The sequence below is a fragment of the Lactuca saligna genome, chromosome 8 (genome assembly GCF_052625555.1).
Source record: "Lactuca saligna cultivar CGN05327 chromosome 8, ASM5262555v1, whole genome shotgun sequence".
In the NCBI taxonomy this organism is placed as follows: Eukaryota; Viridiplantae; Streptophyta; class Magnoliopsida; order Asterales; family Asteraceae; genus Lactuca; species Lactuca saligna.
The window spans coordinates 136,710,485-136,782,573 of NC_136424.1; the positions used below are offsets into that span (position 1 = coordinate 136,710,485).

A 72,089-nucleotide genomic window follows, 5' to 3' on the forward strand; every position below is an offset into this window, starting at 1 on the left:
AAGTGTGTCTGAACTCAAACTGAGGACTTGGTATGAAAATTTTCAAAAGAAAATCATTTTTATAAAAATAACTTTGAAAAAGGAAAAGAATTTTTGAAAAGAGAAAAGGGTGTGGTGCATGCAATCAGTCTAGCTCAAGTAAGTACTCCCGAACTACCCATACAAGTTTATGTTATGATATGCTTATGAGAAATGCATGCTAGATTAGGGATAAGGATCTAGGAAGGATGCCTTATGTTCCTGTTATATGTGTATGAGCTTTATGAACTTCATGCTAGTACAATTTAGTCAGTGATATGATGGCCTGATTAGGATATGTTTGATTATGTTTACTCGATGCTCGAATGTTGCTTGCTTTGTGCTTTTAGGAGTCTTAGTTATCTTTTACTAACTAGTAAACGAATATGTTGAGTTACATATTGCAAGGACTAAATAATTTCAGAAGGTTAGGTCTAGCTCTATTCCGCACTTCTTGTTTGATTCCATCCGTTGTAGGGTAGGATCTCTCATTCGAAGAAATGTCTAGTCATCCGCGAGCTAGTTAGGGGGAGATAGCAGGGACTTCTTATGCAACTGATGGCGGAGAATGGGATGGTGATTACCCTAGGGTTTCATGATATTTCTGAGAAAACGAAGGAACTCGACGAATCGTATAGATGCACTCGGCGAGTTGAGTCAACATTGGGTTGTTAACATGAGTGATGACTTCCATTGACTTTTAGGGTTTGGTCAACTGTGGACCTTGGAGACAATGTAAGGGTAAAATGGTCTTTTCACCCTTTTTGAGATTTATTAGAGGAGTTAGCTTAACATTATATAAATGTTAAGTAGAGATAATTGTGATACGTGTAGGCGAAGTCTAAACCAGGAGCTCGAGTCTAGGTTACATTGCTTTATCCTGGGAGATAAGTCTTCTCACTATACTTACATGTGTGGTAGTTTATGTGTGACCAAAGGGTCTTGTTTGTGTTATTGACCAGACAGTCTCATTTACACTATTTTGACCGGAGGGTCCTATCTGTGTTACCGACCGGAGGGTCTTAGCATATTATCGACCAGAGGGTCTTATTTGTTTATACTATGATATGTGTTATCTTGCATACTATCTTTGTGACTTATGTTGTTATATTATTTTTTGTATATGTTAATCTTATGAGCTTATACTGAGATATGTGATATCGTGCATTTTGTCTTGTGATTTATGTTTAATATTATCCTGTGCGTTATTGAGATAGGACCAGAAGGTCCAACCCGAGTTATGAGACCGGAGGGTCTTCACTGAGACACATTGATCGGAAAGTCTTTATGGAGATATGTGTGCGGTATTTTCAGGAACTCGCTAAGCTTCGTGCTTACCGTGTTGTGTAATATGTGTTTCAGGTACTTCTCAAGATCGCGGGAAGGCGTCAGCTTGATTGTACACACTTGTTCGAGATTGTGAATGAGGGTTTTGGGATATTATCAGTTATTTTATTAAGTTGTGGTTGGACAATTGATACATTGTAGTTTTCGAGAAAATGTGATATTGAGTTTTATACGAATTAAAAATGAAAATTTTTGTTTGAAAATTTACAGTGTTACACTAACATTATCCTAACCAATCATTATAACATAAACATATACCATAAACACTTAACATATGTGTAACAACCAAAAAATTTATTTTTAACAATCATAAAACACGTGTCTCATTAACAAAATCCAAATATTCATCAACAAAGTTTTCAAAACAACAAGTCAAATCCATGATCCACAAACATAGCTTCATATCAAGAGTGTGTGTACAATCACGTCGGTGCCTTCCCGCGATCCTCTGGGGTACCTGAAACAGATAACACATAACACGGTAAGCACGAAAGATTAGTGAGTTCCCCAAAATACCACATACAACTGTAGCACCTGGTTTCCGGTATGTGAATTTTATTTGAGCATTGCCCTATTTTAGCCTTGGACTCGGCGAGTCATAAGGTCCGACTCGCCGAGTAGGGACGAGACTCAGGACACGCTTTAAGTGGGCGACTCGGCGAGTCCATATCCTGGACTCGGCGAGTCACCGTTGCTGGATGAAACCCTAAGTTTCAAGGGTTTGCACCCTATTTAAACCCTCATTCCGCCCCAACTCGTCCCCATTCACCCCCAAAACTCCCCCAACATCGTTTTCCCTTATTTCCTTAAGAGATTGAAGTGTTCTTGGTGTGTTCTTGAAGGTTTGGAGGAGAAAGAGGAGTAGATCAAGAAGAGGAGAAGGAGATCAGCCATCTTTGTGTCATTTCAACATTTTCCTTGAGGTATATCTCGTTTTTCCCCTGTTTCTATGCTTAGGATTTCATTTGGGACACTCTTGAGCAATTCTTCAAGCTTGTTGGTGCTTAATGATTCGTAATAAGTGGATTAACCTTTAGATCTAAGCAATATTGAGCTCCAGGAGCTCAGATCTGTGAGCTTTATGGCCCCATGTGGCTTGTTCATCCTAGATCTACCCTTTTGAGGCATTTTGCACCCTAAAATCCACATTAGTGAATATCCACACGTAAAGTTGGAAACTTTACGTGTGATTTGTGTCCTAGAAGTCCAGATCTATGAATGGCATGGACTGAAATCGAGTAAATCTGTGTATTTGGTGGATGCATGGCGACGACTCGGCGAGTCGTATAGGTGACTCGGCGAGTCTGGTCGCGAGTCACCGATTTGGTCCCTTCATGATGTGTCGAGTTGAGCCGTGAGTCACAGGGGGTGACTCGGTGAGTTGGGAGCTGAACTCACCCATGTTAGGACTCGGCGAGTCAATGCCCTGACTCGGCGAGTCCAAGGCAATCTTCATAGATTAAGAACAGACTCGGCGAGTTGTTCATACAACTCGGCGAGTCTTAGCATAAAGTGTTCTTCGGATGAAGATGAACTCGACGAGTTGTTCATACAACTCGGCTTGTAGGATGAAGGAGTTGAATGACAATTAGAAGGTGAACTCGTCGAGTCATAGCCTGACTCGACGAGTAGAACCAGGGACCCAGGACAATGGTTTGCTAGGGACTCGGCGAGTGGAGATCCACTCGGCGAGTCGGGACAACTGAAAGTTGACTCTAGCATTGACTTAGAGCTAGACCGGGGGTAAAATGGTCATTTTTCCTAAAGGACCGTTAGCAGTGTTTGATTGAGTATGTTGTGGGAATTGCAGCCGGAGGACTCTTGGAGCAGCAGCAGTCAGTTAGTTCCCGATCAGTTCAGCAGCTACTTTGAGGTGAGTTACCTTCCAGTAGTGGTGGGTCTAAGGCCACAATGCCGGCCCACCAGTAGGAGACGTATGATAGATGATTGTCTTTGTGATATCATCTAGGTTTGCTATTACCTGTTATGTTACATGCTATCATGATACGTTATATGCAATAGTAGTCGAGTTCGGTTGTTAGGACCGCTGGGTAGTCAGACACCCCAGAATTATCTGACTGTATGTGACGGTATGCTTGTATGTTGGTCTGTTATGTTATGCGATAGAGGTAGCGGGAGGGGACCAGTCCCCGAGGATCGATTGTTGGGACCGATGGGTAGTCAGCACCCCAGAATGGCTTGACATGGGTAGTCAGCACCCCAGAATGGCTTGACACGGGTAAGACGGCACCCCAGAATGGCCGTATGGGTAGGTCGGCACCCCAGAATGGCCGTACCGGGTAGCCAGGCACCCCAGAATAGCCTGGCAGTACGTATGTTATGTGTTCGTGTGGTATGTGGTACGTTGGGGGAACTCACTAAGCTTTGTGCTTACGTTTACAGTTTTGTTTTCAGGTACCTCTGCATCGAAGGGGAAGGAGCCGGCGCGGTAGCGGCACGTCATACACACACTCTTCGGTTTCCGCATTTACGAGATTTACTGGGATTGTACTCTGATATTTTGATGGGATGTATGGTTTGACTTTTTAGAACATGGTTACGATGTGTTATGGTGTGATCAAACAATGTTTTTATTTATTAATGTTTTCTAAAGTAATATTTTAAAAGTGAAAATTTCGGACGTAAAAATTGGGTTGTTACAACAACAATACGCCACTTGAGGCTATACTCTATACGACCCTCTGGTCGCTGTGTCTCAGCGGGACCCTCCAGACCCATAGCTCGTTGGACCCTCTGGCCCGTTCTAACTCGTTGGACCCTCCGATCAAGTCTGGTTGAGGACCCTACGGCCTCGTAAATCGTTGTTCCCTCCAGTCTGGTCAGAATATCACATAGCATACATAAATCACAATACACATAATCTCAAGCAAACACGTATGACCTTCTGGTCCACACATAGATACCACCCTAGGTAATATATAGTGAGAAGACTCACCTCGGGTAAACTCGGATGATCTCGTACTCAAAACACTGATCTAGCCTCCGCCTAATCACATATAGAAATTACCTCTAGTTAACAATGCCTCTCAAAGGCTAGACTATTCCATTCCTATGCTTTCTCTCTCTCTCTCTCTCTCTCTCTCTCTCTCTCTCTCTCTCTCTCTCTCTCTCTCTCTCTCTCTTTCTATATATATATATATATATCAGAAGGGTAAAAGACCATTCTACCCTTCCTAACCTCATACACTCATCTTGACCAAACTCGTCGAGTGCACTCGGGCGACTCGTCGAGTCCAGTCGATTTGTGGCAACCCCAGCAAGCTCCCACTCGACGTGCTAACCCCTAACTCATCGGGTCACCTCCTGACTTAGTTCATCGGGATAAAACCCTAGGCTACTCGCCGAGTCAGTGGCTCGACTCGGTGAGTCTATTCAGACTCTTTTGCATTCAGCCATTTTATTGCAAGATACTTCCTCAAACTTTAGATCTATGCACTCAAGGCACATTAATCATGTAAAGGTTCGACCTTTATGTCCATGCATCACTCATCTAGCTCTAATTGACAAAATAACCCTCAAAATGGTGTCTTTGGTTCAATATTCTTATGTAACTGCATAAAGTTGGGTTCTTGGGACTCTCTGGACCTCTCAAGGTCCAGATCTGATGTCTAAGCCTCAAAGGGACTTCACATGCTTCATATCTCAACTTAAAAGAAGGTAAAGAAACCTTAAACTCATGAGATCTACTAATCATATGAAAATAGATATGGATCCATGCCTCCAACAGCGGCCTTGAATGAAATAGTGGAAGATCTGATCCCCTCTAGTCAATCAATCTTGAACCTTCTCCTTCTTCCTTGCAAGAATGCACCAAAATGAAGCAATTAGCTCCCTCTATCTCTCTAAGCTCTCTGGATCGATTTGGGGTCTCTCAAGGGGAAGTGTACCCGCAAATGAAGGCCATAAGAGCCTTTAAATAGGTCACAAACCCAGACAATTAGGGTTTTCCTCAACAGCGCTGACTTGGCGAGTCAGATACCCGACTCGTCGAGTCCATTCATTAAACACGTCAGCAAGTCACGACCCCACTTGATGAGTTGAGGCACCAACTCATTGAGTCCCTCCAAAATTCTTAATTTAAATATTAAGAATTATATACCTCTAAAACCGAATGTTACAATATGTTGGCATATTACATACCCTTGGTAACTAGCATTCCCTAGTTACCCTAACATTGACCACTTCTCAGTTAAGTCCTCCCTTAGTCAATCATACATTATTCTGATAACTAGCCTTCCCCGGTTATCCTAACCAAACTTAACCTCTAACTGTATCATATGATTAACAACCAACACCCTACCAGTCTATCATATCATGACACCAAGTGTCCCATACTGCATATATGTACCAATTGGTGATCCTAGTCAACTAGCATACTTGTACTCTAAGAGGACCACTATCATAACATTGAAAGGATATACAATGGAATATGTGGCATAGTGAGAAGACTCACTTGAATCGCAGAGCCAAAGAAGCACAACAACACTCTCACTCCTTGCATTGATCAATCTCGCAAACCAACTAACACCAAATAAAGAGAAATCCTTAATCCTCAACCCAAAACCTCCAAGTTTGTCCAATGGTCAAACTGATCAAAATTCAGTAGTCAACGGTCAACAAAATTCAACGGTCAACAATGTTAATGATTGTAACAACTGGTAAAAATAAGAACGATCGTACGATGCTATGTTTTGATTATTAAGCAATATGAGTATTTTATCAAGAATGGTTGAAGGAATTTAACCTCTTTTATTTAAATAAGTTCTTGTGAAATATAAAACAAATAACTAATGATAAATTTCGTTATGATGTATGACTACGAACCATCACCGGTTTGTGAAAATTAGCATATAACATCATTTGAACGCAACAAACTTAATTTTTGTATCAACATGTATCTAGTTGATAATTAAGTTAGGTTCTATGTAAAACGTGTGCTTAATAGTTGTGGAGGATCTAAATTTGACAAATATACGAACCAAAGTGACAAAACGTGTTTAACGATATGGTTAACCGGTTAAATGTCACAAAATTATACATTGATCAATAAATTTTATATTTAAATAAATTGAAATATAAAATGAATTATTATAAGGTATAATTAGAATGTATTTAAGTGTTTTTGAATAAAAAGAATAAAACATAAACATTAAAGTTTAAATACACAAAAACTACATTGTTATTTTATACTAAGTATACATGTATGTATTTGTATATATGTATTATTATCTAGTGAATGACTAGTTATGGGTCATGCCTTAAAGTGATTTCATGTAAGTTTTATGATGTCTAAATCAATTAAGATAAGATATTTGGTGGAGATAAGTGTCAACTTAACTGATAAGTGCTTAATCACTTAAGACATTTTACTAAGAATGCTTCTTTATCCATCTTCTAGTTTTCGAGATTAATACATTCCCTCTCCTTAACTAGAACTCCTAACTAACTAAATTAACTAGCAGTTAGTTAGTTAACTAACCCAATCTCTAAGCAACCACCTAAGCAAGTGGCTAGATAAGATCACATCACTTAAACTCACATCCTATCACAAGCTAGTCTAGGTTTTGTCCCCTTATCCTCTTCCACCCTTTCCTCCTTCATAATCACGAAATTTCCTCATCATTTTACCCTAAATTCACCAGCCAATACTCCAGGGAATTACTCTCAACCTTCATCTCATTTTCAGCCACAAGAACTTCCTTCCAAAGCCATCAAAACCATGAACTAAAGGGTTGTTGTCCCTTTTGTGTTTCAGCCACCCTATCACCCATCTACATCTTCCTTTTGCTTGATATTTTTACCACCAAATACCCCTGGAAGTTAGTTGTTATGCTACTCAAAATTATAGATTCAAAACAGTGAGTAAACTTCTCTTTTTCTTACTCTTTTGCTGTGAAGTTTTCGTGACAGCAACATAGCCAAAAAAGTGGCTGTTTTGGAGCATCAAACCAACACCCAAAAGTTATTCATCTTCAACCTTCCATTCTTCAAGTATTCACATAAGGTGAGTTCATACCCCTACATTTTCATGTTTTCTTCAAGTTTTAAGGGGGGGAATACAAGTTAGAACACTAAACATAACTCAAATTTAAATGACAACTTTCTACAGAAAAGTTGAGTCCTGTTCACCGACTTTTTTGACCATCTTCAACTTAATATCTTTCAAAAATATACAATATGAAAATAGTTCAAGTTTATACCTTTTTAAGGACTACTCGCACGCGTTCATACGATTTTTCTACAATTTATGGCGATTTTTTTAAACTGCCTGTCATTTCAGAAGTAATTTCCGACCAGTCTGTGAAGATGTTCATTTTAACACTAGTCTGAGACCACTAAAAATCATAATAAAAATTAGGAACAAATTAGACTCGTTTTAAAAACTCTCAGAGGTGACGGATTCAGTTTTTGACTTATGATGATTTTTCTATGAGTTTTCTAAAAACAGGGACAGTAAAGGGTAAAACTGTCAAAAGTGGTTTATAGATTTATTAACACCTTCTAATATTTTTTAGCAATGTTTATACATTAAGGAAGTTAAAACACAATCATTTAAATATGCTTAATTACAATTTTTACAAAAGTGATAAATACAAAAAGGTCTTAGTATCAAACTTAAGGATTATTTCATGCAAAGTTTCTAATAAAAACGTAAGAATATGAACAACAATTACGAAACATACCAAATCATTTTTTAAAATTTATACATATATATAACCATTTACATATATATGTTTTGTTTACAAACTTGTCTTCTACATCAAAAATATACATATATAGTTTACGAAACTCTACTCCATTTGTATCTAGTTGAGCAAATGGTTAAAATATTGTCAAATGCATATCTAAAGATTTCACGTCGTTTCTCATAGTTATCCCAGTCTTAGGGGATGATCATTTATACAAACATTTTCAATACAAAAACACGTAAACTCGTTGAGCAAATTTAGTGAGTTTTGTCTTCACGATACCTTATAAAGTACACACGAAAAACCTGTTAAATATAACCAGAGTCTCTTATAGGGAGAGCGTGATAGTTGTGTATGGATCTATACTGGGACTGACAATCCCGCACCTTAGCTGTTTACAACAGCTGGATCGGCAGGTCTTGGGGTGATAAATGTCATAACGAAATCGACACCTGAAGAATGTCGCGAACAAGGCAGTCTGGGTCAATCAAGCATGGTTATAAGATAAACATGAAAACTCACATAAAACAACGACACTTTTAGTTTACGCAAAGACAATCTTCAAGCTGTTTTATATACAAACAAAACTGCATAGCATCATTTTACGTAGGAAAATTACTTATACGCTTCGGTCTTGGTTCATTTAAGGCCACATCTCATTTTAGGGAAAATATAGGATTTTTCCGGAAAACAAACATTACTGCATTTCATAGAAAAGGTTTACAAATATTCATACAAAAGCTTAAGAACTCACCAACTTAAATGTTGATAGTCTCTTTTCAAATAACTTGTATTCTCAGGAAATCAGTAAATCAGGTAACAACTGGCTTTGAGGATGGGATGCTTAGGCGTCTAAACAAATCTTTTGACAGCATATTGTAATTGATATTTTGAAACATGTAATACGTACAAATGATGTAATTTTTTCAATTATATATATGTTGGTTGTGTTTGCTTTGAACATTTATACTCAACTATTATGATACACTACATGATAGTCACCCGCCCCTGGAAGGTTCCGCCATCCTGGTTTGGGGTGTGACAACGATCACCATGACATGGGCATGTCAAGACAAAGCAATTGATATGCAGGATACCACTACGTCGTGGTTACTTCCAGAAAGCCAATTTCTCATTAAGAGCTTAATCCTTACACATCAAAGCTCAAAACTTCATATATGGTCCTTCTTAATGACTTAATGGATAAAGTTTCCAACTTTATCCATTAAGACCTCACCATGAAGCAAGAACTTAAACCCTAGGTCCAAATAAGCTCTTTCAAGGCTAAATCTTGTGCATGTGATCAAGAACACCCAAACTAGGACCTTTTCACACTTAATAGAAGTCCAATGTCACAAGAGTGTCACAATAAGCTCTGGAGTTCCTCAAACTCCAAGGGCATCCATGAATGGGAACAAAACCAACCAAAGATAGGCATAAACATGGATCTCAAAGGAACAAGGTCAAGGTGCAAGATTTACACCTCAAATATCTCAGAAACTTGAATGAGATAATGCATCTAGGCTTGCTCTTTGCTTCCTTGCACCAATATTTGCTCTGTGCATACCCTAAATCCATGACTATAAATAAAGAGGTTGGGCAGGCCATTTCTGCACACCTCCCTCACTCACTCACACTCTCACTCTCCTCTCGAAGCTGTTACCTTTTGAAACAACAAGTGACATTCATTTGTTTGAAACCATAAAATTATCAGAGTTGAATTACAATTCAGCAGAAATCATTATCTTTGATGCGTGTGTACAGTCCCATCGAGTCCTTATGAACAACCTGCAAAATATTTAATCCACAACTATAAGCATAAAGCTTAGTGAGTTCCCCAATATATCACGTATTCCATCATATAGACAATGCATCAACACCAAGTCCTCGGCTCTAGTACGAACCTGCCAACTCTCCTATCAACATGCATATAACATACATAGCAATCATACATGAAGTAATGGGTCTACTCCAAACCTGAGTGAGTGCTCAACTTTCACCAAAATCCAAAGAACAAGCTCTTAATCATGCATGGAGGCTAGGGTTTTGAAATGGGGAGATGGAGGTTGAAGGAGATGACCTAAACCACGAGTTAAAGTCTCTAAATATGGGAGAACCCCTAAAAATCATGGGTTTGGGTTGCATCGACCACCACGTCATGGCCTCTCTCTTGCCACGTCGTGGTGTTTATCAGGATTCATTCAAATGACATGCCATGTTGTGGCCTTCCATACACCACGTCGTATCATAAGGTTTTCCCCCCAAAAACTTTATCTTTGACCCTGAAAGTTTTCAACTGATTCATTCTAGAAAATGGGTATTATATAATAACTCCTATAATATCCTTTCTTTATTCTTCGACTTGTTTAGATTCTGCTTTTAGTTCTTCATTATTTGTTAGTTTGGCATCTACCATCATCCTCATAGATTCAGACATACTCTATGACTTGAGTGCATTGGTGGAGGTTGAAGGATGGCTAGATTCGGAAATGAATTTCAACTAGTCGTAAGACATTTTCAAAGAGTTATTGTTATGAGATATTTGGAATAATGAAGGGATTTTGTTGAAATATGTTATGATTTACCAGGTATAAATAGATAATGAATATTGTGGTATCTAGAGAATATAATGAATTCATCAAATGTTAGGTGGATATTGGTGTGATAATAAAATGATAGTTAGACGTAAGATGGTTAGCATGTTGTGTGTTTAGTAGTTCAATTAAAATATTGAAAAAAAAATCATTAAAAATCAACAAAGTATCATTAAAAATCAACAATTGGATTTTCAACATTAAATTCTCAACGATAAAATAATAAGAATAATAAAACTTTTTTATTACGGTTTGGAATTTAAATTGATACTATAACGTTATATTCCGTACAAAATGGTTATTTTAAAAATAAATAAATAAAAATGGCACAGCGTTCATTGATAATAGTCATTTAAATAATTATCCCTAAAAAATAAAGAAATTATGGTCAAATAGGGTCCCCTCCTGGTTCTTCCCACAAAAACACACCATCCCATGTCAACTCCATCCAGAAGTTGCAAGACTAGTAATGTAGTAATGTACTTTGAGAGTTGTTTGGGGACCAAAATCAACAATTAACCTAACATTTAAGTGCAAAATCAAGGGGGCTTCATATAGGCATTAGAATCTATACAAATATATCAAAATATTATGGTTACGTTTCATCATTTGTTACTTTCAGTTAAAAAGCTAGGGCGTTTTTGACTTTTACATCAGACAAAAATTGCAATTTTCATCTTTTTATTTCATGACATGTCTGTTGGGACGCCAAACACAGCACAACTTGTTTGTCGTGTCAACAACAAACAGGGGACTAACCAAACACAAAAAGCCCAAAAATCTAAAAACAAAAGGAAAACATGATATATGGAAATCGAACCATGTCCCAAAGAAAAGACAAATCTTACAATAACACCCCTCGGTTTTACTAGTTTATAAGTACCATCATATCCATCCAACCAACCAGTTACTAAAAACCAAAAACCAACAAGACAGACACTCTACCTGAAATAAATGGAAATCTGAGGAATATCAACATCATTATCCTCCTCATCCTCACAAGCCACCACCACATCAAAATGCTTCCTATAACTCGGCAAATCCGCCTTCGCCACCTCCTTAGCCAAATTCACCATCTTCTTATCCATCCGATCCTTATGCCTCGGGAACATACTGTTAAACAACAAGCAACTCCCATACGAAATACTGTAAGCATTCAGACCTTTGTTTTTAAGCCACTGAAGAAGCTCACGCAAAGTCGGGTTGTCACGTAGGATCCACCTGTCCCACACAGTCCACGTCAGATCCTGATGTTTGATGACTTTCGGTGGGACCGGTTCCGCCATGGAAAACAGCGGGAGTGCCAGGTTGGCGAAAGTGTTGCGGTAGGACTCCACTTTGTGGTTCCCGGAGAGGACTTTGTAAAGCTCCAGACAGACAAATCCGGTGGCCATGGCGGTGGCGGTGGCTATGGCGGGGATGATTCTTCCGGCGATGAATTTCGCTTTCAGTTTATCGACTTCCGGGATGCTGTAGTTTCGCGCTCGCATGTTCGCAAGTCCCGCAATTAAATCCATGTGGTAATTCGTGTCATCATCCTATAAATTAACAAAAACAATTAAAACAGAATCTGTCAAAGGAATTGGAATGTGTTAATACCTTTTCGAACTGAATGGGGTTCATCCGGAAACCTTCCGGAAGCTTCTGATGGCAGGCTTTAAGTTTCTTGATTAAGTCGGTTATGACAGCTGAGTCATCGATGGAAGCGGTGGACATGCTGGTGGCTTTTTCGTCGGTTACGATTTTGACGTCTTTTTTGGGTTCGAAATCAGGGACGATGACTTTGCTAACGGCTTCGGCGCATTTGGTGGGGGATTTGACCCAGTCTGGAATCGGAATCCCGTATGATTCCGCCCGGAGAATGGAACCGGCTATTACGAAGTTGAGGTGGCTTTGGTCGTTGACTGAGAAGTCGAGAGGGCGGGGGAAACGTTTTGGGGCGGACCAGAATGGGGACCCGCTGCTGTTGACTGCGTCTTCAGGGAATGTGAATGTTAGCTGTTTTACACGGTTAGCAAAGTAGTCTTCAAACCTGGACGCAAAAAAGTTAAATCAGGTGGTATTTTTACCTGAATTCTCTACTTAATTAATGCATTATATGTTAGGGTTAAGCTTAAAAAGTAACCATGGAATAAGACTTATCAGCTATTAACACAAAATGACTTGTTTTGCAATTGGATTTCGATAAACGCTTTTTACGAAATTTGATTTTTCAGGACTTTTTTTTGTGGGAAAAAGCATGGCAAAAAAGTGTCATTTTCACGGAAAAAAAGTATAACAAATTTTCTGGTGAGAAGTGGGATTTTACGGATAAAAAATCACAAAAATGATGTCATTTTGCTAAAAAAGCAATGCCATTTTCGCGGAAAAAAAAAAAAAAAATTTAGCCGAAAAAACAATGAAAATTTTCTAGAGCAGAACGCTAATTAAGCAATTTCATGGGAAAAGACTGATTTGCAAAATTTACTTTTTTGGTAGTTTTTGGCAGAAAACAATTTGCCAAAATGATGAGACATCTAGTGGAAAAAATAATCATTTTCAGCTTTTGGAAAAAATTTTAAAAAAATGTTGACTAAAAAATAAAACATAAAAAACTAGAGGGGAACACTGATTAAACAGCTTTGCACAAAAAAAGGGTTCATCTCATAAAAGACCTTATAGTTTGTGTTTTTCCAGATTAAACCTCAACTTTACTTTTTTCATGAAAAACACCTCGCATTTTTTATTTTTTCCAACCTGGCCCTTTTAGTCATTTTTCTCCAAAAAAAAGTTGTAAAACATGAGGGCTTTTTCAGGAAAAACTAAAAAACTTGAGGATTTATTTGAAAACATATAGAAGCTTGAGAGTTTTTCTCAGAAAAAATGAAAAAACATAAGGCCTTTTTTATGAAAAAAATAAAGATAACGTTGAATCCAAAAAAAACACAAAACATAAAGTCTTTATTAGCTTAACCCAAACAAAAAATACTTCGTTCACAAACCACCCTTTTCATAAAAAAATTCTTTTGCAATACTTACTTTTTGCAAAAAAATATATATATATCATGAAAATGAAGTCATTTCCCATCAACAGCTCAGTAAAAATTTTCTAATAAAAAAACATAAAATAGATATAATACTAGTATAAAGAAAGAGTATTGTAGAGATAAGAAAATTACTTTAAGCGGGCCCACGTGATACAATCCACAAACGACTCACATCTCTCCTTCTCCAAACATTCAAGAACCCGTTCCAAATTATCCCTCGCCTGAGCATCCCCTGCTTTCTCCATCCCAGCAGTATACTCCCCGGGATTCCCCAAATACGCATTCGCCTCCGCAGGCGTCTTCTCCAACAACCCCTCAAACTCCGACCTCGCCCAAGTCAAACAATGGTCAATATTATGCGGAAACGAATGCACTGTACACATCGGCGCCTGTTTCTCCGGTGGGTCCCGCGACGCTCCATAGTTCTCAGTCAAATGCGGGACCACCATCTGCGTGTTACACTTCGCCCCCAAAGTCCCCGATTCCAGAAGCGGTTTCTGAAAATACAAACACCTCTGATCGATATAAAGCCGGGCAGTGACATTATCAAGCGCGTTCACCACCACACTTAGGTTTTCCCAGAAGGTGTCGTGGAAGACATTTTCGGTGTCGGGGCTGGCCCGGTTTTGGAGGGCTTCGATTTTGAGGTTTGGGTTTATTAAGGTGGCGGCTGTGGCGGCTACGGTTGACTTTGCTTGACCGATGTTCCAGTCGCGGAAGAGGAATTGACGGCTGAGGTTGCTTTTTTCGATGACGTCATCGTCTGTGATTGTGAGTTTTCCGGATGGGCCGCATGAGACGCCCATTAAGGCCAGGTTTTTTAGGAATTCGCACCCGAGTGCACCCGACCCCACTACAAACACTTTGGCTTCTTCCAGTTTTTTTTGGAGTTTGGATCCGAAGACTGAGATTTGAGCATCGTATCGTGTGTTTAAGGGTTTTAAGTCGTTGGGGTCTAGAGGCTCAATGGGGAGAGACTCCAGGGAGTCGAAATAGAAAAACTGTAAACAAAAAAATTAAAAAATATATATTTCAGTTTCTGACCATTTTGCCCTTCTCCAGTCCAATGTAACAAACAAAGACAAAAACAACAATATGATAAATAAATAAATAAACTAGGGTTATTCTTATAAAATAATATTTTTTTGTTTTTTTCCGAATCAAACCCCATCTTTATATTTTTTTCTAAAAAAGACCTTGTATTTTTTCCAAAAAAACCCTCAAGTTTATCTTTTTTTTTCGAAAAAAAAACCCTCAACCTCCTAACTGTTTCCAAATAAATCCTCAGCTTTGTCTTTTTTTCCAAAAAAAACCCTCAACTTTGTCTTTTTTTCCAAAAAAAACTCTCAACCTTCTTACTGTTTCCAAATAAATCCACAACTTTTTTAGTTTTTCCCAAAAAGACCCTCAACTTTGTTTTTTCCAAAAAAAAAACCTTAACCTTTTAACTGTTTCCAAATAAATCCTCAACTTTTTTTGTTGTTCCCAAAAAAACCTTCACGTTTTACAGCTTTTTTATTACAAAAAATGACTAAAAGGGCCAAATCAGAAAAAATGTAAGGTCTTTTTCAGGAAAAAAGCAAAGTTGAGGTTAACCCTAAAAACTAACCTGAAGTAGTGGATGAAACTTCCCTGAGCAAGCTTTAACAACCTCCTGTCCAACAATACCACCAAACATAGCAGCCATAGGATTTAAAACAGCCTTTGCACCAAACGCAAAACTCCTAACAATTTTCTCATCAATTTCATCAATCTTTCCATCTTTCAATTCTTCATTCATTTGATTAACCAAATTAATCATTTTCCGCGCATCTTCTTCCGATCCTGCCCCTGGATACCTTCCAAAATCGGAAACAAACTTATCCAGACCCCGAAACAACAAATGCAAAAACGGAGGGCGATCAAATTTCGAAAAATCACTAAGAAGAAACTCCCCGGGATCTTTAATTGCTTCTTCCAAAGGCTTAAACTTCAAAACTTTCGGTTGTTTTAATTGAGTGACAATTCCGCCCTTCTTATATGCTCCATAATTTGTTGTATCTTCTTCAATGCTAAACGAATATGGTTTTGCATTTATGACTTTTCGGGGCTTTCCATCGTTTAATTCGGACATTCCATCGACTTCAGAAAAGACGACTAAGTCCCCGTCTTGGAACTCGAGACGTTCGTCATCAACACTTGTGATGAGGGCAGGATTGTCATTACTTATGGATGCTATGATGCCTGTGTGTGGGTCCTCTCCATCTACATCGGATACTGTGAATTTAGGGCCAAAATCGCAAAAGACACTTCCGAAAAGACCCCTGATTTCGGATTTTATGAATGCGATTGGAGGGTTGTGTTTATGGCAGAAGTTATCGAATTCGATTGCTTTCGATAAACTGATGTCAGTGAAGACTACAGCCTGTGATAAGAATTGTAAAGTTAAATAAACTTCTAGAATATGTTAAATTGGATAATATCCTTGTAGACAAATGGAATTGACTTGTGGCATTGATGATTAGAAGCAATAAATGAGAAGTTGTTATATAGATACATATGATAGGATGACAATGCAGTTATCTGATTGACCCTTGAGACAAAAGAAAGTGCAAGTACATTGATATTGTAAGATGTGTAGAAGAAAACGGAATAACCTAGGCATAAATCAAACAGAAGTAAAAAATATAGAAATGAAATTAAAGAGGGAACTAAAAACAATGAGTACCTGAAACTGAGATAGCTGATCTGTAGTTAATTCGGTTGTTAAAGTAGAGATAGCAACAGCATTGTTAAGTTCTTGCATTTTCTGGATGGAAGCAAGAGCTCTGTTCTTTCCCACATCATTTTCAGTAAAAATGAAACTGCCTGATAAATCCCACAGCTCAACATTTCCCTCATCATGCAATGTTACAGACTTGACACCAGCAAGAATAAGATTCTTGGCTGCAAAGTACAAATCAGGGCATAAATACAACAAGCAATAGACAAGGCAACTTCTAGTAAGAATTAAGAAATAGAAATATGGTGTTCTAAATATGTCTGTGTGCATTCTTACTTCCCTTCAAGCATTCATTTATTTAATTATCAATGATGATAAAAGGGTTCTCATGTATTTATATAAGCTCTCATCCAAATAGTGGCATAAATATGTCATATTAACTGGACAAACACACATGAACATGTATATTAGACTCACCAACTTCAGCTCCAAGGCCCTGCATCCCAGAGACTAGAATGTTGGATGCAAATAGCCGCCTCATAGTCTCCCGACCATAAACTGCAAGCTGTCTGCTATGAAGATCTTCATCAATATCTGTTTGATTTGAGTCACCACCAATGGGCATTTTACCATTGGTGGTACCATTAGGGTTGTTTCCTCCTCCCATGGTGACAGCAGTTGAAGAAGTCCCGGTGCTTGTGGTGGCTGCAGCAGTGGTGGTGGCGGCAGACGAGATCAAGCTGTCAATCTTAGTTCTCTTGATCAATGATTCATCCACTACTACCTCTCCTCCAGCTGATCTCTTTCCAGGAAGCATAAAGTCCGATGGTGAACTGTGTGAAACCAATTTTAATCAGTAGAAGAACGAAATAAGTGACTTCTCACAACACACACACACGAATCTAGATAGATTAAGAGGTTCGTATCTTTTTATCTAGTTCATATAATTTCATTTTTCGTTAGGGAAAGGCAAATTGAACCATGCATCAATATAGATAGAGAAAACAGAGATCAACACCTTGAAAACATATCTAAATTACTAAAAAATAATCAAAGCACGCATCAACGAGTATTAACTAATGTTATTATGTTCAGAAAAGCTATTGCCGATGAATGATTGAATCAACGATTAAACCCCAACCATAACGATTTCACTTAAACAATCGATATACGTACGTGAACTGCGATGAACTGTTTGAAACCATTTCGAAACTAGGACCAGAAAAACACGCGAAATGGAAAAATCAATTCTCGTCGACTAAAAGAATCGTAAATATACAACAACAAAGTATGCGTAGAGAAATTTTTATGATATATAATATAGAGAATGCGTACAGAAAGAGATTAGAAGGTCGCATACGAAGAGTATAAAGCAAAGAATAATTTGATTTATTACCGATGAGATCTTTGAGGAGGTGAACTGTGAAGAAAGCTATGGGGGCTAGGTTTCCTTTACGATTCTAGGGTTTGATGAATTGTGTTAATGTCGAGATGATAGTGACAATGGCGTGGGGGTTCATTTTAGGGGAAGAGGTGGCGTTTTGATAACCTACACCAAAGTACCTCACGGCTGGCTTTGGGTATAAGCCTGGAATGGGCCAAGAATAAGACAAACTCTTGTTTGGTTATCTTTAGAAATGGTTGTAACATTTTGGGTTGTATAAATAACTATTTAATCATGTATTACTTATGAAATAACACAAATCATTTAATCATAATTTAAGGATACTTGGATATGATATCCCTTGTAATAATAAAAAAGTCTTTTTTTTTTGTCGAGGTGACATCTTTTTAGCCCAAAAAAATTACAAAGTTTATCATTCTAACTTTTAAAATCAACGTTTACTATGCAGCTTATTTGAATTTTTTTTAAATTGTCTTTCTCGCCAAACTTACTCTTTGTAAAACCTAGCGCTTCACATTATCGTCGGAACCATCATCGTTACAACCATCATTGGCCTCCCTTGCCATTCATCATCGCGCCATCCTACGTCATCGTCATCGCACACCAACGAAACTCCCAATATCAAAACTCTTAACCATACCATAACCCTCAATGAACACAAATACAATACCAAAAATCACACAACAAGACTAGTAGATATACAATACTCCATAATAATCACAATATAACATAATATCAAAAAGGAAACATACATACAGTTGCATCCGGCACTGCCCTGACCTCCTCTGTTGTAAGCTAAAAAGCACAACCCTAAGCCCTCGGGGGCTCTGCTCCATCCTGACCTCCACCCGTAATCCTCAACGTGGCCGGTGCTGGAGCCTGCACCGACCTCCCAACTAGCTGTGGACAGTTGGCCCTCATGTGACCAACCAGATGACACTGATAGCAAATCCTCATATCCTGGGCTAGGGCTGACTGACGACAATCCCTCGCGTAGTGCCCCTCTATCCCGCACTTGCGGCATGCACCACCGGATCTACAAGCTCCGGCATGACCCTTCCCGCACTTCTCACAAGTGCGACTGCTCTGACTGCTCAAACTGAAATCAACGGTCTTAGACCGTTTCGGCGTCGGCTGCGACTGTACCGGAGCCTGCTTCTGTTCTCTCAATTGTAACTCGATCTCCAACTCCCGCCGCCTAGCGGCTTCCTGCAACTCCAACAATGTCTTGCACCTCTGCGTAGACATAAACTGCCTGATATCCCTCTTCAGCATATTTAGATATCGGGACATCTGGGCCTGCTCAGAAACAAACTCAGGGCAAAACATCGCCCACTCAGTGAACATCCTAGTGATCTCCGTCACCGACTCTGAATCCTGATTCAGCTCCAGGAATTCCTGAGCTAATCTCTCCCTCTCAACTCGCGGAACATAGCGAGTACTAAACATCTTTCTGAACTGATCCCAAGAAACCGCAGTTCGGTGCGCATCAGAATACGATCCCGTGGTCAACCTCCACCAATCTTTCGCCCCGAGCCTCAAAAGGTTCAGAACACACCTCACCCTCTGATTAGCAGGGAATGAGCATGTGAAGAAACACCTCTCCACGTCTGACAACCATCTCATAGCAACAATCGGGTCCTGAACTCCATCGAAGGTAGGGGGCTTTGTATTATCGAAGTTCCGATACTGAAAACCTCTACCGGCTTCTCCCCTACCGCTGCTACAGCCGTTGTAGCTTCCGCGGTAGCCGTCTCTGTAAGAGCTGCATAACGCTCATCAAAATACTCAACGATAGCAGTCTTAATCGACCCAAACAGTTCCGGCAACTCAGCTCGGAACATCGCAACAACCTCATCATGCAGGATTTCACGAATCCTAGCATCCAACTCGTCTGTGCTCATCTGATTGATAACCTCAGGTGGTGCCGACCCACCCTAACCGCCCTCTCATGCTCCCGATCCTGATTCGGATCCGCTCCCAGCATGCCTCCTAACCACCATACTGAAAGAAAATACCGCAGACATCAGATACCTCCCACTAACCCGAGAACCGACTCTCAACATCGCCCTAGGGGTTGTGACTTCCTTGATACGCATATGGGTCATGTGCTTTCAGTAGTACGGGTCCATACTACCTTCCACACTTACCCATATTTATACCAAGTATTACCACAACACCCTAGTGAAGAACAGACATACCAAGCACCTAACCCTCACTCCTAGAGGTAGGGGTGAGCAAAACCGAACCCGGAAACCGAAAAACCGACAAAAACTGACAAAACCGAACCCAAAAAACCGAAACCGAAGCATAAACCGACGGTTTGGGTTTAGAATTTTCAAAAACCGAAATTTTCAGTTTGGGTTCGGTTTTTGGGTTTGGTAAAACCGATAGAAACCGAACCGAACCGAATTTCATATATTATATGTATTCTGTGATTTATATATGTATATATACGTAGTCATTGGGTTATAAACACAAATAGATGCGTTGCTCTAGTGGTTAACACATTGGGTGATTGTATGAGTCAGCGCAGGTTTGAAACTTGCTAGCGTCTTTTTCCTCCATTTATTTTACCAAATAGTTAGATACATTCCACATCGCCCCATTACCAAAACTTAGCCATTATTTTCTTATATATAACTTCGCCACCCTCTTTCTTTCTATTATCCCCAACATTGATTGTGTCCCACATCGCTTGGGATACCTAAATTTCACATATCCTCACCATTATATAGTTAGTGAGTTGAGGTAAGATTAAGAAATAAGTTTGAGATTTGGTTTGAATTAAAAAACCGAAACCGAACCATGAAACCGAAGTTTAAAACCGAAAACCGATAAACCGAACCCATTGGTTTGGTTTTCGGTTTGGGTTCAAATTTTCAGAAACCGATCATCATCGGTTTGGGTTCGGTTTTAGGTCAAAACCGACCCAAACCGACCCATGCACAGGCCTACCTAGAGGAACATTGGAAATCTCATACAAAAAGAAACCCTAGGCTAGCAGGCATCACAAATCAGGCAACACTATCAAGCAATTCATGAAGATCCCTAGCTTAGCACTAGCATGTTGTTATATCATAACACATAAACAAATAACTTGCATGGTATTTTGGGGCTACTTACTGGCTCTGACCGATCGTACCTCCGCATCCTCTTTTACTCATTTTGAAAACCATTTTAAATTCTCTTTTGAAAACTCTCCTTGATTTGAGACTGGATTCACACGAATGTTCCTCCAATTCACTCAAACCAAGGCTCTGATACCAACTTGTAACACTCTAAAAATTCAAACCAATTTAAACTTTTCAAAAACAACCCAGTTTTGTTAAATTATCACAAAAAGGTTTTCAATACAATTATTATCAAAGTCTTACCAGAACCATATCGTAAAACATAAACATGAGGAGCGGTACGATCACGCCTTTGCCTTGCCACGGTCTCCTGAAGTACCTGAAAAACATTAAACCGCAACTGTAATCCCGAAAGCTTAGTGAGATACCCCCCAAAATACCAACCACATATACCACGCATAACATATCATAACCGAACAGAACAGCCATGCACTTCGGGTCTACTGTGTGACTGGTCCGCCGCTCCGGGCCTTCAGTCCACCTGGTCCACGCTGCGAGTCTAGCCATATCCCTCGAGTCTGCAGTGTGGTTGGTCCGTCCGTACCGGGCCTTCAACACACCTGGTCCACTCTCTGAATCTACAGTATGATTGGCCCGCCCGCATCGGGCCTTCAGTCGGCCTGGTCCACTCTCCGAGCCTCGACACGTCTGGTTCGCCCTCGTGGGGCCTACAGCCTATCCGGACCTCTCGCTGGGCCTTCGGGATAACCGGTGCGCCCTGGGTATGTTGGCCTACAGCACAAAGCAGGACCCACCTCAACCCAACCCCAGTCAAACACCCATGTGCACATAAACATACAATCATATAACAATTCACATCCAATCAAACCGATCTAGCAGATCACATAACATAACATACTCTAAACAGGATACCGACCTAACCGGTCACTAGCATAGCATCATCTTATATACCAGGATACCGACCTTAACCAGGTACCTAACATATACCATCGTAACTACCAGGATGCAAACATAGAAAAGCAAAAACATAACAACGATACCCGGATTACAATTCGATAAAGGGTCAGTCTTGGTGCCTTAGACCCTGTTGATATAGTGAGGATAACTCACCTTGCAACTGCTGACTGAAAAGATAAGATCACGTTGTTCCAACTTCTGACACGAACTCCACCACTGACAATACTAGAAGATCGAACTCAATAAATACCAAATGTTACCAAATTACCCCTGAAAGTCAACTGGTCAACTCTTGGTCAAAGTCAAAGTCCTCAATCAAAGTCAAACTTCCTGACTAACCCTACTCGCCGAGTCAGCCCGCTGACTCGTCGAATCCCTCAATTCTGAAAACTCCCATATCACAACCCAACTCGCCGAGTCGCCCCAAGACTCGTCGAGTCCCACGAACTCTGAGTCACTTCCTGCTCAACTCACCGAGTCGTCCCTTGACACACACACCTTTTGCTGAACTAGCTCTAGCATTCTCGGGTTGGAAAACCCAACGTACTGACGACACATCTAAACATCCCCCAAGATGAATTACCGCTACATGCATGATTTATTGTTCACACCAAACTGGGAATCCAAGGCTCCATCCTTGCATCCTTTCCGAGCCTCTTTGGCTTTACACCCTCGAAATTCCTTTTGTGTCCTCCGCAGACATCCAACCCGAATGTGATTCCATACCACCTGCGCAAACACATTGCTCAATAATCATGCTTGGAACACCTCAATCATACCTCCGCTCTACTACTTTCTCTTCCGTGAACTTATACTCCCTCTCGGAGCTACATACTTTTCCCTTTCCTTATCCAAGGAAATCTACTTGGTTGCTTTGTCACTACAACAAGTGCCATGGTGCTCGCCCAATGCTACACCATTCCCGTTTAGCATAACCGATATTCCATGCACCACACATGCTCTAAATCTATTCGCAAGGACTCTTGAGTTAATGCACTACCTTCTTATTTACACTTTTAGCCCTTTAACTTTACTTCAGAATTTCCAGGATGTTACAATTCTCCCCCACTTGAATTAGGCTTCGTCCTCAAAGCCTGCGGCAACACAACTCCAGAAACTGTTCTCGCAATGCACCACCTGGCATTAACCAAACTAGGTTCCTTAAAACACTACCTTCGAAACCCGAAACCAACTCTTGCCCTGCGGTGTCCTGACCACCGCCTCAAGCTGGCCACCAGCTTCATCCTCTGATAACCACACTTATCAACCAAGTACCACTCCATGGTACTTCACTCGTTCCAGATCACAACAATCACTTGACTCTTACGAGCTAGATATAACCTTGAACCACCGGGATCCCGATCCGGTACCGCACTGCTATCATTTTCCTTGTTAGCCATATCCTTCACCAAATCCACTGCAGAGACTTAACCTGCTCCCTTTTTGAGTCCAACTCTATCCCTTCCATGTTGACGGGATGACACATCCTTCAGCTTTAGAGCAACTCCCATGAGTTCTCCTCCGCAATCACATACACATGCTGAACTAGCTCTAGCATTCTCGGGTTGGGAAAACCCGACGTACTGACGACACATCTAAACATCCCCCATGATGAATTACTGCTACATGCGTAATTTATTGTTCACACCAAACTGGGAATCCAAGGCTCCATCCTTGCATCCTTTCCGAGCCTCTTTGGCTCTACACCCTCAGAATTCCTTCTGTGTCCTCCGCAGACATCCAACCCGGATGTGATTCCATACCACCGACGCAAACACACTGCTCAATAATCATGCTTGGAACACCTCAATCATACCTCCGCGCTACTACTTTCACTTCCGTGAACTTACACTCCCTCTCGGAGCTACATACATTTCCCTTTCCTTATCCAAGGAAATCTACTTGGTCGCTTTGTCACTACAACAAGTGCCACGGTGCTCGCCCAACGCTACACCATTCCCTTTTAGCATAACCGCTATTCCATGCACCACACATGCTCTAAATCTGTTCGCAAGGACTCTCGAGTTCATGCACTACCTTCCATTAATCATGATCAATACCTGGGGCCAGACCTTCTGATGCTATCACATCGTAACATACTCATTCCATCTCCTCATACATATCTATCAAGTAGGGATGAGCAGCAGAAGTGGGTACCTGCTTTCGGAACCGGAACCGCCTTAGAACTGCCGGTTCTGGAACTGGAACTGCCTTAAGCGGTTCCGGTTCCGGTTCTTAAAGTTGCGGAACCGCCTTAAACGGTTCCGATTCCAATTCTCATTTTTACAAAACCGATACCCGCTGGATACTCGCCGGTTCCGGTTCCAATACCAGGTACCCGGAACCGGCGGTTAACCGGAACCGGAACCGACGGGTACTCGCCTATTCTAAAAAAATATATATTTAATTTTTATATTATTGTGATTTTTTTAAAAAAAAATAGAAAAAGAACTTATATCTGATTACACCTTAGTCGTTTTTAGGGTTTTAGTGATTCATTCTTACCAAAAAAACGCCGACACCCCACACTACACTCTCTTCTTCTCGTTGTCACTCTCGTCAATGTCGAAGGCTCAATCGCAACTACTTTCTTAGTCAGTCGGCTCAATCGAAGCTTCATCTGTGTTCACCATCTGAATTTTTATGTTGTTTTCGTTTTATGTAACATAATCTGTTGATAGTTTTGATTAATTATGTTTTTCTGATTTGTGATTAGGGTTGTCGTGAAGAAAGCAGCGTCGGCTCCGAAGAAAGCTCCGGCAACACCCTACACCACACTTATCTGTTCTTTAACACCGTTGGCGGTAAACTCCTTTATTCTTCGAGTCTCATGTTCGAATTCTTATTTGTCTAACAAGGTATGTAGAAGCTTTCACCGGATACTCACTTTTTCCTCTTATATGTCGTCGTAGTATGTGTGTGAATTTTCATTTGTGTTTGTGATTGATATTCATATATTGTATTTTGTTGCAGTGGAAGAGATAATACACTGGCGTTTTGATTGTACCAACAGGAGTTGGTGCTTCGATTAGAGGTTACACCGGTGATGCTTTACCTGTTGCTTGAACCCTAGCTTCAGTAGCCGACTGCATCATTTCTCATCCCAATGTATGTTTTCTGCTTCTCTGTATTTCTTTTTTAAATCGTGATAGTGTTGTGGTGTGATGATTCTGTTCACAGCAGCTAGAATTTAAGTTATCCCTTCCCTCCAAACCTAGATTTTCTTTAATAATTGAAAATTCACAAGTTCATAATGCAACAATGATCTACTGGCCAATGCCAAATGTCATGTACATAGAAGGTTATCCCCTATATTGATTTGAGTTAATACATACGTCATTACGTAATATATGGTTACATTGTCATGATTTTGTTCGTGTAATCAGTTGGGATTAGTTCTTGATGTAGGAATTGAGGAACAACTACACATTCATCATCTCCAAGTAGCTGATGCAACAAGAGCATCACTTGGTTTACCAGTTCTTGAGTATACAAATCAAGTTTCCATGGATATCTTGCTTTTAAGAACTTGCAGGTGGAAAAGTAGATCAATCCAAAGAATGGACAGTCAACAGGGAGGATAAAACATCTTGATTCCCTATTAAGAGTTGTAGAAAAATTGTGTGATCCATCTATAAATGTTGTTGTTGTGGCTTGTTTTCCAAATGATGACATGGAAGATGTAGATAGTGTTCTTGCATTTGTATCTTGGGAAATGATGTTGATAGTGTCATTCTTGTTTCGATTATTGCATCTGTTACTGTTTAGGGCTCTGCTTCTTTCCCTGAAGAAGCCATTGCCACCCCTTTTGTTATATGGTTTTGATTTATTTTGGCAATATTTTTTTTTATGATTGCAGCAAAGTTGATTCGAGTTGGGAATGTGACTGGTTCTCTGATTGCAAAGTTCGATGATGTTGTTGTTTCTATTTTGTTGTTTTGTGTTGTTTTGCTTTCTTTTTTTGTTGTTTTGTGACTGTTTATGTTTTGTAGTTTGTTGTGGACTTGTTAAATTCCATTTGTTGTTGTTTTGTTGTTTTGAGATCAAGTTTTTTTTTAATTGTTTTAGTTTACATCTTGAATTCCTATTACTTATAAAAGTTAATTTCAATGGCATGTATAAAATTAAAAAAAATTAATATTCAAAAACCCGGGTACCCGGAACCGGAACCGGTCTTGGCGGTTCCAGGAGCGGTTCCAAATTTCTAGGAACCGGTGTAAGCGGTTCCGGTTCCAATACCAATAATTTTGGAACCGCCAGTTCCGGGAGCGGTTCCGGTTCCAGCTAAAATAAGCGGGTACCCGGTTATGCTTGTCCCTACTATCAACACATGCAAAGTCTTTAGCATGACTGGACCGCCTTACCAGGCCTTCAGCCTATCTTAACCACTCTCAAAACCTTCAGCATGTCTGGAACGCCCTCCAGGGCCTTCAGCCTGTCTGGACCGTCCCCGAGCCTTCGGCCTAACTGGTACGTCCACCGGCCTTCAGTCTGTCCGGACCGCTCGACTAACATTTATCATCCCAAATTATCCCTTTGGAAAACTCTCCCATGCATATTGTTCTAGCCCTCTAGGGGTTCCGAACTCTAACTCCATCCTACATACTCAATCCTGGCCTGATCCTAGTCCTTCCACAATCAATCGCCCTTTTTACCAAACCCTTGGTCTGTATACTGCCCCGCTTGCATGTTGCTTGCTCATACCAGCCTACGCTCTTGGTTGACAGTACCGCCGCTAAATACCAGACAGCTAATCAATCTCTCATGCTTGTCGATCTTCTGGAGAATTACCAATTCTCCCCACTTAGAGCTCTGACTACCAACCACCAGTCGCCATAACCGACCTCCCTTAACATCCCTACACAGCACATTCCCTTACACGCGAACTGATTCCCAATATAACGAACAACCTTCATAAAGTCACATATCAACACTGATCATCTCGGACTTGAAAGAAGGCCGACCTTCAGCAAACCACTCTTCAGACTGCAGATGCTACCCGACATTCTGACCAAAAGACTGATTCCCCACTAACAAACCCCATGGATGATAACCAACGAAACTCCCAATACCAAAACCCTTAACCATACCATAACCCTCAAGGAACACAAATACAATACCAAAAATCACACAACAAGACTAGCAGATATACAATACTCCATAATAATCACAAGATAACAGAATATAAAAAAAGAAACATACCCGCACCTTCATCCGGCACTGCCCTAACCTCCTCTGTTGTAAGCTGAAAAGCACGACACTGAGCCCTCGGGGACTTTGCTCCACCCTGACCTCCACCCGTAATCCTCAACGTGGCCGGTGCTGGAGCCTGCACCGACCTCCCAACTAGCTGTGGAGAGTTGGCCCTCATGTGACCAACCAGATGATACTGATAGCAAATCCTCATATCCTGGGCTAGGGCTGACTGACGACAATCCGTCGCGTAGTGCCCCTCTCTCCCGCACTTGCGAGACGCACCACCGGATCTACAAGCTCCGGCATGACCCTTCCCGCACTTCTCACAAGTGCGACTGCTCTGACTGCTCAAACTGAAATCAACGGTCTTAGACCGTTTCGGCGTCGGCTGCGACTGTACCGGAGCCTACCTCTGTTCTCTCAATTGTAACTCGATCTCCAACTCCCGCCGCCTAGCAGCTTCCTGCAACTCCAACAATGTCTTGCACCTCTGCGTAGACACAAACTGCCTGATATCCCTCTTCAACATACTCAAATATCGGGACATCTAGGCATGCTTAGAAACAAACTCAGGGCAAAACATCACCCTCTTAGTGAACATCATAGTGATCTCCGTCACCGACTCCGAATCCTGATTCAGCTCCAGGAATTCCTGAGCTAATCTCTCTCCCCTCAAATCGCGGAACATAGCGAGTACTAAACATCTCTCTGAACTGATCCCAAGAAACCGCAGCTTAGTACGCATCAGAATACGATCCCGTGGTCAACCTCCACCAATCCTTCGCCCCAAGCCTCAAAATGTTCAGAGCACACCTCACCCTCTGATCAGCAGGGCATGAGCACGTGAAAAACACCCCTCCACGTCTGAAAACCATCTCATAGCAACAATCGGGTCCTGAACTCCATGGAAGGTAGGGGCTTTGTATTATCGAAGTCCCGATACTGAAAACCTCTACCGGCTCCTCCCCTTACCACTGCTACAGCCGTTGTAGCTCCCGCGGCAGCCGTCTCTGTAAGAGCTGCATAACGCTAATGAAAATACTCAACCATAGCGGTCTTGATCGACCCAAACAGTTCTGACAACTCAGCTCAGAACATCGTAACAACCTCATCATGCAGGATCTCACGAATCCTAGCATCCAACTCGTCTGTGCTCATCTGACCGATAACCTCGGGTGGTGCCGACCCACCCCGACCGCCCTCTCCTGCTCTCAATCCTTATTCGGATCCACTCCCAGCATGCCTCCTAACCACCATACTGAAAGAAAATACCGCAGACATCAGATACCTCCCACTAACCCGGGAACCGACTCTCAACATCACCTTAGGGGTTGTGACTTCCTTGATACGCATATGGGTCATGTGCTTTCAGTAGTACGGACCCATACTACCCTCCACACCTACCCATATTTATACCAAGTATCACCACAACACCCTAGTGAAGAATAGGCATACAAAGCACCCAACCCTCACTCCTAGAGGAACACTGGAAATCTCATACAGAAAGACACCCTAGGCTAGCAGGCATCACAAATCAGGCAACACTATCAAGCAATTCATGAAGATCCCTAGCCTAGTACTAGCATGTTGTTATATCATAACACGTAAACTAATAACTTGCATGGTATTTTGGGGCTACTTACTGGCTCTGGCTGATCGTACCTCCGCGTCCTCTTTTACTCATTTTGAAAACCATTTTAAATTCTCTTTTGAAAACTCTCCTTGATTTGAGACTGGATTCACACGAATGTTCCTCCAATTCACTCAAACCAAGGCTCTGATACCAACTTGTAACACTCTAAAAATTCAAACCAATTTAAACTTTTCAAAAACAACCCAGTTTTGTTAAATTATCACAAAAAGGTTTTCAATACAATTATTATCAAAGTCTTACCAGAACCATATCGTAAAACATAAACATGAGGAGCGGTACGATCACGCCTTTGCCTTGCCACGGTCTCCTGAAGTACCTGAAAAACATTAAACCGCAACTGTAATCCCGAAAGCTTAGTGAGATACCCCCCAAAATACCAACCACATATACCACGCATAACATATCATAACCGAACAGAACAGCCATGCACTTCGGGTCTACTGTGTGACTGGTCCGCCGCTCCGGGCCTTCAGTCCACCTGGTCCACGCTGCGAGTCTAGCCATATCCCTCGAGTCTGCAGTGTGGTTGGTCCGTCCGTACCGGGCCTTCAACACACCTGGTCCACTCTCTGAATCTACAGTATGATTGGTCCGCCCGCATCGGGCCTTCAGTCGGCCTGGTCCACTCTCCGAGCCTCGACACGTCTGGTTCGCCCTCGTGGGGCCTACAGCCTATCCGGACCTCTCGCTGGGCCTTCGGGATAACCGGTGCGCCCTGGGTATGTTGGCCTACAGCACAAAGCAGGACCCACCTCAACCCAACCCCAGTCAAACACCCATGTGCACATAAACATACAATCATATAACAATTCACATCCAATCAAACCGATCTAGCAGATCACACAACATAACATACTCTAAACAGGATACCGACCTAACCGGTCACTAGCATAGCATCATCTTATATACCAGGATACCGACCTTAACCAGGTACCTAACATATACCATCCTAACTACCAGGATGCAAACATAGAAAAGCAAAAACATAACAACGATACCCGGATTACAATTCGATAAAGGGTCAGTCTTGGTGCCTTAGACCCTGTTGATATAGTGAGGATAACTCACCTTGCAACTGCTGACTGAAAAGATAAGATCACGTTGTTCCAACTTCTGACACGAACTCCACCACTGACAATACTAGAAGATCGAACTCAATAAATACCAAATGTTACCAAATTACCCCTGAAAGTCAACTGGTCAACTCTTGGTCAAAGTCAAAGTCCTCAATCAAAGTCAAACTTCCTGACTGACCCTACTCGCCGAGTCAGCCCGTTGACTTGTCGAGTCCCTCAATTCTGAAAACTCCCATATCGCGACCCAACCCGCCGAGTTTCCCCAAGACTCGTCGAGTCCCCCGAACTCTGAGTCACTTCCTGCTCAACTCACTGAGTCGTCCCTTCACTCACCGATTCACAGCTCAACCAGGAAAGGTTAGGACCTCACTACTAGAATCGTCGAGTTAAAGAACAGACTTGCTGAGTCCAAGGCTATCTTAAACCAACTCGCCGAGTTGTTCTTCCAACTTTTCGAGTTGCTGCCTATCTTCAAGCAACTTGCCGAGTACACCCATGTGACTCGTCGAGTACCACTAGCTCTTAACCCATATTGAGGCTTTCCAAGCCATGCAGGGTCTCAAATCCATAGATCTACTCTTCTACAAGCCATCCATCATGTAAAGTGGCAAACTTTACGTGAATCCAAGGAGATCTAAGCATAATATACTATAGGGCTAGGGTTTAGGACTAAAAGGCTCCATCAACAACTCTTGAACAGGGACTTTATGCTCCTTTGGATCATCACTACACTACATATGAGGTAGCTGTTGGGTTTTGAGCAATCTAACACTTCCTAAGTGTGCATACAACCCTAATAAACCTTGGATCTATGTTTGTCTAAATACATGCAAAATAATAATTTTTCAAGGTTTATAACCTATCTAACATGGCATGGGGAACATTTCAACATAAAAGAGTTAGAAGAGATTACATACCTTTTGGTGAGTTTGGTTCTAAGGAGTTTGAGGGCCAAGCACCAATAGTGTGAATGCCTCAAATGGAATCACAAACACCACAAACTCTTGGAAAACTTTGAGAGAGTATACACCTTGTATAAAATCGGCCACACACATGCACACACACACTAGTTCACTAGTTTCCTCTTAGGCTCCATTTCATGCTCCATAAGCATGCTTATATAGTGTGCATGGTTAGGGTGAAACCCTAATAACCCATGTCTTTTCCTTTCCAAGGATCCATGGGTTAAAAGCTCCATGGATCATCCATGGACTTCCACATAAGCCTAGCCCATTAACAAATGAGTATTAGCCCACACTATATAAAACAAATAGCCCATAATCTAATTAGTCTTCCTTTTAATCTCTAAATTAATTCATAATTAATTTAAGACTAAAACTAATTAAATAACGTAACTTCATATTAATATATTATAACTCATAATATATTAATAAACATATGTGTACAACTCTCATAAAATTATCCATAATAGTTTGGATGAGATGCAACCCAAATGGACCATGCCGGTCGGGTCAAGTATATACCAAATAAGTTATGGACTTAGACACCTTATCCAACAGTAGCAACCCCAGATCCAACCTCCAAACTCAAGATAACACTAGATATACTCCCAAAATTTCCACAAAATGATAAATCTAGATGGATAACAGCTCAAGCAACGAATCATTACCTCAAGAGAAAACTCCAACAGAAGAATAAGCCAAAACCTTGCAAATCCCCTTGCTCCAAGCCTCTTAGTCTTCAAGGATCTCTTCAACAAACACTCCTTCAAGGTCCAAATGCTCTCTAATTCTCTCACAAACGAATGTTAGGGTTTCTGGATTTCAAGGGAGATTAAAGAGGCTGGGAGAGGGTATTATGTTCTTTATATAGGGCTCAACCCCCAGGATTAGGGTTTTCTCCACACAGCACCAACTCGCCGAGTTGGTCACTTAACACGTGACCTGAAACGCGACTCGACTTGCCGAGTCTATCCATCGACTCGCCGAGTTGACCTTCTTATTTACACTTTTAGCCCTTCAACTTTACTTCTGAATTTACAGGATGTTACAATCAAACACTCCATACAAACATTCAAATAGTCAAAAAAAGGTTGGAAACCCTAAAAATCCCGGATTAAGTCCATTTTAGACTGGGATTTCCTTATTGGGCCTAATGGACCAATAAGCTTCCAATTTGACTTTTTGGGGCTTAGAATTATAAAATGGGCCCTGATTTAGACCCATTTGCATGAAACATAATATTTTGGGCCTCGTAAGCCTAGAATGGATAAGTTATCTTTAATGGGCCTTATTGGGCCATAATGAATCTAATTAGCCCTAATGGGCCATAAAATTTATCCTTTGATGTATTTTGGGCCTCGAATTACTCTAAAGGCCCAATGGGCCGAAAATCATCAAGTTAGGCCTCATATTATGGATTCAAAAACAAAACACCCAAGCCTTTCTTTCCTTTCTCCCTCTCTTGGCCTAACTACAAAAAAAGGGGGGGGGGAGAGTTGACTTTTAATGGTGCCACCTTATAATTATACATGGGGTATCCATGCAATATTCTCATGTTCCCATGCATGTCAACTTATCTCACTCTCTCCTCTCTCCCCTCGTCTTATTTCGGCCAAGACACACACACCCCCCATCACCATTGCAAAGTTTCTTCAAACTCTCTCTAGAACACCTTCACTTTTCCTCCAAATTTTCGAAAATCACAAGGGCTCCAAGAAGATCTTTCCCTAATATCACTAATCCTAGGTAAGTTGTTGTTTGATCCATACTTTTAACTTCTTGATTACCTCAAAAATCTCCATTAACTCATGCAAAATTCGTGATCTTGCTTCTTAAAACCCATCTAAGCCAAAGACCTACCAAGAAGCTTGCTAGGCCGAAAGATCTCACAATTTTCTTTCATTTATTCTTCAAAACTGAGATCCACAAGAAAAGGTGAGTTCATACCCCTCTATTTTCGGTTTTCACATGTTTTAGGGGGGGGGGGGGATACAAGTAAAATGTGTAGATCTATGTGTGTTTTTATGATGTGTGTGATTTTTGTGTTTATATGGAATTTATGTGCCAAAAATGAAAGGGATTTCAAGGTCTATAGTTCAAAGAAGAAAAACATGTGATCTAGGATGTATTACACTTAACAAGTTAAGAAAAACTACCATATAAGGGTTAAAAATAAACAAGTTGTAACATAAGACTCATTATTGAGTTATTTCTGTCAAATAAGCAAAAGTTTGGGGAAAATTTGTCATTCATGGTTTTCTTAAGGACCAAAAGAGTCAAAACTGTAAAAATAACTGTTTTTATGAATAACATACTCTTTAAAGGGCTAGAAATGTAATTTGTAGCTTAATGGGCCAATTTTTGGGCTTTTCAGCCCATAAGCACAAAAAATTGCTAAAAAGGTGGTTTTCAAAGGATTGAAATGGTAAAAATATCAAAACAGGGGAAAAAGGGTAAACAAAACAAATTTAGGGGTTAAAAAGATTTTTTCCAAACAAGGATAAAAAATGTAAAGTTTTTGGATTTGGGGCCAAAATTGTAAAGGTTGCAAAAAGTTTTGACTTTAACTGAAAAACACTTTACTGGAGGGGATGAAACTGCCAAAGAGTAAATTTTGAGCTAAAAACATCACTTAAATAGGTCTATGGGTCAAATGGGTCAAAAGTCTCAAGAAAATGGGTTAAGGGCCTAAAATGTCTTTTTTTTATAAAGGACTAAAATTGTCATTTTTATTAAAGAGGGGCTGAAAGAGGTCAACCCAATATTTTTGAGTCAATTATTTTATTTTTAAGATATTGAGTCAAAAACACCAAATTACAATTTACGAAAATAGAAAGTCAAATATACATATAATTCCAAATATCATTATAAACAAGTAAATATAAATCTAAAAATCAATCTTTCCAATAATTATACAATACCTAAAACAAGTAAATATTCAAATTTTGGGGCTTGAAAGTTCCTAATCATGCTTATTGGGCCTTTGTGATCCATTAACATGACTTTAGGGCCCAATGATAATAATAAATGTTTATTGGGCCTCCTATGACCCAATTTCGTATTTAAGGGACCCTCAATGGCTTTCAAGTGCTATTGGGCCTCAGTGGCCCATTAGCATTGCTAGTAAGGTCCAAATAAATCAAATGCGAAATGGGCAAACGTGTCCTTCGTATACCCAATAGCCATACATAATACGTGGGATTAGCAGGACCTTGTAATCCTCTTCTCTTTGTTTACTAGGCTTACCTTCAATTCAGTAAACATATACAGGTCGTTAATCAATGGTAATCAAATTCATGTTGGATTCAGTGAGTAATAATGGGCGGCACCTCTATGGGTCGTTTGTAGTCTGTAGTGATAATCAAAGTCTCCTGCAGAGGGAGCGAGAGTTTGTGTATAGATCAATACGGGGGTGACTCCCCCACACCTCAGTTGTTCGCTACAGTTAGACTCAGCTAGTCTAGGATGACAAAATCTTAAGATCAATTCCGACGTTCGTTAGAATACCAAGACAGACGAACTATTCATTATCATGCATGGTTATAACGACTCACATAAACAGATCCAATACCATCCAAGTAAATCAAGGAAAAATCATAATCATTCGTTGCGACGGTATAAAAATTTGAAACAATTATGTTTTTTGATCGGAAAACATCGGGTTTTTCGAGGAAATCAACACCATTCATTTGTACTTTTCAATAACTATAATGTAAAACTTCTCATTTATACATGCTTTGAAATCATTCATGCCTAAACCTATGGATCTTCACGGTTTGGTATAAACAATTGTGTTTTTCAGAAAATATCGGATTTTCAAGGTTTTATAAACTACACAAAATATTTTTCATAAAAACCATGCTTATGAACTCACTAACATTCCATATGTTGATGTTTTTCAAAATAACTTGTATTCTCAGGTAATAGGTAAGTTGTGGAGTAATACCAAGTATGTTAGGGTGTTATGCTTTTGAAAACTATCAAACAATTTATGCTAAGGATATGTAATGGTTAAACAATGTACTTGATGTGAACAATGTCAGTTGTGATGTATTGATGTATGGTGATGTTTATGTTATGATTCATGTATATTCATTGTGATGATATTCAATTTAAGTCATGCGAGCCCTCAGACGTTTCCACCGTCTGGTTTGAGGGTGTAACAATCATTGATTGGTCCAACATCGGTCTGCACACTCGGTTCATGAGATCCATGAACGATGTTGGTGCATTGGTGAGCTCAAAAGGCATCACCACGAACTCGTAATGCCCATGACGAGTCCTAAACGCCGTCTTCGGGATATCCTCATCAGGCACCCTCATCTGATGATATCCAGACGTAGAGTCTATCTTGGAGAACCAAGATACACCCTGCAATTGATCGACCAGATCATCGATCCTTGGTAGTAGGTAACGGTTCCTGACGATCAACTTGTTCAACTCCCGGTAATCAATGCACATCCGGTGTGAACCATCCTTTTTCTTGACAAAGAGGATCGGTGCTCCCCACGGCGATCTGCTTGGTCGGATGAATCCCTTCCCCAACAGCTCCTGAAGCTGTGAGGATAACTCTTGCATCTCTGGTGGCGCAAGGCGATAGGGTGTCTTGGTAATAGGTGTCGCTTCCGGAACCAAATAAATATGGAACTCCACCTGCCTCTCCGGAGGCACACCCGACAACTCCTCGGGAAAAACTTCCGGGAACTCATGCACTATCGGAACATCATCAATAGCCCTCGGCCTCTTTGTGGAAACTCGTGTATCCATCACATATGCTACGATCCCTTATAGCCCTACTGTAGACTCCGTCTCGCACTGGCAGTCGAGAAAAATGCTGACCCAGATCGGGTACCCTCGCCTTACATCATAAGTACTCACCCAGTAGGGTCTCGTATGGTTACCAACTGACACTCACAGTCGATAACAGCTCCAAATCGGCTCAACCCGTCCATGTCCACGATGACATAGACATCCCCCATCGTAATCAGTACCAGATCAATCAGGAACTCAACACCGAAAATTTCAAGTACACATCCTCAAATCACATCAGTAGAAAAAACCGCTCGCTCGTCGGCTATAAAAACTCGCAGAGGTCGACTCAACACCTCTCGTCGGATACTAATGTGCTGACTAAACGCTAATGACATGAAAGATCGACTCACACCCGAGTCAAATAACACCAAAGCAGGTACATAATTCACAAGAAAAGTACCTAAGCATACCACACTATAAGAAAAATATCTCAAACTCAGTAATAGTAAATAAAAGAATACATACCAGCCATAACATCGGACGTCACACAGACCTCCTCCGCAGTCAACTGGAAGGCTCTCCCGCGAGCCTTCGATGCCTCGGCCTTCGCTGGCCAAACCTCGGTAGGTCTAGCAGCAGGTGCAGATCTCTGTGCTGATCCCTGAAGTAGTTGTAGGCACTCGGCCTTCCGATGGCCAGTCTGGTTGTCGTGAAAGCGAACTGCAAATCCCTTGGGGCAATCCCTCGCGAAATGTCCCTCATTGCCACACTTGTAGCACACCCCTGCTCTGCATTCTCCCTCATGGCTCTTACCGCACTTCCCACAACTGCGGCCCTTCTATCCTCCAGATCTCGAATCAGCGGGCTTTTCCCGCGTGGCTGCCGACTGTGACTGCACCGGTCGCCTGTCCCTCCTCTGAGACTTGGCCTCCTCCCTAGCCTGAGTCTCCAGCTCAATCTCCCTCTTCCGGGCATTTTCTTGGAGCTCGGCAAATGTACGGTATGTCAAGTTCGCCACAAACTCATGAATGTCTCTCCTCGATATGCTCATATATCGGCTCATACATGCCTGCACGACAGACACGTGCTCAGGGCAAAACAACGCCTTCTCATGAAACATCCGTGTAATCACAATCATAGACCCCGTCCCCTGCTTGAGGGACAAGAACTGCTATGCCAACCATTCCCTCTCCACTGTGGGAACATACTCATCTCGGAACATGGTGGTGAACCTCTCGCAGGTCATCGTTGTAATCTCTGCAGGAGTGAAATCAGCTGTCATAAACTTCCACCAATCCTTCGCTCCCAATCGAAGCTAGTTCAGAGCGAACCGTACCCTCAGATGCTCCGGACAAGAGCAAGTGTAGAAGCATCCCTCAATGTCATAGATCCACCTCATCGCAACTATCGGATCTTGAGTCCCATCAAACTCTGGTGTCTTTGTGTTGCTGAACTCTCGGGTAACAACGAGTCACCCCCTGTGGTCTCGCGACATCAACAACTGCAATGGCTACAACAACAACCGCCTCAGTAACTACATCATATCTCTCATCAAACATCTCAATCAGCATGGTCTTGATAGACCCAAACATCTCCGACATAGCCTCCTGGATCGCTACGACCACCTCGTCATGAATCATCCGACGAATCTCCTCGTCGCTAACGCCGTTGCCCCCTAGTGTGTGGCGTGTCCCAACCATGATGTCTCTGAAACACAACATAAAAGAAATTAGAGACTCGCTCGAGTATACTCGCACTTGATAATCGACCCTACTTGTTCCTTAGTACCCTAAGGATTATTACTTGGACTGCTCACTGATCCGGTGTTTTCAGTAGTACGAGCCCTATACTACCTTCCACACCGCATTAGTATTCACCCCAAGTTCTCCTCCTAGGATCCCATATAACAAGTACACTATATCTCACTGAACACAGGCTACCCTTCAGTAGACCACTCATAAGCTCCTCCCTGCTACCTACTCACTCTCGAAGTAACTCATAGTAGAAGTAATCTCCCAGGCTAAGGCATCAGAAATCAGGCCGCTCTAGTCCTAGATATGAATACTTAGCCTACTATAGCATGCATAGCATATCACATAATATCTCATAACACATAATGTAACGGTATTTTGGGAAATCACCGTTCAGGCGTTGGTTGATCGTACACACTGGTCCATTATGCCTTTCTCAAAATCTTTTACTCTTTTAGAAAAAATGTTTCTTTTATGAAATTTTTACTCAAATCCTCAGTTTGAGTCCAAATTCACCCGAATGTGCATCCGAATCCCTCAAACCAAGGCTTTGATACCAACTTGTAACGTCGTGAATTTTGAAAACACCTTTTCTTTTTTATAACCTATCATATCTCAAAAAGTAAACTCAAACATCAAATGTATCAAAAGTTATCTCAAAGGAATCATACCCCAAAATCTCAAGTACATAATGCATAATACTCTATCAGTGTGTACAGATCATGCTGACGCCTTTCTACGATCCTCGCTGATACCTGAAACACATATCACATAACACAGTAAGCATAAATGCTTAGTGAGTTCCCAAAAATACCACACATAACACATAAGCCACTCGAGGCTATAACTTGGTATGACCCTCTGGTCAATGTGTCTTAGCGGGACCCTCCAATCCCATCGCTCATTGGACCCTCCGGTCCGGTCTGAATCGTTGGACCCTCCGATCCGGTCTGATCGAGGACCCTATGGCCTCATGAATCGTTGGAGCCTCTGGCCATGTCTATATAATACATAGCATACATATAACACATTGCACATAAATCTCAAACATACACATACACATAAGACCCTCCGGTCTGCACATAGATACCACTCTAGGTAAAGTATAGTGAGAAGAGTCACCTCGGGTAATCTCGAAAAGTCTCGAACTTGAAATATTGATCTAGCCTCCGCCTAATCACATAAAGTAATTTACCTCTAATTAACAATGATTCTCAAAGGCTAGACTAATCCCTCCCTATAATCTCTCAGAAGGGGAAAAGACCATTTTACCCCTCCAATGGTCTAAATGTCCAATTGTTGACCACTCCTTAAAAGTCAACAAAGGGCAGTACGCAGCATGTACCAGCTTTGTACGCGGGGCGTACCCCGCGGCTATCCAGGATCGGGGAACTAGACTCCCTATGCTGCGCGTACTGGGATTACACACAACGTAAGTCCTAGTTTCATACTTTCATGATTTTTGGTTTGAATAGGTTAAGACATAAGCTCATATCTCAAATCCATGCACTCTACTGACTCTTAAACCATAAAGTCGAAACCTTTAAGCCTTTACAAGGCTTTAAAGGTCACCAATCACCTCAAACACATAACATCTTTCCCCATTAAGCCCTAATCTCATGCATGACTTAATCTTAATGTCCAAGATTGGATTTTTATGGATTTATAACACAATATACTCTGAAATGGGGTAGATACAGGCCCATGGAGTTCCCTTGCTCAAAAAGTCTCCACCTTTGGGACTTAAACCCTAAAAATGCTCCTATATGATGCTCATAACAAAAGAGTGGTAAAGTTTGAAGCTTTTTACCTCTGTGAGAAGCTCCCCACTCTGATTAGCTCAGATCTAGAAGCCTAGACTCCAAACCTTCCTCTTCAAGATCATCTCTTCTTCTTCACAAGCACACAATGACACTTTCAAGCCTAAAACACACATACATAACCTTAGAACGAAGGTTTCACTCTCTTAGGGTTTCACTCACTGGAAATGGTGGCTGGGATGGAGGCCATAACATTCCTTTTATAAAGCTCATGTCTCATTTAGGGTTTTGAGTCTGGCCCAATACGCCCAACGTATACCTTGGTACACCCCGCGTACTGGGTTGAGTCCGCGTCAAAGGCACGCCCATGGGTACGCGCAACGTACCCTTTAGTACGCCTAACATACCCGCTTGACACCATTTTTCTACTTTGGGCTAATTTGACAACTTGGGAAAAGAATAAGGATTAAAAAGATATACCTGAATTTTGGGGTGTTACATTATCATCAAAATGAATATACATGAATCATAACATGATCAGTGCCAAACATTACATATTACAACCAACATTGTTCACATCAAGTACATTGTATAATATTACATATTCAAATCATAAATCGTGCGAGAGTTAACATTTCACAAAAATAAGATTCCCAAAATACACTTGATGATTCTTCGGCTTAACGGTTACCTGAAAATACAAGTTATTTTGTAAACAATCAACATATATAATGTTGGTGAATTCGTAAGCAAGTTTGCTTAAAAAGCTTTGTATCGATGCTATAACCCAAAAAATCTGATATTTTCTGTAAAATTTGTTTACAACATGATGTGATGATCCAATATATATATATATATATATATATATATATATATGCATGTATGTATGTATGTATGTATGTATGTGTGATTTCAAAACATGTGTAAATGAATGAATTCCAAAAGTTTTCCTTGTTTTGTATTTAATGTATGTAAAAGAAAGTGAATGATGGTATTTCCCAGAAAATCCAATATTTTTTGATCTATAATAGGATTGTAATATTTATGTTACCGTATGAATTGTTTTGTATCGCCACAATATATGAGTTTGATTTCCCCTGAGAAGTATATATAGTAATGGATCACTATGTGATTCGTTATAACCATGCATGATAAATGACTAATTCGCCTGTCTTGGCATTTTTTTTTTCAAACGCCGGTTTTGATCAAGATTTTGTCACCCTAGACTGGCCGAGTCTAACTGTAGCGAACAACTCAGTTGTGGGGGAGTCACCCCCGTATAGATCTATACATAAACTCTCGCTCTCCCTCCAGGAGACTCTGATTATAACTACATGCTATGACCATACACTTAGTGGTGTCAACCGACATGTCTCACTAGATCCCAATGAATTGTCACATGAATATGTTTAATGTTAAGCATAGTTTGATTTACTAACACCTGATGATACTTGAATGTGAAAGACACATCCCAACAAACATGAATAAAGATAGTTGTGGCCCATTAAACACGTAAGTTATTTCTAGGCTTGATGGCATGCAAACGGGCACATTGAAGCCCATTAAGCGTACAATGAATCTCTCCGGGCAAAATTAACAGGCGAATGGGCCACTAAGGCCCAATAACATGTAAAGTTTTAATTTAGACTCATTGAGCATGTCATTGGGTCACTAAGGCCAACAGACATGAATTGAATATATTGGGCCTAATAAATATGCAAATGGATCATGAAGGCCCAATAAGCATGTATTACAAGTACCAGGACCAATATTTGTACCATTGTTCTATTTTTGTATATTTGATGTGGTATAGTGTTTTTATATGGAGCATTTACTTATGATATTAAGATACCCAACGTTTGATCTATAACAATATTACTAGTTTATAAAATATACCATTTTTAAATCATTATAAAAATTTATATCCTTGGCCTAATGGTTTAATAATTGACACATTTGTCTCAAAATATTTATTTGACCATTTCAACCCTTGGTTTATAAGATGTAACACCCAAAATCAGATAAACCAAGAAAAGAAAAGGAAAAGCTCTAGGTCAAGAGTCAACTTGTCAAGTCCAGGGAGGAACTCGATGAGTCGGAGTGGGATCCGGGGCATAGAATAAGTGACCGACTCAGCGAATCGGCCAGTGGACTCGGTGAGTCTGGTCTGGATGAGAAAAACCCTAATCCTGAGGGTTGTGCCTTATTTAAAGAACATTACATCCCTTCACCAACCTCTTTACCACCCTTTTGAGATCCAAAAACCCTAAATCGTGAGTGAGAGTCCTTGGTAGCAATTTGGAGCTTAGATAAGGGGTTTTTGTGAAGAGATATTGAAGATCAAGAAGCTTGGAGCAAGGGGCTTTGTAGAGAGTTGGATTGTTCTTCAGTGGGAGGTCATCCTTGAGGTAATAAGTTGTTGCTTTTGCTTTATTGCAGTTAGATCTATTCTTGAATGAGATTTTGGGGCTATTTTGGTAAGATTGACATCTATTTTGGGTTCGGGGCTTAGATCTGAGGTTGCTACTTCAGATCTAGGGTTGTGATGGTCTAGAATGTCTTAAAGCAACAGTCAATGAGTTAGTGGTGAAGCCCATTTGTCTTAAACCCTAGCCCTAGAGTGTTTTGGGCCTTTAGCTCCTTGGTTTCATGTAAAGTTTGCAACTTTACATGGGGGTTAGAATTTAGAATAGTGGATCTACGCGTTGAAGCCCCTGCATGGCTCGAAAAGCCACTGTATGGATTGAGAGCTGAATAGACTTGGCGAGTCACATAGGTGTACTCAGTGAGTTGTATGAACATGAGCATGGACTCGGCGAGTTGAAGAACAACTTGACGAGTCTGTTGAAGACTGCCTTGGACTCGGCTAGTCTATTCTTGGACTTGGTGAGTCTGGTCACAGAACCTCAACCTTTTCTGGTTAAGACGCAGATCAGTGAGTTGAGTGGTAACTCAGTGAGTTGGACAGGATGGGATACAGAGATTGTTGAACTCGATGAGTCTTGGGGTGACTCGGCGAGTTGAGTCGTATTTTGAGAGTTTCTGAGTTTAAGAACTCAGCGAGTCTATGAGTTGACTCAGCGAGTCGAGTCAATGGAAAGGTTGACTTTGACCAGGACTTTTACTTTGACCAGAGTTGACTTAGTTCAGTTTGGAGCTAAGTGTTATATTGATATTAGTAGCTCGGGGAGCTAGTGAAGCAACGGTTCAGAGAGTTATCAAACAGCAGCCAGAGGGTTATCAACAAAGTTCAGCAGTGCAGGTGAGTTTCCCTTTGTGTGAATGGGTCTATGGCCACAATGCCAGCCCATGTAGTTAGGAGTAGGAAGACCCGGGGGTTAGCCCTAGGCACAAAATGCTAGTATGACATTCGGGAATAAGGTCCAATGTTAGCGGGTAGGTGCCCAAGGAATGGTTTGTATGATAGTTATTCTTGTTGTCTCTGTGATACATGTATATGCCTGGTAGGGAGGTGAGTGTGGGCGAGGTCCCATATCTCACCAATAGCAGAGTGTGGATGGTGTTCCATACCTTATTAGCAGTAGAGCAGGGGTGAGGCCCAAGTAAAGAAAAGAGTGAGTGTGGGTTGGGCCCGTATCTCACTGTCAGTAGGAGCGTAGATGGGGTTCCATGATTCATCAATAGCAGGACAGGGCGAGGCATTAGTACAGTAATCCAGTAGAGTATGTTAGTTATGTGTTGTGATATGATTGTATGCTAGTATTTGTTAGTGGGCGGGGCTCGGAGACAGGCGGGGCCTAAGGAAAACAGATTTGTATGCCGAGCGGGCGAGGCCCCATGTAGCACGCGGGAGCCCAGTATGTGGTTATGTGCTCAGTGTTATGTATGGCATGTATGGATCAGTAGATATGTATGGTATGCGGTGGGTTGGGGAATTCGCTAAGCTTCGTGCTTACGGTTTTCAGTTTTGGTTTCAGGTGTTCAGTTTTCAGAAGTCGAGCTCGGGAGGGTTGCAGTGCACACACCATGACAAGTTAGCCTGGGATATTTACTCTGATAATTAAACAAGTGTTTTGGAAATGAAACTATGATTTGTCATATAAACCCTTTTTGTATGTTTGAATGACTTAACGCTATGAATTAGTATCATTTTTAAAATAAATTTTTGGACTCGAAATTTGGGATGTTACATATGAATTTACATTTTCAGCCCTTATTTGTAAAAAATTTACACTTTTGGCCTAATTCTCGTGAATTTTTCATTTTTGGCCCAATATCCAAAAACTTTGCATTTTTAGCCCCAATTTAGAAATAAATGTTATTTTCAACCTTGAATTTGATTCATTTACATTTATGGCTCAAACTTTGAATAAATAATGTAACAACCCGAAATCCAGGTTAGCTTTATAACCCTTCTATTTTGGAGAATTGGCTAGTTAGTCCCTTAAAGTGAAAGATGAAATGGGTGAGTACGCTAGGCGTACTGGGGTGTACGCCGCGCATACTCGAACGCTTAATTTGTACGCGGGTCATCCGGGTACGTTGGGCATACCCTAGGTTACGTCGAGCGTAACCGACCTAGATGCAAAACCCTAATTTGTGGCCTTGCACTATAAAAGGAACATGTAGTCCTTTGCCCTAGCCACCATACACCCTTGAGTGAGTCCTTGAAGAGCTGAGATTCGTGCTTTAGCTTGTGTGTGTTTTTGAGCTTAAAGTTATCTTTTCAAGGTGAAGAAGGAGAAGAAGGAGCCATTGTGTGTGTTTTTGAGCTCAAAGCTTTCGTTGTTCTTCATAAGTTTTGCTTGTTGGACCATTTTTAGGGTTTTTGGTTCAAAGTTGGAGACTTTATGTGCAAAGACTCTCCATAAGCTTGGATATAACCTTTTCTAGTGTAATATGTGTTGAGGAGTCATAAAAATCGAGTCTTGGACGTGTATCTTGTGGCATGCATGAGTTATAGTCTCATTATGGAAAGAGGAAAGGTATTTTGAGCACAAAGTGACCTTTACAGCCATGCAAAGGCTTAAAGGTTCCAACTTTATGGTTTAAGACATATTAGAGGGGTCAGATATGAAGTTTGGATGCAAGTCTTAACCGTTTAAGACCTGAATGTGTTGAACAAAGAAACTGGGCATTACATTGGGCGTAGTCCCAGTACGCGCCGCGTAAGGGGTTGCGTACCCCGTTTCTGGAGTGCAAGAGTACGCCCCGCGTACAGGAGTTGGTACGCCCCGCGACCTGCTTGCTGTTGACTTTTGTTGACTTTTAGGGTTTTAGTTAACATGTGGACTTTTGGGTCAGGGAGGGGTAAAATGGTCTTTTACCCTTCTGTGGAGTTTTAGAAAGGAATATGGTATAGCCTTGAGAGCCGTTAATAATTTAGAATGATTATTTGATGTGATTAGGCGAGGCTAGGTCAAGGTTACGAGATTCAGAGATATCGAGCACGTGAGACTTTAGCCATCATACGAGGTGAGTCTTCTCACTATACTGTACCTGGAAGTGTACCTATGTGTGACCAGAAGGTCTGGTATGCTATAAGATATATGCACTGTATGTTAAGTTGCCTGTTTTGTATGTGTTATGTATGCTATGCTTGATATGGGCCGGAAGGCATTATGTTATGGACCGGAAGGCATTATAATGTAGACTAGAAGGTCAGGGAGTTATGGACCGGAAGGTCGACACGGGTGGGACCGGAAGGTTTACCGGGTTGGGACAGAAGCCCCTGAGACACATGGACCGGCAGGTCATAGCCTGGAAGGGCGTATGTGTGTAAGTGGTATATTGGGGAACTCACTAAGCATTTATGCTTACAGTTGTTGTGTTATGTGTTTCAGGTACTAGCGAGTACAGTGGGAAGGTGCTGGCATGACTCGTATACACACACACACGCAGGCAGATTTGGATATATTTGATCTTGGGATTCGACATGTTTTATATTATGATCGATACATTGGATTCTTATGGTTTGATTTGGATGAAATTATGTTTTTAAGAAATGAAAAAATTATTTTGAAAAATTACGTTGTTACAAATAACATTTTTGTCCTAAAACTCTTTATTTTTCACATGTTTGGGCCCAAACTGTGAGGCCAAAAAAAAAATTAAGCCCATTAGGCTAAAATTTACACCTTTGGTCCTTTAAAAAGTGATTGTCACAAAAACTCAGATTTAAACTAATGCACTTTTTTTTATCCTTATAAGATCGAAAATGTCAGTTTTTCCCCTTAACTTTTGTTTTCTTGACAAATATGACCCTTAACAAGATTTTTTCTTTGAATTTTCATATCTTAAAAATGTAGATACTTATAACTTGATAATGTGATGTATAAGGTGTCTTAGTTCATGGATTTTCACTCATTGTTGCTTAAGATGTCAAGATGTGTTAAGATCTAACACATTTTTACAAGATAAACCAGGAAATCACATAGATCTACACATTTTACTTGTATTCTCCCCCCCCTAAATCATGTAAAAACGGAATAACAAGGGGTATGAACTCACCTTGGGGGGATGGATCGGTTTTGATGAAGGGATATCAGAAGATGATGTTGTTTTCAGCCTTAGCAAGATTTCCTTGTGTGGTTTTCGAATTTAGAAGGTTGCAAAGAGTATGATCACAAACAAGTGTTTAGAAGGAGTGTTCTAACATAAACATGAACTTGTTTAGCTTGTGTAACACTAGTCAAAATAGTTCAATAGACAATCACATGTGATTATGCCAATCATGTAATGTGATTATGTTAACCTAGTAATGTGGTAAGAATGTTATGTATTTCATGATAAATTCTAATACAAATATGAACTTTCTTTATGATACAATTCAAAGTATACGTCCATCGATTCCAAAAATATAGAGAACGTCTGAATCTGACTTCGCATGAAGAAGTTATGATAACAAAACACTATAAATCTCTATAATAAGAGAAATTTAAAATAGACATAGAATTAGCTATTTAAGTCTAATAGAGAGTTGTAGTACTCGTAAATACCTACGCTTGCATATAAAGAACGTCAAAAATGGAGTTCGTATGCAAAAGTTATGGCCTTCCGAAGATTTAGCTTTTAAAAACCGTAAACTAGCTAATTCACGACGTGAGTTTTATGACACTCACGATGTGAGGAGTCGTTCTGTCATAATTCGAAATCTAGAAGCTGCGAGAGGATAGGATCCAAATTCACGACGTGAGCTTTATGTAGGGCTGTCAAATCGGGCAGTCGTGTCGTGTTTTTGTCTGACACGACACGACACGACAAGATTTTTTATAACACGAACACGACACGGCACGATGTCGTGTTTTTTTTCATTAACACGAAAACGAACCAATTAAAACATGACAACACGACACGACACGACAAAGATAATATTACATAACTATTGGTGTATTTCGTTCATACTTACAGATATATAACACGACAAAAACGACAAACATGAAAAACACGACAACCACATGCTTAATCGTGACAATTCTGTGTCGATTTATGAACACGAACACGACACGACACGCCATCGTGTTTTTTAATCTTAACACGAAAACGACACGAACACGAATTCGAATTTTGAATTCGTCCCGATTTCGTTTCGTTTCGTGTATTTTTGTCGTGTCGTGTCATAAATTGACACCCCTAGCTTTATGACACTCACGACGTGAAGAGTCATGGCCACCTTCCGAAGCTACAGACGCAAATGGCAAGTCTACAGAGTGATCAAGCAAGACTCACGACGTGAGTGTCATAATTTCCTACTATAAATAGCAGGTTCGACTTCAGCCATTCTTACACCAAAACTTCTTCCCTTTCTCTCCTTTTCTGAGGCCATCTTGCATCCCGAGCCCTGACGATCTCGCACGCTGACTGTTTTGCTTAGATATCATAAAATCACACTACTAGGGTGAGTTTCACGGCCCACTTTCTAATATTTCGGGGGAAAATGCATGCTAGTCATTGTATATATGTTATTATTATGTCTATATGATAGTATATAGTTATGATAATCGAGATATGATTGTTCTAAATATAACATTTTGGATACATACAACTATTATTAACTTATCAGTATCTTAATTTACTAATATAGATCTTGAGTTATACTTAGGATTCTATATATATGTTGTGTGCGATATAATACCGAAGTAATATTCGAAAGTTCTAAATGTTAAGTTATATAGTATGTTGTTATTAATAGTTTTATGTTAAGATAAAATTGGATATGTTATATGTTGTTATTGTTAGTTTTATGTCAAGATAAAACTTGGTAGTGTTATTGATAGTTTTATGTCAAGATAAAACTAGAAACGTTATATGTTGTTATTATTGGTTTTAGGTCAAGATCAAAACTTGGTTTTTACTTCAAGATATAGTTGTTATACTGCCTAAATATTATGAAGTTAGGAGTAATGTTTAAAAAGCAAAGTCTAGTAACTTAAGGTTTTAGACACGAAGATACTTTTGTTGTTAGAGCTATAGGAAGCCGTCAAAGTCTACATAAGTAATTGTATTCATCAACTAAGATTGGGGATCTTAGTGGAAATCCTTTAAACTGTAACCGTTAATCCCGTGTGAGCGAGGAAGTTGTGTATAATTAGTATACGGGCTGACCACCCCACTTGTGACTGTTAGCTACAGTCAACCAAAACAAGTGATGAACTATCCTTTTATTTGTTATTATTCCGGCGTCGATGAAGCGTACAGTGTTGTTTCTCATGTTAAATCATGAGTGTAATTGTTCTCATGGTAAATCATGAGTGTATTGTTCTATCAGAGGTATTATGTCATAGCAGCGGTTACATGCTAATGGTAGCACATTGTTAGAAACATTATACCTTGTCGTATACAAGTATTAATGTTAAGTATAAGTTTTCCCCTACTTATACCTTAAGATTAAGAAATGTTTAAGTATAACATTAATTGATAAGTATACAATTATACCTAATGTTGGAGAGTCAAAATGATACTTTCAAAACTATACTTTTGAATGTGTAAAAATGTATTATTTTATGGAGTCAAAACCTGTGAACTCACCAACTTTATGTTGACGTATTTTAAAATGCATGTGTTTTCAGGAACTTGAAAAGTCGGTATGTAATTCGAGCAGAAGAAGTTTTACTATTATCTTTCTGTTCATTAAGAAGTATGTCATAGTCGGATATTATGTAATAAACACTAGGAAAACAATAATGTAACTTTCAAACATCAATAAAGGTATGTACTTTCTTTAAGTATTGTTCAATGTATGTTATATAACTGTGATACGAAAAATGACGTTACACTACTCGGTGTTTCCGCCGACGGCCGGGGTGTGACAGCTTGGATGTGTAATGACTTAATCAATATTGATGACCATTGGTGAAGATCTTCTTGAAACACTTAGGAATCTCGAAAATTTGGATGGAATGAAGGAGGATGTTCTTGGGTGTTATTAGAGAGGGTTTGATTTCTTGTGTGTGTGTGATTTGCCTCTCGACTGAGGGTAATAAAGAGAGAGGAGAGAGAGGGTGTTTCCTAGTTATGTGGTGAGTATTAGTCTCCTAGGAACATGGTGGGTTTGTTCAATGATACCCCCATGCACTAATGAGGTGTCAAGAGCTCAAATTTCCTTCCTTTTTTCTCTTTTTTTGTATAAATACTTTATGGGCAGAGAATGGGCTAGGAGGAAAGAGGATGAAGAAATTTGGGCCTTCACTTGGCTTGTTCGAATTTATGAAGCCCAACAATAAAGTTTTCGGCCCATTGGGCCCTTAGGAAGGTTTATGGTCCAATATAATACAAAGGAATGGTTTTATGGCCCATTAGGGCTATTTAATTCCTTTATGGCCCATTAAGGTTAGAATGAATTATTCTAGGTCCAAATGGTCCATAATGTTAAGTTTCATTAAAGTGAGTCTAATTAGAGCCCATTTAAGGGTCCTAAGCCCAAAATAGTCAAATTGGAAGCTTATTGGTCCATTAGGCCCAATAAGGAAATCCTAGTCCATAATGGACTTAAACCGGGATTCTTAGGGTTTCCAATCCTTAGTTGGCTATTTGAAATGTTTTGTATAATGTTTTGGGCTTTACAATTGTATTTTGATGGAACATCATACTCATTTTCAAGTTATGGTTACAATTGTTTCCATTGTTAATGTTTACAAAAGTATAAAATTTCCTAGTAAATATAATAGTTGTGACATTTCATGATTGTATGATTTGATTCTTGGATACTCTGACAATATACTATTTTGAAAACAAGTTTTGTAATAATCATTGGTTTTGAAATGTTTGAAAAAAATTTAAATTTGGCTTGATTTTTATGGGTGTTACATGTGTTGGATAAGGTGTCTAAGTCCATAACTATTTCTGGTAAATACTTGACCCAACTCGGCATGGTCCATTTAGGTTGCATGGCACCATGCAATTGAATAAACTAAATGAGAGAAATAACACATATGGTTTATTAATATATTATAAGTTCTAATATATTAATACTATTATTTAATTAGTTTTGATCAAGAATTAATTTAGAATTAATTGAGTGATCAAAAGAATAACTAATTAAATATATGGGTAGATTATGTAAATCTTCTATATCTTATATAGTGGGCTAAAAGGCTCCATGGATTATCAAGTTGGGTTCCACCCATTGGATGCTCCATGGAGATAACCCATGGATTGAGAAATGAAGAGTCATGTTACATTAGGGTTTTACCTAATGCAACACACTATATAAGGACCATGTCTCTCCCCAAAATCGGCTACACTAGTGAAACAAGAGGGCTTGGCCGATTTTGAGTGTGTTAGAGTATTCTCTCAAGTTTATACTTTGCATTTGTTGTTGTGTGAAGCATTTGAGGCATCACACTTGAGGTGCTAGGCTCACAAGGTTTCAAGGAACACTTACAACAACAAGGTATGTAGTTCTATCTATTATTCAAGTTAAAATTGTTCCCCATGTATGCTAGATAGGATCATAGCCTTGGAAATCAACTTTGCATGATAATTAGACAAACATAGATCTAAGGTTATTAGGGTTGCATGTACACTTAGGAAGTGTTAGAATGCTCAAAACCCAACAGTGGTATCAGAGCATAGGCTTGTTTGTTTGTTATTTGTGCTAAATAGTTGAAAAAGGTCGATATTTTTGCAATCTGACTCATGAACTCGCCGAGTCCATGGGGGGACTCGTCGAGTTCATGTGAATCTTCAACCTACTCGCCGAGTAGGTTCATGCACTCGGCGAGTAGGAGCCTCAGATTGCAGTTTTTCGACTTTAGTTGCTGGAAATGGACTAGAAACATTACCTTAAACTATTTTGGTACTTGAAAACCTGTTTTAGATGGTTTAATGTCTTTGTTAATCCATTTACAACAAGTTATCAAAATTACAAAGTTTTAAAAGTAATTTTTGATTCATGAAAGTGTTCATATTCATGTTCTTGATCTTATGATGTTTAGATGATCATAGGAATTATTTGTAACTTATGTGGTAGATTAATTCATGATCATTATGTGTTTTAATGGATTCCATAACTTGTCCTCAAGTTATGGAAAACCAAAAGTCACTTGCCCTCAAGTTTTGGAACAAGTAAAGTCTTGATTAAAACTTTAGTTCCATCCCTTAGAATTTTAAAAGTTAAAATTCAACCCTTATACTTATAATATTATAAGTTAATAATATATATATATATATATATATATATATATATATATATATATATATATATATATGTATAAGATCAAAGTCGTCTTACCGCTAGTACGCCTCATTCACGAAGCCGGTCTATAAGGTGGGTAGGTGGGTATAAGGTTGTTGCCTATAAAATGGCAACTTAATGGGTGTTCACTCTCACCCACCGCTTGCTTGACTGGTGGAGGGTCGTTAGCCGAACGGGTAAGACAAGTACTTATAAATTCTCATTAAAAGTATGATGAATATTATAAAGTAACTAAATGTTTTATTAAATTCCCAATCTTAGTTACTTTAGGAAAAATGTGAATAAGGTGCTAATCATTACACTTTACACTTTGTCTAAGTCGTTAGTGGAGCGTGTGTGGTTAACCGGCACACTAACTTGGACTTAACAATGTAGGTAAAGGGTGACTTAATATTTATCATAGTATCGATGGAGCGTGTGTGGTTAACCGGCACATCGATTGAGGGGTAATTTATTAAGGGTACCATGTAATTTGCATGGTTACTTCACACCTCGTTTTGTGATCCTCGGCATCCCAGTCACAAAACTTGGAGGGCACACTCGAGATTGAAACATGCCTTTGAAAAGTTCATTGAATCTCAAAAGAATCTAGGAGTTTCTAAGAACCAAATTAAATATTTTTAATATTTCGACTTTGGTGGAAATTGGTGAATCTTCATTCACTTACCTTTCAAATATATTATTACTTGGATTACGGCATACCTCTTCTAAGTATAATATATTGTGATTGGGTCCTAGCCTTAATACTACATATGGGTGTTTTATTAAGGACTATCTCTATTTCTAAACTAAACTTTTCTTCTTTTCAGATGTTTGCAAACACTGCTGCTTCTGGCTCTAATCCTAATGGCTCCTTTTCTCTTATGAACTTGTGTGGGAAAGTCACTTTTGATGGATCCAACTTTAATGAATGGATCAGAAACATCCGAATGATTACCCGTTATGAGAACAAAGAATATGTCCTCGATAAGGATCTTAAGGAGATTAATGAGACAGTTGCTACTCCTCAAGAGATTGCTGACTTTAGGGCACATGAAAGGGATGCCACCAAGGTGGCATGCATCATGATGGCCACTATGACAGCCGATCTCCAAAAGTCCTACGAGGATTACTACCCTTTTGAAATGCACCAAGATTTGATTGAAAGATACAATCAAAGTACACGACAAGAGAGGTATGAAATCATCTCCTCCATGATAACAACCCGAATAAAGGACGGAGAACTCATCACGGGCCACATGCAGAAAATGCAAAGATTTGTGGACCGCTTGCTGAAGCTTAATGTGAACTTCCCCGAGGAGCTAGCAATAGATATTATTTTTCACTCCTTACCTTTATGTTATGATCAATTCCGCATGACATACCACATGAACAAGGAAGAGGTCACTCTCAGCAAACTTCAAGGACTCTTAAAGACCGCGAAAAGTGGTCTTAAGGGTAAGGCGGTTGTTACTACTCCTACTCCTACCAACTCCGCCCCTGTCTTGGAAATCGGGAAAGGACGAGGGAAGAAGAGAAAGAGTTCTTCGAAGGGTACCAAGGTTAGGGCCCATGATGGCTCTTCTCCAAGTGGAACCAAGAAAGGTTTCATCACTCCTTCTTCTGACCCAAAGGAGGCTGAATGCTTCTATTTCCATGAAAAGGCACATTGGAAGCGAAACTACCCAAAGTACCAACAAGATGTGAAGGATGGGAAAGTTAAACCCAACCATGCAGGTATTTACACTATCTTATCTAATAACCCACCCCATTCTAACTCATGGGTCCTTGATACCGGTTGTGGTATTCATAGGGCTGTAAACGAACTGAACGTTCAACGAACCGTTCGTGAACTGTTCAGCGGGAAGTTCGTTTATGTTCGTTTATTTAATAAATGAACGAACATGAATAAAAATTATCGTTCATTTAATTAAATGAACGAACATGAACAATGGTCTCGTTCGTTCATTTATGTTCGTGAACGTTCGTTTATGATGTTCGTTTAAGTTTATTTATATTCATCTATATTCAATTATTTTTTATTATATTGCTATATTATATGTTCGTTTATGTTCATATATGTTCAATTGTGTTTTTTTATCTTTGTTCGTTTAAGTTTGTTCGTTTATGTTCGTTTAGCATGTTCACGAACATAAATGAATGAACATGAACAAAGTAATTTGTTAAACGAACGAACATGAACAAGAAAATCTTGTTCGTTTATCCGTTCGTGTTCGTTTGTTGTTCGACTAACTTAAACGAACGAATATGAACAAGACCTTGTTCGTGTTCGTTTGGTTCGTTTACAACCCTAGGTATTCATATCTGTTCTGATTTGCAGGGACTAAGAAGAAGTGAGAATATGGAGCAAGGAAGGATAAACTTGATCACGGGAAACAGGAAAGCTTCACTTGTCACCAAGATTGGAGTGTATACTTTATCGCTAAGTAATGGGTTTAGTTTATATTTGAATAAATGTTGTTATTCCCCATAAATGGCAAGAAATATTATTTCCTTTCATGCATTGTATAAACAAGGTTTCACATTTTCATTTGATAATGAAGTTGGTTCGATTAATGTTTTCTTTAATAATGTTCTTTATTTTAAAGCAGTACCTTGTGATGGCGTGTATGAAACTGTATATGTGGTTGATAACTTAGGAAATAATGTATTGTGTGTATTCTGTTAATAATAATAACTTGGATAAAGCATCACTATGGCATTGTCGTCTTGGACATATATGCAAGAAACGTATAGGCCAACTCCAAAAGGATGGAGTCATGGAGTCATTTGACCTAAATTCTGATGATAGTTGTAAATCATGCTTACTTGGAAAAATGACAAAGTCACCCTTCATAGGTTCTTGTGAGAGGGGTGACGGTTTGTTGGATCTTGTGGATGTGTGTGGACCATTCAAACATGCCACAAGGGATGCTAATCGTTATTATTTGACTTTTACTGATGCAGTAGATATGGATATGTCTACTTAATCAAGCATAATTCAAAGACTTTCGAAAGGTTTAAGGAATTTAAATAGGAAGTCGAGAATCAATTGGGCAGGAACATTAAGATGATTCGATCTGATCGAGGTGGTGAATATCTTAGTTCAGAGTTCCTCGACTATCTTAGGGAATGTGGGATTCTCTCACAATTGACACCTCCCAGGACACCGCAGTTGAATGGTGTGGCTGAGAGGCGTAATCGAACCTTGTTGGATATGGTTTGTGCCATGATGAGTCGAGCTTCGCTACCAATCTCATTATGGGGGTATGCCTTAGAGACTTCCGCCCATATTCTTAATCTAGTCCCTACAAAGAAAGTTGCCAAAACTCCTCATGAGATGTGGACTGGTAAAGTACCTAAACTAGACCACATCAAGATTTGGGGTTGCGAGACTTTTGTGAGGCGCGAGTCTCATGATAAGCTAGAACCCCGAAGCGAGAGGTGTATTTTCATCGGCTACCCACAAAGATCCTTTGGTTACCTCTTCTACAAACCTAGTGATAATGTGGTCTTTGTAGCAAGAAGAGGAGTCTTTTGAGAGAGAGAATTTATAAGCCAAGGAGACAGTGGGAGGCAAATTGACCTTGAAGAACTTCAAGAGTCAAGTGGTGAGGGAACTTCAAACCCTAGCCCTCAACTTGAGGAGGAAACTCCTGTTGATCCAATTGACGAATCTGTACCTTTGAGGCGTTCCGTGAGAGTTAGGAATGCATCTGAGCATTACTATGGTTTCCATATTACTGCGGAAGGTGAGACACTTATTAGTGATGAGATACTAATAGGTCTGGATGAACCTAACAGCTACACAGAAGCCATGGCAGGCCCTGAGTCTGCTAAATGGAAACAGGCTATGGATAGCGAGATACAATCCATGTATGATAATCAAGTTTGGAACTTGGTTGATAATGTACCATGTCGTAAGACTGTAGGGTGCAAATGGATCTTCAAGAAGAAGACCGACATGGATGGTAATGTACACACTTATAAAGCTCGACTAGTTGCAAAGGGCTTCTCTCAAATTCCTGGAGTGGATTATGATGAGACCTTTTCTCCAGTAGCCAAGATTAAGTATATTAGGGTTATGTTAGCCATAGTTGCATTTCATGACTATGAAATTTGGTAAATGGCTGTCAAAACCGCTTTCCTTAATGTAAAGTTGACTGAAGATGTTTACATGAGTCAGTCAGAAGGTTTTGTTAGCAACGAGTACCCTAATAGAGTGTGTAAGCTTGAGAAATCCATTTATGGATTAAAGCAAGCACCTCGCAGATGAAATCTTTGCTTTGATGAAAAGGTCAAGGAATTTGGCTTTTCTAAGAGTGAAGATGAATCTTGTGTGTATGTCAAGGCTAGTGGGACTATAGTTAGCTTTTTGGTATTGTATGTGGATGACATACTACTCATAGGAAATGACATCCCAACTCTGCAGGAAGTTAAGTCCTGGCTTGGGAAGTGTTTCTCTATGAAGGACCTATGAGAAGCTGCCTATATTCTAGGGATAAGGATTTTGAGAAACCGGAGTAAAAGACTAATTGGACTTAGTCAAAGTACATACTTGGACAAGGTGTTGAAGAGATTCAGCATGCAGAACTCCAAGAAAGGAGAGTTACCCATCCAGAGTAACGCCATATTGAGTAAGACACAAAGCCCAAGTACCGAGGCGGAGATAGCATAAATGAGTCAAGTACCTTATGCTTCAGCAGTAGGCTCGATCATGTATGCTATGACATGTACTCGACCTGATGTAGCCTTTGCCTTGAGCATGATTAGCAGGTATCAGGGGAATCCTGACAAGGCACACTGGACTGCGGTAAAGAATATCCTCAAGTACCTACGGAGGACTAAGGACTGGGTCCTTACCCTCGGTGGGAGTGATGACTTGAGAGTTGTAGGGTATAGTGATGCTAGCTTCCAGACTGATAGGGATAATTTCCGCTCTCAGTCGGGCTGGGTCTTTACCTTAAACGGAGGAGCAATCACTTGGAAGAGTTCCAAGCAGGAGACAGTAGCTGATTCCACTTGTGAATCAGAGTATATAGCAGCGAGCGAGGCAGCAAAGGAGGCAATATGGCTAAAGAACTTCATTGGAGACCTTGGAGTTGTACCAGCTATAAAGGAGCCCATGGAAATTTTATATGATAGTGAAAGTGTTGTTGCCTTAGCCAAGGAACCAAGGGATCACAGGAGATCCAGACACATCGACATAAAATATCATTTTATCAGACATCGCATAGAAGAAGGAATCCTCGTGGCAAAGAGGGTATCATCGGATGAGAACCCAGCAGATCCCCTCACGAAGGGACTGAGTAGGGTTAAGCATCTCCAGCATGCTCGGAGCATAGGGCTGAAGGATGATATAAGTTTTAGTAGTTAGATAAACTATGAAATTTGTAAAGTGTAATTGACAATTGATGATGAATAAAAGTTGTATTTATTTATGAGTAAAGTGTTACTCTCTTTTGTCAATCGTTTACTATAATTTCTTTTGCATGTTTTGACTTCCAGAATAGTATGTTGTGGTTTAACATATTATTCAAACTTTCCATAGTCAGTCATATGTTGGAAGTAGATATGAAGTAAGACTGTCATGAAGTTGGTTGTAGGTGTCAGGATATAAGACAACACTTCATGAGTGCTCATCAGTTCTGAGTATTGGAATCAACCCACGCTCATTGGAATCACTTAATGGAATTTTATCTCGAGTGATCGTGAGATGGTAATATCATATAAGTCTTCAAACCTAGAGATATGATTTGTTACTTACGAGTTGGTTATGCATTGATTGTACGAAAACGCATTGGTAACTCAATGTTATAAAACGTGCTTTTGTGTGTAATTCAATGAGTGGTAGAACAAACATATGAGTCGAAGTTTATATGTTCCTTCTTGGATTAGAAGCTGATATCTGGGCCCCTCGATGATTTTGTTTTGACCTATGTACCAGGCCCAGTCAGAACTAAGTTGATGTGTTCAATTAAGTTCTTTGTCAAACAAATCGGAAATCGGGAAACAAACTGCTGGACAATAAGTAAGACATTGTTCCATGTATTTGTCCAGCTGATATCTAGAACAGAGGATTACATGATCACTTATCTTAAATGGCGTATCAACATCTTCTCAGTTCTGAGAGACCTTGAAAGAGCCACGATTGCCGATCGGTTCCTGAAGTATTGCAGTTATACTTATTAGACTTATCCAAGTGGGAGACTGTTGGATAAGCTGTCTAAGTCCATAACTATTTATGGTAAATACTTGACCCGACCCGGCATGGTCCATTTGGGTTGCATGGCACCATGCAATTGAATAAACTAAATGAGAGAAATAACACATATGGTTTATTAATATATTATAAGTTCTAATATATTAATAATATTATTTCATTAGTTTTGATCAATAATTAATTTAGAATTAATTGAGTGATCAAAAGAATAACTAATTAAATATATGGGTAGATTATGTAAATATAGTGGGCTAAAAGGCTCCATGGATTATCAAGTTGGGTTTCACCCATAGGATGCTCCATGGATGCTCCATGGAGTTAACCCATGGATTGAGAAATGAAGAGTTATGTTACATTAGGGTTTTACCTAATGCAACACACTATATAAGGACCATGTGTCTCCCCAAAATCGGATACACTAGAGAAACAAGAGGGCTTGGCCGATTTTGAGTGTGTTAGAGTATTCTCTCAAGTTTATACTTTGCATTTGGTGTTATGTGAAGCATTTGACGCATCACACTTGAGGTGCTAGGCTCACAAGGTTCCAAGGAACACTTACAACAACAAGGTATGTAGTTCTATCTATTATTCAAGTTAAAATTGTTCCCCATGTATGCTAGATAGGATCATAGCCTTGGAAATCAACTTTGCATGACAATTAGACAAACATAGATCCAATGTTATTAGGGTTGCATGTACACTTAGGAAGTGTTAGAATGCTCAAAACCCAACAACATGTTGGTATCAGAGCCTTGGTTTGAGTGAATTGGAGGAAACACTCACGTTTCTCCAGTATCGAACTGAGGACAAGATTTTAAAACTATTTTCTTAAAATGTTTTCAAAATAATAAAGGAGGATGCAAGTGTACGATCAATTGGAGCTTGCGGATAGACCTTAAAATACCTTACGAATTATTTGATTTATGTGATATGTTAGAGAAAAATGCTAGTACTAGGCTAGGGATCTTCAGGAATTGCATGGTAGAATTTCCTGATTATATGATGTTTGATAGCCTAGGATTTTTACGTATATGAAATTGACATCATTACTGTAGTTGCTTAATGTATGCATCACGACCGTACATAATTAAGATCTTATAACATGAGAATGTTTGGTTTTGCTTTATTTTCTATTCCTCATTTGGTTGTGAGCTTAGATTAGTACCGAGTATTCGGGTGTCTATGGGGTCCAACGTTATGTATGGTTAGCATACACGAGTGCTACAATGTTGGTGGAAGTTTCATGGATGAGTTGTTGGAATGAGTCCGCCAGTTATGAGATATTTAGTATTCCTCTAGGAGTGAGGATTGAGTACATGCAATGCTTATGTATAGTTTGGGGGTGTTGTAATGATACTTGTGAAAAATATGGGTAGGTGTGGAAAGTAGTATGGGCCCGTACTACTAAAACCACAGGATCCATACGTGTAACAAGGAAGTCACAACCCCTAGGGTTTTGTTGGGGGTTGGTTCTCGGATTATTATATCGAATATCTGATATCTTCCTCGTATGTTTTTTTAGCATGGTGGTTACTCTATGATTTGTGACTGGATCCGGGTCAGGATCAGGAGATTACGGACAAGAGGCACCCCTAGTACCCGAGACTACCAGCCAGATGGGTCTAAACAAGATGGACACGAGGATCTGAGAGATCGTGTATGATGAGGTGGTTGCGATGTTCCGGGCTCAGTTTCCGGAGATGTTTGGGTCTTTCAAGACCGCCATAGTGGAGTATTACTATGATCGCTATCCAACCCTCGCTGAGGCATCTGCCACAGTAGCCACAATGACTGTAACGGTGGCAGGGAGGAGCCATTCGGGCTTTTCAGTATCGGGACTTCGACAACACGAAGCTACCTACTTTTGATGGGACTCGGGACCCCATCAAAGCCATGAGGTGGCTATCTAACGTGGATGGGTGTTTCTTCACGTGTTCATATCCTACTGACCAGAAGGTCAGATGTGCCCTGAACATGTTGAGGTATAGGGAAAAGGACTGGTGGAGATTGATGACTGGATTGTACTCTAATGCTTAGAGAACCGCAGTTACTTGGGAGCAGTTTCGGGATATGTTCCACGCTCGTTACATTCCACGGGTCGAACGGGAGCGGATAACTCAGGAGTTTCTGGATTTAAGACAGGATAGTGAGACGGTGATAGAGATCTCCCCTATGTTCACAGAGAGGGAGATGTCCTACCTAGAGTTGCTTCGGAGCAGGCTCAGATGATACGTTATCTGAGCATGCTCAAGACAGACATTCGATAATTTGTGGCGACTCAGCGTTGTGATACGTTTCTAGAGTTACAGGAGGCCGCTAGGCGGCGTGAGTTGGAGATTGAGTTGTAGTTGAGGGAGCAGCGATAGGCCCCAACACAATCACAACCGGTGCCAAAGCGGTCTAAGACCACTAATTCCAGGTCATGGGGGACAGTAAGGCCGCACTTGTGGCAAGTGTAGGAAGGGTCACTCGGGGTTTGTAGATTTAGCAACGCGTGCCGCAAATGCGGCAGGTGGGGTATTATGTGAAGGATTGTCACCATATAGGCTCGGCTCAGGATATGCGGATCTGCTACCATTGTTATCAGGTTGGTCATGTGAAAACCAACTTTCCACAACTCGCAACCAGGTCGGCGCAAGCTCCAGCACCGGATACACTGAGGATTAATGACGGGAGTCAGGGTCGAACAACGCCCCCGAGGGCTCAGGGACGCGCCTTTCAGCTTACAGTAGAGGAGGCTAGGGCAGCACCAGACATGGTTGCTGGTATGTTTATATTGTTGGATTAATGTCTAAGTCCATAACTATAATTGGTAAGACTTGACCCGACCCGGCATGGTCCATTTGGGTTGCATGGCATCATGCACTTGGATAGACTATAATGAGAGAAATAAGACACTTATGGTTATTAATATATTATAAGTTCTAGTATATTAATAATAAGAATAATGAGATTATTTAATTAGTATTGATCAAGAATTAATCTAGGATTAATTAAGTGATCAAAAGAAGACTAATTAAATATATGGGTTGATTGTGTAAATCATCCATACTTGTATAGTAGGCTAATGCTCCATGGATAATCAAGTTGGGCCAAAACCCATATGATGCTCCATGGATGCTCCATGGTGTATTTGAACCCATGGATCCAAGGAAATGGAAAGTCATGACAATTAGAGTTTACCCTAATTGTATAACTATATAAGCATCTTATTCTTGAGGAAAATCAGCCACTAGATTATTCTAGAGAGGGCTAGCCGATTTCATGAAGTGTAGAATTCTCTCTAAGTTATTCCAAGTGTTTATGGTGTTGTGTGAACCATTTGAGGTGTCACACTTGGGGCACTAGGCACTCAAGCTTCATGAAGACATTCTACATCAAAGAGGTATGTATTCTATCTTGTTATATTGAGAGTTTTGTATGCTAGATTAGGATAATACCTTGGATGTTCATATTTGCATGTATAATAGAGAAAACATAGATCCAAGGTATTTAGGGTTGCATGTACACTTAGGAGTATTAGAATGCTCATAACCCAACAGTGGTATCAGAGCCTAGGCTTGTTTTCTTGTTATACCTGCAATAGAAGCTGAAAAAACGAAATTGGTGCTATCAGCCCAGCAGACTCGCCGAGTCCATGAAGGGACTCGACGAGTCCAAGGCAAAATGCATCCAACTCGCCGAGTTATGTTCATGCACTCGACGAGTTGGACCCCAGACAACATATTTTTGAGGTTTTTGGCTAGAAATGGACTAGGAACATTACCCTAAGTTGTTTTTGAACTTATAAACTTGTTTTTTAATGTGGTAATGTTCATGCTAATCCATTTTCAAAGATAATTTTCAACAGATTCATGTTTTGTATTAGTTTAAAGGTTAGACTAATTACATGAAAAAGTTTGATTTGAATTATCTTGTTCTTATGAGTTGCTTAGATTAATAGAAAAGTTAATTGAAATAGTTGTTTTCAATCCATTTTAATCTAAGAGTTGAGTATAAAATGTGTTTGTGTAACTTGTCCTCAAGTTACATGAAGAGTCACATTAAAGACTCATAAAACTCATAAAATTGGCAAAGGTTACAAAAAATGAAGAGTCTAGTTCTAATTAATTGGAGTTATGACTCCATAATTTGTCCTCAAGTTATGGAGGACCAAGAGTCTCTTCATTAAATAAATAATAAAAATAAAAATAATGTAACATTAATTAATTCCATAAGTTATAAAATAAAGAAAAGTTAATTCTTTTATTAGTTTAAAGTCTTCCATAAGTTATGGAAAGTTGAAGAGTTTTTGGATTAAAACTACTTTAAACACATAAGTTATGGAATTAATTAGTTTTGAATAGTTTCAAAACTTGCCCTCAAGTTTTGGAATTTGTAAAGTTTTCTCTTATGAATACTTTAATTCCAAGTTAGCCCTTAGAATTTTAAAAGTTAAAATTCAACCCTTATACTTTATAATATTATAAGTTAATAAAATATATATGTATAAGAGTAAAGTCAGTCTTACCGCTAGTACGCCTCATTCACGAAGCCGGTCTATAAGGTGGGTATAAGGTTGTTGCATATAAAATGGCAACTTAATGGGTGTCCACTCTCACCCACCGCTTGCTTGACCGGTGGAAGGTCGTTAGCCGAACGGGTTTGACAGGACTATAATTCTCCCTTCATTAAAAGTATTAATGATAAATACTAAGTAACTAAACTCTTAATAACTCCCAATCTTAGTTACTTAGGAAAATGTGAATAAGGTGCTAATCCATGAAATTACACTTTACACTTTGTCTAAGTCGTTAGTGGAGCGTGTGTGGTTAACCGGCACACTAACTTGGACTTAACAAGGTAGGTAAAGGGTGACTTAATATTTATCATAGTATCGATGGAGCGTGTGTGGTTAACCGGCACATCGATTGAGGGGTAATTTATTAAGGGTACCAAGTAATTTTCATGGTTACTTCACACCTTGTTTTGTGATCCTCGGCATCCCAGTCACAAAACCTGAAGGGCACACTCGAGATTGAAACATGCCATTGAACAGTTCAATGAATCTCAAAAGATCTAGGAGTTTCAAAAACCAATTAAAACCTAATAATACATTTCGTTTATCTTGGTGGAAATTGGTGAATCGTCATTCACCTACCTTCAAATATTTTATAGCTTGGATTACGGCATACCTCTTCTAAGTTATAAAATAGTTTGTTGGGTCCTAGCCTTAATATTTCATATTGGGTGTCATATTAAGGACTTTAAGATCAACTATCTTGAATATCTCCCAAAACATGTCTGGTTTAGACATTTATGATCTTCCTAAATCTCTTGAAAAAAGCCTTCCTAAATGAAGATGATGTTCCAATGGAAACCATACTTCTTTCACCTCCTCCAATTATTCTCCCTACCCCACAAGTTCTTGAAAAGTTTAAGGTCACTCAAGCCCTATTGGCAAGGAAAGGTCTAGGTGTGATCACATCTTGGAGATGTAGTCACATATTGACAAGTCGGGAGAGTTGGGTATCAAAGTCTTGAGAAAGTTGGTGGTTCAACTACTTTCTAAGTCACATAGTGAGTTCGTTTTGGAACACCTATGAAACAGACTATGACAAGACCCTTAATGATCTTAGCTATTTGCTAAGATCAACTTCCTGAAACTTTATGGACATTGACAATGGTGACACTGGAAATACAGAAAAAGCATTCTCTTCCCAAGGAAAGGGATTGACCATAGTCTACTAGGTTGACCAAATGGTAAAGAGAAAAGGTTAAGTCTGTAATAGTCCCGTGTACCATTATCAAAGGGTCCATATGTTTAATTTGCCAAAGAAAGGGTCATTAGTTGCGAAGCTGCCAAACTTACCTAAGGATGTTAAAGTCAATAAGTTTGACTCTACTTCAGGTAAAGTCCACTATCTAACTCTGTTAAGTTTCTATTCTGAGATTCTTGATGCATGATGTGACTGGATCACATGGTGATGTTTTAAGAATCAAAGAAAAGTGAAGAAACTTAAAGAAAGAATATGCTGAATCTGATCGCGTAGATGGATTTCTAACGCGTAGTTTGAAGATCGGATTCTTGAGCTACTTCTTAGGAGTTATGAGATATTACTTAGGAATAGATAACAACAAGTTTTCATATGGATTGTAAGGATAAGTTTTTCCGCATAGTTTTAAAATAAAAGAAAATTTTTGATTTTATTTATTTTAAAATATCCTTGCAATGGCATTTGAGGAAAAATTGTTGCTTATATGATTCCATTAATAGCAAGAGTGGAAATATGAAATTGATTCTTTCATTTGTGGTAATGTCTAAATTTACCAAATAAAGAAAGATTGTCATCATCCAAAGTCCCAATTGGACCGGGACTTGGAATCATGCAAGTTGTATAGCATGATGAATGAGAACTTTCAAGTATTGGAAAAATTAAGACTAATTACTTGTTCACATGGATGTGTGAGTCAAGTAATGGACTAAGGGATCGAGTACACATTCTTGTGCACTGGTCAAGTCCACCACAAAAGATATAAGGCTATTCGTCATAGTTTACTAAAGCTCAATAAATATGATTATACTTACAAGCTTAAGTGTAACTCTGAGACATTGGAAAGAGGTTCCAACGTATGGCAGAGCGAATAAGAAGAATCAAATTAGGCAGAAGGATAAAAGTTTCTCAAATCTGAAAAGATGGGAGAGTACTTTAGTATCAGTTTTGTGATCATCTTAATGATTAAGAAACCATATCAAAATTTGTTCTCTAAGGAAGTCTTGGTGCATTCTTATGACTAAGAAGAAGGGATCTTGAATTGTTGAAATGGTTAAATCAAGAAGATGAGTCATACTTCTTTCCAATACAAGTCTTAGAGTCATACTCCAAGATTGTAATTTGAGTGATATGTCTTAAAGAAGGTTTAAAACACTTGACAAATGTAAGAGTAAAAGTTTCCTACCCTTGTACATTTGAAATTGGTAAGTTGTGATGTTTTGGATAAAACAAAGACCAACTAAGGCCAATTGTGTGAAGTCTTTGTCTTGATTAGAATCTGCACTATCTCTTGGATGTTTGACAAGGGAGTCTTATAGGTCAAGAGGACAGTGGGAGTCTTAAAGGTCTTGAAAGTCTCAAGAACTAATCAAGAATGAAACCTGAAGTTCCTCACTAGCACACAACTTGAGGTTTATAACCTATCGTGTTGACATATTCTGCGCCCATTCCAGTTAAAGATGGCTTTGCATATGAGTTCTTAGAGTTCTCAATGTGTTGCACAACAACTTGGAAGCAATGGCAGGCCCTTGAGCTGCCAGGTGGCAAGAAGTTAAGATTGAGTTCAGTCCATATGAGTTCGGATTTGTCATTATCCTTGTCTTGTGACTATGGTTTTGACAATTCACATGGATAAGAACACATACACCATTAAATCTAAGTGTCATAAGGTTTCTCTCCGATTCATGAAAATTATGGTGAGGAAACACTTTCACTAAGTAGATTTTAGCTAGATAGCAATTGTGATATTTGCATTCTCAAAGTCGTTAGTGGAGCGTGTGTGGTTTACCGGCACACTAACCTGGACTTGTGAGAAGTGGCAAAAAGGTCTAAGCATTATGATTATGGCATCCCTCTTCATAATTGTTTAGACACACAAGTGTGCTATCTAAGGGAAGGTGTATGTTTTTGATAAAGTCTTATCAAAACAATCTAGTATCAGAAATCTAAACTTTGGTAAGAAAGCCAATAAAGTATTGATTTCTAGAATTCGAACTTTCTGAGTACATGTCAAAGCTAGTGGGAGCATAAGTGTTATGCTAATAATCATCATGTTAGTGGGAGCATGATAATTATGATAAGTATTGCAAGTTAGCAATGTTAATTATAGAAAAACAAAAGGTTTCAATTGGGAAAAAGTTGTTTTGCTATAATTAAGGGAGAGGAAATTATACTTCATCTCAAATCTATAAGCTTAGATCGTGAGGTTTTAATCATTTAGTCAAGGAAATATATATGAATTTCATGTTGGAATGGCTCAACATAAGGAAATTCTGTATACGGGTCCATTATTTGCGTTCTAAAATTCGATTATGATTACGGCATCCCTTTTCATAATCTGAATTATGAGAACTTGGCAAATAGAAATGGAAATGTTATAGCAAAAGACTAGTTTAGTCTTTATGTGAGACATCATGAATCGTGTCCCATATGCTTCGGATATAAGATCGATTACATGTGCTATATTCATCTTTTCTAAAAGTTTCCAAATGCCTGGGGCATTAAGAAGGGAAAAGGTTTAGAACTGGATATGACTAAAAGGATTAAACAATTATCGAGGACAATCTAAGGTTTACCAAAGATTGGTTACTCAAGGACAGTTAGAAGTATAGTGATAATTCTGGAAGGACCATATTGACATAATCTGTAAGGAGGCAACTCTTTTTCAGAAGTGATAGTCAAAATGGAATCTGGAAATGTTTCAAAGTCAGAAATTTCAATCTGTGTAAGATTAAGGAAACTTAATGCAAGAAGGATGTTTCCAAGGAGTTGATCTCCATTGGAATACTCTGTAATGATTGTTGTCGAGTCTTTGTGAATTTGCGCATAATCGTTACAAGAGGAACAATGCATATAAGTTTAGAATCTAACAGATTTCAGTAAATTGCATGAATTTGGAATTCTTGCATTTGCAGTAAGGATTTGGGAGTGTGAAAAGAGAATCATTGAAGTTATGTTCAATTGATCTAGTTCACAAAGTAAAGATCATAGACAAACATAGTATGCATACTTGGTGTGTGGCATGACTAGTGTTTAGAAAAAACATAGTGTACATGCTTGGAGCATGGGACAACTATTGTTTTAAATTCAAGAATAAAGTTGATAGCTGAAACAGTATACAATGAATAATGTGTAATCATATGGTGATAAATAAAAGGTGTTTTATTTATGTTCATAGGTTTTGATACCATATTGGATTAAATTATTATTGTGTTTCACTTTGCATGTTTTGACTTCCCGAATAAACTAGGTTATTCTTCCGGAATGAATAAGTTATTCAAACCATCCACAGTCGGTCATATGTTGGAAGTAGATATGAATTAAGACTGTCATGGGTTGGCTTGTAGAGGTCTAAGGTGTTGGACAAATGGCTACAACACTCATGAGTGCTCATAAGTTCGGAGTATTGGATTCAACCCGCGCTCATTGGAATCACTTCATGGATTTTATCACGAGTGATCATGAGAAGATAATATCTTATATTCTTCAAACCTAGAGATATGAGTTGTTACTATGAGTTGGTTGTACATTGATTGCACGAAACCGCATTTGGTAACTCGGTGCTATAAAATGTGCCTTTGTGTATGATTCAACAAGTAGTAGAACAAGCCATATGAGTCGAAGTTTATCCATTCCTTTTACCTTCGGGATAAAAGCGATATCTGTGGGCCCCTCGATGATTTGATGATGACAAATGGAAGTGCTCGGCCGGGCCAGGACTGATTTGATTTGTTCAATTAGTCAGTCGTCATAAATCGGAAATCGGGAAACAACTAATGGACAGAGAGAATGATTATAATCCATGTCTCAGTCCATATGATATCTAGAATGGAGGAATATATGATCCCTTATCTAATGGACAAGTCATTGAAAAAGGTCAGCGTTTATCGACAAGGTCAGAGTTCGATAGAAGCTTTTGAGAGCTACGATTGCCAGTTGGTTCCTGAAGTCATACGCAATAATAGTTTTAGACTTATCCAAGTGGGAGACTGTTGGATTAATGTCTAAGTCCATAACTATAATTGGTAAGACTTGACCCGACCCGACATGGTCCATTTGGGTTGCATGGCATCATGCACTTGGATAGACTATAATGAGAGAAATAAGACACTTATGGTTATTAATATATTATAAGTTCTAGTATATTAATAATAAGAATAATGAGATTATTTAATTAGTATTGATCAAGAATTAATCTAGGATTAATTAAGTGATCAAAAGAAGACTAATTAAATATATGGGTTGATTGTGTAAATCATCCATACTTGTATAGTAGGCTAATGCTCCATGGATAATCAAGTTGGGCCAAAACCCATATGATGCTCCATGGATGCTCCATGGTGTATTTGAACCCATGGATCCAAGGAAATGGAAAGTCATGACAATTAGAGTTTACCCTAATTGTATAACTATATAAGCATCTTATTCTTGAGGAAAATCAGCCACTAGATTATTCTAGAGAGGGCTAGCCGATTTCATGAAGTGTAGAATTCTCTCTAAGTTATTCCAAGTGTTTATGGTGTTGTGTGAACCATTTGAGGTGTCACACTTGGGGCACTAGGCACTCAAGCTTCATGAAGACATTCTACATCAAAGAGGTATGTATTCTATCTTGTTATATTGAGAGTTTTGTATGCTAGATTAGGATAATACCTTGGATGTTCATATTTTCATGTATAATAGAGAAAACATAGATCCAAGGTATTTAGGGTTGCATGTACACTTAGGAGTGTTAGAATGCTCATAACCCAACATATATCCCTTATCTTACTAATTATATATGTTTTATGCTTATATGTTGTGCCTGAGATTAGGTACATTTTTAGTGAACTCCTTACCTACTCTAGTATTATTTGACTCGGGGGCGAGCTGGTCGTTTGTTTCTCAGTCATCCAATAAGGAGTTCGGGTTGCCAGTAGGAGAGCTAGAATGTTTGTTGCGAGTCTCTATTGCTAACGAACATGGAGTCTCCACTTCTCCAGTCTATCAGGGAGGCTTGTTAGAGATCTTTGGGGTATCTTTTCTAATCGACTTGATTATGATTCCCATGGGGGATGTGTTTGTGATGGTGAGTATGGATTACCTATGTCTCTTTGGTGCCATGATTGACTGCGAGGGTCAGCGGGTGGTGGTTCAGACCCCAAGTGGGGGAGAACTGATTTTTTTACGGAGAGGGCACCGGATTGGGATCAGGGTTTTGTTCGACTGCCATGGCTCGATAGTACATTCAACACCGATGTGCAGGTTATATAGCATATGTCGTGGATACGCAGGTCAACGATCAGGTTTCAGTATCAGAGGTTCCAGTGGTTAGGAATTTGCTGACGTATTTCCAGAGGAGTTATCCAGAGTACCTCTGGAGAGGCAGGTCGCGTTTAGGATCAACCTAATGCAAGGTGCGGCCCCTATCACCAAGGCGTCGTACCGGTTGGAACCACCAGAGATGCAGGAGTTATTATCACAGTTACAAGAACTGTTACGCAAACAGTTCATCCGTCCAAGTAGTTCCCCATGGGGAGTGTCGATTCTCTTTGTCAGGAAGAAGGATGGTTCACACCGGATGTGCATTGAATACCGGGAGTTGAACAAGTTGAAGGTGAAGAACCTTTATCCAGTCCTAAGGATAGATGGTCTTTTTGAGCAGTTTCGCTTCCAGTGCGAATTTCCGTGGCAATAGAAGTATTCAGCCTTTTTGGGATTGGTAGAAGGAGTGACAAAACCTTTCTTGGTTCCACTTGAAGAGGAGCCATAAAGGGACTTTCCCTTGGTACCCTTCGAAGGGCTCTTCCTCTTCTTTCCTTTGCCATGCTTGATTGCCAAGACAGGGACCGTGGTAGGAGTATGAGTGGTAACAACCGATTTACCCATAAGACTACTTTCGCCGGTTTTCAAGAGTCCTTGAAAGTGTAACTTCCTCCTTGTTCATGTGGTATGTCATACGAAAGTGATCAAAACAAGAAGGTAAGGAGTGCAAAATTATGTCAATCGCCAACTCCTCGGGGAAGTTCACATTTAGCTTCAGCAAACGGTCCACATACCTTTGCATTTTATGTAAGTGGTCCGTGATGGGTTCACCATCCTTCATTCGCGTTGTTATCATGGAGGAGATGATGTCATACCTCTCCTGACGAGCACTTTGATGGTAGCGGTCCATCAAGTCCTGGTGCATCTCAAAAGGGTAATAGTCCTCATAGGACTTTTGGAGCTCGGTTGTCATCATGGCCAACATGATACATGCCAATTTGGTGGCATCTCTCTCATGAGTCTGGAATTCAGCGATCTCCTCAAGAGTAGTAGACGACTCATCAAGTTCCCTAAGCTCCTTGTCGAGGACATAAATAGCCCTCAAATTAAAATCTAAGAGATAGATGGTCAAGGTTCCAACTTTTTACCTTTAACAAGCTGAGAATGGAGTAAAACTTCTAGATCTCCTTACTTCTACTTGAACTTCCAAGCTTCCTTCATCTTCTCCAACTTCAAACATACACAAAAAGGCACCAAAAGGCTCAAGAACACTCAATAAGAGTTTAGGGTTTCCATCTAGGGCTTCTCTGAGGTAGGAGGGTGATGGAGGCTGGTTTGGGATGAGATAAAGTGTTTGAATAGGGTGAAAACCCTAAACATTAGGGTTTTGTCCAGAAAGCTCCTACTCGTCGAGTCGGTCTCTCGACTCGTTGAGTAGGTCACTTAAACCCCCGCTCAAAAGTCGAGTCTACTCGACGAGTTGGGCCTCTAACTCGTCGAGTCACATAGTAAATTGCAACATTATTTGAATTTAAATACATACCAGGAACTGGGTGTTACAAATCTCCCCCACTTATTTTAAACTTTGTCCTCGAAGTCTGCTGTTGAATCTGCAAAAAGCTCAAGGTAGTGCTCATCTCATCCTCCGGCTCCTAGGTCCATTCTAAGCCCTTGCGGTGCTGCCATTGCACCTGCACTAGTTCCACCCTCTTGTTTCTCAGATCCTTTGACATCATGTTGAGGATAGTTACTAGCCGCTCAATGTAGTTCAGGCTGTCATCCACCTGAATATCCTCTAAAGGCACCACCGTCGAGTAGTCCACCAGACACTTTCTCAATTGGGAGACGTGAAATGTACTGTGAATCTGGTTGAGTTCGGCTGGAAGGTCCAGCCTATACGCCACCTTACCCACCCGAGTTGCAACCTGAAAGGTCCAATGTATCTGGGGGCCAAGTTTCCCCGCTTCCAAAACCGAATGACACCTTTCTAAGGTGACACTTCAGGAGCACCATATCCCCGACCTGGAATTCCACGTCTGCACGATGCTTGTTGGCATAAATTTTCTGCCGACTCTAATGAGGCTGAAGCCTGCTTTGCACCTGCTAGATCTTCTCCGTAGTCTTGAGTACCACTTTGGTACTCCCCATGACCGTCTAGCCAATCTCACCCCGACATATCAAGGTCCTGCACTTCCTCCCATACAACATCTCAAAGGGAGGACAATCAATACTCACATGATAGTTGTTATTAGAGGAAAACTCAGCCAAAGGAAGGTAAGTATCCCAACTACCTCCAAAGTCTAAAACACACCCCCGCAACATATCATCCAGAGTTTGGATGGTCCGCTCACTCTGACCATCCGTCTGCGGGTGAAAAGCAGTGCTGAAGTGCATACGAGTACCCAACTCGTCGTGAAACTTCTTCCAGAACCTGGAAGTAAACCGCACGTCTTGGTCTGAAATCACCGAGACTTGTACTCCGTGCCGAGATACTACCTCTCGGATGTAGATATCAGCCAACTTCTTCGCCGAGATGCTCTCCTGGATCGGTATGAAATGGGTACTCTTGGTCAACCGATCCACGATGACCCAAATCGAATCCACTCCCCGTACAGTCCTGGGAAGCTTTGTGATGAAATCCATAGTAATATCTTCTCATTTCCATATGGGTATGTCCAACGGCTACGTCTTGCCATGAGGCCTCTGGTGCTCGACCTTGACCTTTCTGCAGGTCAAGCACCTCTCAACATACCAGGCGAAGTCCCACTTCATGCAGGGCCACCAGTAGTCGGGTCGAAGATCTCTATACATCTTCATCGCCCCTGGATGGATGGAGAACCTGGACTTGTGGGCCTCCTCCATCAAGATCTGTCATACCCCGCCCCAGTAAGGTACCCAGACCCTCCCATTTAGGGTCAACAATCTGCGACTATCATAGTCAAACGAGGCCACCTGGCCTATGATCTGCTCACACTTCCGACGCTCCTCCTTGAGGCCTTTGACATGCGCCTTGTGGATCCGCTCCAATAGTGGAGTTACTACCTTCATCCTTAGGAAAACTTCTTTAATCGGGGCTGCCCTACGGCTAAGTGTGTCGGCCACAACATTGGCCTTCCCCGAGTGGTAAATGATCTCACAATCATAATCCTTCACCACATCCAACCATCGATGTTGTCTCATGTTCAGATTTGGCTGATCCATAAGATACCTCAAACTCTTATGGTCTGTGTAAATGGTACAACAGACCCCATAAATATAATGACGCCAAATCTTGAGGGCGAAAGCAACTACCCCTAACTCCAAATCAAGCGTCGGATAGTTCGCCTCATGAGGCTTCAGTTGCCTCGAAGCATAGGCGATAACATGCCCCCTTTGCATCAATATTATGCCCAAACCCATGATGGACGCATCACAATATACCATAATATCATCCATGCCCTCTGGCAGGGCTAAGATTGGCGCGTCGCACAATGTCTGACTCAGAGTCTCGAATGCAGCCTGATGCTCTTGCCCCCAATGAAAGACCACGACTTTCGTTGTTAGTCGGGTCAAAGGCAAGAATATCTTGGAGAAGTACTGAATGAATCTTCGATAGTACCCTCCCAATCTTAGGAAGCTCCAAATCTCATATGGAGACTTCGGGACCTCCTACCTCATCACGGCCTCCAATTTGGCCGGATCAACTGAAATCTCGTCCTCATTGAAAAGGTGCCCAAGAAACTGTACCTCGCGCAACCAGAACTCACACTTGGAGAACTTGGCATACAAGCTCTCCCTCCCAAGAGTATCCAATACCTCCTACAAGTGCTCCTCGTGCTGCTCCCGAGTCTTGGAATAGACCAAGATTTCTTCAATGAAAACTATCATAGACCAATCCAACATCGATCTGAACACGTGGTTCATGAGATCCATGAACGCGACAGGGGCATTGGTGAGCCTAAAAGGCATCACCACAAACTCATAATGACCATACCACATCCGAAACACAGTTTTTTGTACATCCTCCTCTAGGACCCTCATCTAATGGTAACCCGAACGCATATCGATCTTGGAGAACCAAGATGCTCCCTGGAGCTGGTTAAAGACGTCGTCAATCCTCGGGAGTGGGTAACTGTTTTTCACTATTACCTTATCAGCTCCCGATAGTCTATACACATCCGATACAACTTGTCCTTCTTTTTCACGAATAGTATCGGGGTTCCCCAGGGCGAACTGGTCGGTTTGATGAAT

The 72,089-nt window shown here is 40.0% G+C and overlaps 1 protein-coding gene and 1 long non-coding RNA gene across 3 annotated transcripts; one reads left to right on the plus strand and one right to left on the minus strand.

Annotated features, from left to right (window-relative positions):
* Window positions 1–11,451: 11,451 nt before the first annotated feature.
* LOC145010783 (ubiquitin-activating enzyme E1 1-like) lies at window positions 11,452–17,973 on the minus strand. 2 transcript variants are annotated; one of them, XM_078969319.1, is made up of 7 exons: window positions 17,793–17,973; window positions 16,874–17,229; window positions 16,403–16,620; window positions 15,305–16,099; window positions 13,828–14,696; window positions 12,269–12,701; window positions 11,452–12,207 (listed from the first exon to the last, which is right to left on the minus strand). In XM_078969319.1, exons 2-7 carry the CDS (start codon window positions 17,211–17,213, stop codon window positions 11,611–11,613), a joined length of 3,252 nt encoding a protein of 1,083 aa, XP_078825445.1. In that variant the 5' UTR covers window positions 17,214–17,229; window positions 17,793–17,973; the 3' UTR covers window positions 11,452–11,610. The 2 variants fall into 2 exon arrangements, with proteins under 2 accessions (XP_078825445.1, XP_078825444.1); XM_078969318.1 differs by lacking the exon at window positions 17,793–17,973 and adding an exon at window positions 17,573–17,714.
* LOC145010784 (uncharacterized) lies at window positions 12,680–25,734 on the plus strand. The gene is made up of 4 exons (XR_013663898.1): window positions 12,680–12,725; window positions 24,570–24,711; window positions 24,827–24,961; window positions 25,262–25,734. It is a non-coding gene; the product is annotated as an uncharacterized LOC145010784 (long non-coding RNA).
* The last annotated feature ends 46,355 nt before the right edge of the window (window positions 25,735–72,089 follow it).

What these genes read in the sequence shown, in the direction of transcription:
- LOC145010783 (XM_078969318.1), bottom strand. Translation starts at nt 17,601, where the DNA reads ATGGTTTCAAACAGTTCATCGCAGTTCAC. An exon ending in GGGCCTTGGAGCTGAAGTTG is followed by an intron (nt 16,621 to 16,873) that starts GTGAGTCTAATA and finishes TGTACTTTGCAG; the next exon opens with CCAAGAATCTTATTCTTGCT. An exon ending in ATCAGCTATCTCAGTTTCAG is followed by an intron (nt 16,100 to 16,402) that starts GTACTCATTGTT and finishes TTCTTATCACAG; the next exon opens with GCTGTAGTCTTCACTGACAT.